At 47.9% G+C, this 72,089-nt stretch overlaps 1 protein-coding gene across 1 annotated transcript; it reads left to right on the top strand.

Annotated features, from left to right (window-relative positions):
- The first annotated feature begins 19,127 nt into the window (after nucleotides 1-19,127).
- Nucleotides 19,128-52,818, top strand: LOC139239107 (zinc finger protein ZFP2-like). The gene is made up of 3 exons (XM_070867631.1): nucleotides 19,128-19,237; nucleotides 25,310-25,408; nucleotides 51,470-52,818. Exon 3 carries the CDS (start codon nucleotides 51,502-51,504, stop codon nucleotides 52,435-52,437), a length of 936 nt encoding a protein of 311 aa, XP_070723732.1. The 5' UTR covers nucleotides 19,128-19,237; nucleotides 25,310-25,408; nucleotides 51,470-51,501; the 3' UTR covers nucleotides 52,438-52,818.
- The last annotated feature ends 19,271 nt before the right edge of the window (nucleotides 52,819-72,089 follow it).

Consider the following 72,089-nt stretch of genomic DNA (forward strand, 5'->3'; position numbering starts at 1 on the left):
ACATCCTGGGGCATGAAACGGAGGCTCCCCATAGGTAAACCCTTCCTGGCTGGAGTAGCGGGTGGAATTAGACCCCAGCCACCTTGGCTACCTCCCTTCGTGGGCATAAACGGCGAGCTCTTCCACACCCGCGGTGCTACGCCCTGCAGTCACGATCGGTGCCCTCTCTCCCGAGCATCCATAAATGAGGGATTCTTCCACATCTCCTCGGCCGCCGCTGCTCATCCTTATCAATGTGAGCAGGAACAGGACCCCTTTCATGTTGTGCCCCTGCAGGAAGGAGAACATAAAACAGATTGTCCAGCCCTGAGAAAAGCTCTCTGGCTTGACAAAAGGTGATCGAGTTCCAATTTGGGCTCATTCCTTCTCGAAGAACACAATTAAGTCTTTAATCAACTGGCTGTCTTTTCCAGTTCCCATAGGAACTGATGTCTGTTATCAACTTTTGTCTCATCTTACTCTTATCGTTCTTGTAGTGCCTCTTTTACTGTCTACAAGATGTGGTCTTTTCCTTTCCCCGAGAACTGTTACCGGTGCTTCCTTCAAATACTACTAGGCCTATGTCACTAATTTGACACCAGCTGGCGTCTGGAGCTCTTCCATTACATATCTATACAAATGCTTTTATCCTATTTTATTTGTTTCACTACTTCCATACTTGTGGTTTACTTTCGGTCGTGGTAACCCCCCAAAAAAAATCTTACACTCATAATCCTACGCTATGCTCAATTCTTATCATCCTAATTATGTACATCTGCCACCCGTCTCCGGGTAGCCAGGTTAACTCCTGTTCTCCTTTCTTCTCTGGCCTCTGGGTTTCCAGCGGGGCCGGTAGCAGGTCAGCCTGTACCACAGGACCCGGAGTGTCCTGACTGGAAGTAGGTCTGCGTCCCACACTATTGGGGGAACGTTCCCTCTGGTGCTGCAGCACACCGCCCCTTTGCGGGTGGCTGCACGATTCATTTCGTTACCCGAGGGTTCGACATAGTCAAGGGCTGTGGGTTGGGGACTCCCAATTGGTGGCTGATCCACCACTATCTCTTCCGGGGAACCCTTGTCACCCAAGACTACCGGCTGAAGGTCCTTGCTCGCAGGCTGGTCCCTGATCCTAGGTACCCTTTTGTGGCTGGTCCCTCTCCCGGAGCTGAACCACTTAAATTGGGGTGCTGGTGACCAAGGTGTCTTAGGCCGTGGAGTGCGGAGAGTCCTTCTCAGGGTTCTGACTACTGGGGGTGCGTCCGAGTCCCAAATGATTGGGGGGATAGCCCCTCCAGTAACACAGTCCGCCGCCCCTCTAGGTGCAGTTTGTGGGTCTGACACGTCCCCTGTGGGATCTCCACAGTCGGAGGCTGCTGGCTGAGGATCCCTGCTTTTAGCACGGTTCACTTTTCCTGGCTGCCCCTTGCACTTGGCTGCTATTCCGAGTTTGAAAAGTTTGCACTGATTTATGTGGAACCACTTTGTACGACGGGGCATCTTTACAGCATAGACCATGGTGCTTGCCTCATCAACAATGTGGTACGGCTCCATGTACAGTGCTTCAAAAACCTCTACTCGAGTGTAGTTCCTTACCATGACCTGGTCCCTTACCTCCCATTCGTGGTGTTTGCGGAGTTCTAGCAGCATTCGATTGCTCCGATGCTATTTTCCCATGTTGTTAGCAGCCTGCCAGTGAATCTGTTTAAGGTGTTCAAACAGATTCCTGACAAAGCTGTCCCGGTTCGCTTCCATGAGCTGACCTTCCATGAGTACCAGGGCTAATACACCGGTAGGGGTTCGCATGGCTCTGCCGGTCACGAGCTCATGCGGGGAGTACCCCGTGCTCTTTGACTGGCTGGCCCGGATCCCCATCAGGACCAGTGGTAGGACCTCTACCCACTTCTTGGGTGAGTCCCCAATCTCCTTATGTAACCTTTCCTTTATAGTACGGTTTAAATGCTCCACAGGCCCGGATGACTGCAGGTTGTGGGCGACATGCCATTTCTCCTCGATGCCGAGCACCTTAAGGGTCTCCTGCATCACCTGCCCAGTGAAGTGACTCCCTTGGTCAGACTCCACGTACTGGGGTAGTCCCCATCGGGAGAACACCTCCCTGATCAGTATCCTAGCTGTCCCCAGAGCAGTGGCTGTTCGGCATGGGAAGGCTTCCACTGTAGGGGGATTTTGCTCTGCCCAATTACGGGGGTCTTTGGTGGCTGTTGGTGTATTGGGCCTCTCTGTCCCTTCTAGGGGACGGTCCAGCAGCTTATGGCTCGCTGACCACTAAACTGGCGGTTGCGAAGCGCCCTAGCACCCCTATCTGGTTCTAACCTCAGAATTTTGGTGGATTATGAGCTTCCACGAGGGAAAACAAAACACTCAGAGACAAGTGGTCCTTGGAACGAAAAAAAAACGGGTAAGTCCAATTTATTAACCACGGTAAGTTTCCAACAAGGTCAAACTTCATCAAAACACATATCTGACACACACTTATAAACTATGAAAATCTGTGGGAAGAAACGGACACAACGAAAACCTTACACAATTTTATCTTTACAAGACATTTCCAACACCACCCCCACCCCCCTTTTTACCTGACTGACCGAGGCTGACAGTTGGGAAAAGAAACCCCAGGATAATACTTACGATCCCTTTCGACAGTTTTTTTTTTGCCTTAGGATGGTTGGTTTACGGGGTAGCTGGAGTGAATGTTGCCTCTCCCAGTTACTTCGGTCTCCAGTTTTTCAGCTGGTTGACTTCGGAGCGTTGTTCTGTGTGCGGCTCGGCTTCTTGAGATGATGTTGGGCCTCTCGGTAGTTGGGTTGTATATTCTGCACACAAGTCGAGTCCAGGGCCCGTTCGATGGTAGGTTTCCCAGCCGGTAACAGTCCGTCTCCGTTCTCTCTCGGTTTCTGTCTGTCTGTGACTGTTACTGCTCCTCGACTCCTTCTCCGACTGCTCCAGCTGCTTCTCCCTCTCGGTGGTTCCGTAGGTGCTATATTTGTATCCAATTTAGTTCTGGCCTTTTCGCGCCCAAACTCAGTTGGTGGTCCATTGTGTAAGTTTGGGCGGGGAGATAGCTTTGAATATTTAATCAGAAGATGTCACAGGTACAGGTAGGTGTGAGGACAGGGGTATTGTTTCAGTGCACATTGGTGCCTCAAAGTCTGCTGGTCCATTTACACAGTCCTGGGAGTCAATCGGTTTGGGCCTCCCCTTTGATGGGCCATCACCGCAGTGATCTCAGAACTATTGTCCCCTGTCCATATTAATTAGGTAGATGATGGTCCACATTCATAATTTGATTAGGGGTGAGTCATATTTTCGAACTGGGCCAGGTAGTCCTCATTGGTTGAGGATTTCCCCGCTTCAGGCCCGACTCGACCCCTGATTGGCCTGCCAGAATGCTCTTTTCCCCCATTGGCCAGTGCCTCTGTCTCGCTTGTGAGTCAGACTCCACAATGTCTGTATCCGCCCACACGTTTCCCAGCCTGCCTGGTCTGAGGATTTTACTTGGCCAAAAATGTTCATTTAAAATGTATAGGACGATCCCATATTAGTTTTTTTGTCCTTAGGGTATTCCAATAAAATGCAGCCGTGGATTTTCGAACCTAACACCACCCATTTGGTGAACACGTCCACCAGTACTATGCAGTACTTATAGCCTCCCTGAGCAGTGGGTAGGGGCACGATGTAATCAACCTGGATCGACTGTCAGAGTCCCTCTACCCTCCTGATATGTCCCATAGACACCTTCCTTTTCTGGGAGTCGGGGTTGTTGGCAACGCACGCCAGACAGCTGGCGCGGAACTCACGGACATCTTCCCTGAGTCCCGGCCACCACCCTGCCTATTCCACCCTTTGCTAAGTGGTCTCAGGTCCGGGGTGTCCTGTTCCTGGACTCTCGTGGGCCAGCTGGAGGAATTCTCTCCGGTGTTGTTGCAGTACCATCCATTGCTCCCCCCTGAACAACATGCCTTCTTTAATGACAATCGCTGCAGTGCCGTACGGGCCGTCTACCTTTTCCCCTTTAGCTAGCGTGTTCAGGACAGTTTTGAGGATGGGGTCTTGGGTCTGAATCATTTTCAGGTCTGGGGGCATTGTTACCCCTGCCCTCCCTATCCTGCCTCTGACTGCTGCGATGGGGCCTGGGTTGTACAGATCCCAGAGCTTGCCCCTGTGGGCACCTTGCTTGGCCAACATGTCAGCCTGCTGGTTTCCTTTGCTATGGGATTCGGTGGTGGAATGTGTCTTCACCTTATGTATATAGACCTTCCCTTCCTCCCCCACGGCTGTAATGATCTTTTCCAGTAAAGGCTTAATTGCCAGGGGTCTCCCGTCTGCGGATGTATATCCGTGGCAGGACCAAATAGCCAGGTACTCCGTACACGAATTGCATGTGAACATACTGTCCGAATCGTGCATGGGGTAGGGAATTCTTCGGGGTGTATGACCACGTACACCACCGCAGACAGTTCAGCATGCTGGGCGCTCATAATACTGGGGAGTTTAATCGCCAGGGCAATGCCTGCCTTGGGGTCATAAACTCCGCAGCCTGTGAGTCGTTCGCCCGCAGATACCGTGCTTGAACCGTCCACATAGATCTCTCGGCCTGTGGGGTGTAACCCGGCCCGAAAGCCTATGTTAATTTTCCATACCCCTTCTATGGAACACCGGTGGGCTGTCCCTGGATAAATCATGTTGGCTGCGAGTCTTGGTTCGCAGAGACCCTTTACTCTTAGGTCCACCTGAGCAAGGAGAGTCCAGTGAGAATGCGGGCACTGCTCACCGTCCCATCCTTGATTCTCCCGTCCAGGAGTATTTGGGTGGGCGTATGGTGGGTAAGGAGTGTGATAGGGGACCCCCCTGTGAAGATTAGTGATCTTTTCACAGCCCAGTGAGTGGCTAGGAGGTGCCGCTCACAGTTGGAGTATCCCTTCTCCACGTCCGTGAGTATCCTGGAGGAGTAGACCACTGGCCTCAGCCGGCCGTGCCGCTCTTGGAGCAGTACTGCACTCAGGCAGTCCCCACTGGCTGCTACCTCCAGGAAAAACTCTTTACACCCATCAATAGCCCCGAGAGCTGGCGCGATCTGCAGGTCTTTCTTGAGTTGGATAAATGCTGCCTCGCAACCTTTGTCTCAATCCCACTCTACACCCTTGTGTAGGAGTCGGAGCAGACGGGGGCAGCTGTTGCTGCATAATCCTCAATGCAATCTTTGCAGTACCCGGTTAGCCCTAGAAAAGATCTTACTCCTGTTACTGTGTTGGGGGCTGGTAACTTCTGCACTGCTTCCCTTCTAGCTTTGTCAATGGCTCTTTCCCCAGCGCGCACATCCGGTCCCAGGAATTTTACTTCCTTCTGGCTGATCTGTGCCTTCTTGGGATTCACTTTAAACCCTCCTTCTTTCAGCAGTTCCAGCAGTTCAGCCAGCAGTGGGCCATGCTCCTCCCCCTCATCGGTGAACAGGAGCAGGTCAATCCACATGCTGGGGTCTGCTGAAGCTCTTTAAACAGTTATACATTAGTGGAAAATACTGGGATTGTTGTGGAAGCCCTGAGGGAAACAGTTCCCAGTGTATTGCTGTCCTTTAAAGGTAAAGCAAACTTGTACTGATCTTCTCTTCGTAAAGGGATAGACCTAAACCCGTTGGAAATATCCAGCACCGTGAAGGTGGTCGCGGAGGCTGGGATATTTTCAATGAGGTCGGCGACAGCAGCAACAGTGGATGCACAGGCGGTTGAGTACTCGATAGTCCACCGTGGCTCTCCAGGAGTTGTCCGGTTTCTTAACCGGTCACAATGGAGAGTTCACATGGGTAGCTATTGGTCTCAATATCCCCAGTTTAACCAAGGAACCCAAGGCTGTTTCCATGTCCATCTACGTCTTCCTGGGAAAGTTATACTGTATCTGTGGTTGGGTCATGGGGTCCCCATCTATGCTAACCTCGACCCTGTTTATCCTCCCACAGTCATGTTTATGAGTGGCAAAAGCTGCAAGGTTTGCCCTCACATACTCTTGGTATTCTATCGGAGTGTCACTGGCCAGTGATTCAAGGTCGTAACCCTCCTTTGGCTTCATGGTGCACACCGTCCCTTTTCCCCGTTTTTCTGGGATAACCATCACCTCACTCTCCTGTCCCATACATACTGCCCCCTAAAGACAGTGGTTTCTTAAATCCGCTAAGATCCCGTGGCCTAGAATGAAGTCAGCCCACAGGATCCCCCTCCCTTCCTGTTCCCACTTCATCAGGACACAAGTCCACTTGGTGTGGAGTGTTCCCAAATGAATAGCGAGCGGAACAGAGAATGAGCCAGCCTGCTCAGCGCCTGTGAAACCCACCAAGCTGTAGGGGACCCCGCTAGACAGAGGTGAGGCGGCGGGGTTAGCTGCGTAGATGAAGGTGCTTGATGCACTGGTATCCAGCAGGTAAGTCCCTTTCACCTTTTCCACTTACATCTGAACTGTCGGTCTCCCCTACGCATCATACTCGAGGGAACACAGGTGAACAGGCTGCGCCTGTCCTAGTCACGGTTTTGGATGGGGTGGGGCAGATGGGATTTCAGTACCGGTGACGGCGGCTACCCTCCCAGGGCCATCTAGCATTTTCGGAGCGGTCATGAATGTGTCTAACGTGTGGGGAGAGATTGGTTTCTCGGTCTCGGTCTTTTGGGCAGGGGCTAGAGAATTCTTCCCTGTGCCACTCTTCCATGGGTTTTCACAATCCTTTCTCCAGTGCCCACTCTTTCCGCACCCAAAACAGGTATGTTTTGTATCGGGGGGTTACACCCCTCTTAGCACTATTCCCTCTTATCCTGACTAGGTCTGATTTCGTGAACCCTTCCCTTGGGTGGGTGCTCTTCCGTCCCCCTGCCGTTTCGGTAGGCTAAGGTCAGTTGCCTGACCACTTCCTGCTCGATGGCCTGCGGATCTCTCAGGTCAAACCAGGCCTCAGCCTTTGTTCTGATCCATGGTGAACTGTTTGCCACTAGGCTTCGGAGCCAACGGGCTCTTTCGTCCCGGGTTAGGTGATCCCGGTTGAGGTCCCCACCACAGGCGTTCTGGTATACAGGTCACAGTCTGTCTGCGAAAGCTTGTGGGGTTTTCCCTGTGAGCTGCACTGTCTTCTCCACTCTGGAGAAGGGACTCCCGTCATTACAGCCAATGGCTTCTAGAATGTCTTCCTGGACAGCGGCACAGGTGCCCTGTCCCCTTTTGCTCTCGGCAGAGAGGGACTGGTGAGCTTGCCATCCAGTGAGAGGAGGAGCATTTTTGCTATCTCGGCATCATCACACCCGTTAATATCCCCTGCCTGTTCCACTTCCATAAAGTGGACCGAGGGGTCTCCCTTTGGAGTGAGCTTTCCCAGGTGACTTATCATAGCCCTAAGCTGTTGGGTAGGGTGGGGAACCACAAATTGACTTTCCAGAGGCCCCTGACCCCAGTGCCGTTGGCCGGGCCGAAATTCTGTTGCCGGACCGGGCACATCGGTCCCGGCTCCGGCTCTTCCTGCTCTGACTCACCCCCCTCTCCCTGCTTCCAAACCAAGCTGAACCTCGGCGCCACAGGTGGTGGTGGTCAGCTATCCCTATCCACCCCGCAACTCGTCCATCCCTCCTGCTGCCGAACTGGTGTAGTCACCGGCGTCACAAGTGGTGGTCGAATAGTTTCCTCCTTCTCTTCCAGGTTTACCTGGGCGTACCAGGTTTATTCAGCATACCATGCCTTTGGCCTTGGACAGAGCAAGGGTTAAACTCTTGATTTGTTGCTGGCAGGGACCGTGGTCTCCCGACTCAAACTCATTAGTGCTGGCTACTTGATAAGCTGCCTGTACGTCTCTTAACTTCTCCTCCAGCTCTTTTACTTGAAGGGTAAGGCGAGTATTTTTCCCCCGCAGTATCTTTTCATTATTTTTATCCTCGGTAACCTGACACTGAAAATAGTCCTGGCTGTTCTTGAACCTCTCCATTAGCTGCACCTTTCCACGTTTCAGCTTGCAGAGTTCTTCCCATAACCTTTCTCCTGCCATAGCCCGTTCATGTGATGTCTCTGTACATTCCCATAGTTCTGCCTGCAGTGACTCGATGGTTTTGTCTAGGAGTTGGACCTGTCGCTGTAGGCAGACCAACCAAATTGCCTTTTCTACCGATTCCTTAAGGTCCTTGCTTGCTGTCCACTGGGCCGCAGTGTCTCCCGGACGCTCAGCGTGCAATAGACCAAGCACCCATTCTTTAGTGACATTCACTTTCTTATATCCATAGGAGGAAATCCTCTCTTCCATCTTGGTTCTTTCCTCCAAAACAGCTTTCTCTATATCACATCCTTTATACCAAAGTCCTGTCACAGTCACCATTCTGTAGGGGGTGGCGTGTGGGGTCAAGTTCACCGCTGACCTTCTGAGCGGTTCGAATCGCTCCCACTCCCTGGGTTCTAGACTTTTGGATTTATTTGGGGATGTGACAAAGTGCAAGAGACAACTGGTTTGGTGCAAAGAACTTCGATTTTATTAAGGAGAAGAAAATACAATGTCAAACTTGTAATCATTCACACATTCAAAGGGGTTACAGAAATAATACACCTCCCACCTCCTAATGCCTAACTCTGACTAGTTTAAACTCCAGGGCAAACAGGGACTATGCTCACCAATCCTTTGTCAGTTGCCGGTGATTCGCGATTTTGGAGTTCGCTGGACTCTGTAGGTTCTGCATGCCGTACCCCGAACCTCGTAGATGACTTCTCACTGTGTAGTCTTCAGTTGGGTGGTGTCCGCTGATGCAGTAGGGCGCATATTGGACTTATGGGGTGAGTACCCACTTTCTTTTATTAGAAATAGTTTTTAAAACTCTCTTTAGTTAATGCTTCACCTTTTGGTAGTCAGGAATAGATTGTAGAGTGGAAACTTTCGAATCTTCGGTTTCTTCTTTGAAGAGTTTTGTTTCGGAGTTGGTTGATCGCGGTGTTTTCGATGGTACCACGTTGGCTGCTGCGATGGCGATGTCCGGAGTTACTGGGGCTGCTTTCTCTGCCGTGGTGATGTTATTCCTCCTCCTCCGATAGCAGGGCAGTGTGACCCCGGGAGTGTCGTTGAGGCTGGAGAGGCTTGTTCAAACTGCTGCAGTGGTCTCTCTCCTTTCTCCCTCTGATCATTGCAAGTGGATGCTATATCTCATTTTAAACAGGGCCCCACTTATACTTTGGGAGCTGTTCTTATCTTCGCGCCAAATCAGCCCTGATTCTTTGTTTAATTTTTGGCGGGCTTGATATCTCTGTCATATTTTGGTGGGCCCATTAATGTTAACTTGTCTCGGATGTGTCAATCTCTTAAATTTGTTTCTTGATGGGGAAAAATTAGCTTTGGTATTTGCAATGTCTGCCTAGGCCTGGGTTTTCCATGCAGGCTGGATGTACCATTGTCATTATGTATATGCTGGATTGGTTTCTTGCTCAGGGTTATGGCTGGCTATCTCTGGGTTGATTATTGCTATGTTAATGTCTCCTGGGGAGAAGGGTTTTCGAGTTTGCACAATTCCCCAGATGATTTGTTTACTTTCAATGCCCCAGACAGCTTCAATACTCAAATCTGGTTTCTTTGAAGGATAGTTATCCTTTAGTTCTTAGCCCTTCTCACACGGACCCAATCTGCCTTGTAAAATCCCAAATTTGATTAAAACACATAGTTTCTTCCATGTACACGTCAGGATCTCAAACTTTCTGGTTGATAGTTCCAACTTAAATTTCCTTTCCAATGCATCCAAACACTGGCGGGGGAGCAGGGACTCCCACGAATTTTGCAACCTTACAGAGGCCAAGCGCAGGCAGCGGAAGGAGCGCACGGCAAACCAGCCCCACTGACCCCTTTCCTCTGACCCACCTGTAACAGGGTCTGTGGCTCTCGTATCAGACTGTTCAGCCATCAAAGAACTCACTTTGGGAGTGGAAGCAAGTCTTCCTCGATTCCAAGGGACTGCCTATGATGATGATGGATGATGGATGGTCACCATTGAAAGTCTACGAGCCATGTTTGCCACGCACGGCCTGCCTGATGTCGTAGTCAACGACGATGGGCTGTGTTTCACCAGTGCTGAATTCAAAGAATTCATGACCCGCAACGGGATCAAACATGTCACATCTGTCCCTTTCAAGCCCCAATCCAATGGCCAGACACAACGGGCAGTTCCGACCATCAAGCAAAGCTTGAAACGCATGTCGGAAGGCTCCTTGCAGACCCGGTTGTCCCGAGTACTGCTCAGCTACCGCACCAGACCCCACTCACTCACAGGGATTCCCCCAGCTGAGCTGCTCATGAAAAGGGCGCTTAAAACAAGGCTCTCTCTGGTCCACCCTGATCTAGATGATCACGTGGAGGACAAGCGGCATCAACAAAGTGTGTACCATGACCGCGCAAATTTGTCACGCGATACTGAGATCAATGATCCTGTGTTTGTGCTCAATTATGGACATGGTCCCAAATGGCTCGCTGGCACGGTCACAGCCAAAGAGGGGAGTTGGGTAATTCACGTCAAACTGACCAATGGACACACAGAAAATACTTGGACCAAATCAAATTGTGGTTCACCAACAGTTACGAACAACCTGACGAGGACACCACCAACTTTGACCTTCCAACACACACAAATGGCAACTGACATCACAGTTGACCACAAAACCGAACTCATCATCCCCAGTAGCCCGGCAAGGCCGGCTGCCCAACAGCCCAATGAAGAACTGACCAAACCAACCACACCAGTATTTGTACCGAGACGATCGACAAGGGAGCAAAAAGCCCCAGATCGTCTCGCCATGTAAATAAGTGTACTGCTGACTTCACGGGCGAGTGATGTTATGTACTTAACCCCTTTAACCTGCATCACACCTGTCCACCAGAGAGCCTACCTGTTGGAGTCCCAAGGGATTCTAGCATCCCTTGGGAGCACAGTATATAAACAGGCCACCCACAAGGTACCTGCACCCTGGAACCTTAATAAAGGAGCTAAGGTCACACTTGCTCATTACACACAGTACTCAGTCTGACCATTTATTTTGAGTGTAACAGTATCTGACTAACTTGATTGAGTTCTTTCAGGAGGTAACAAGGAGGGTCGATGAGGGCAGTGCGTATGATGTAGTGTATATGGATTTTAGCAAAGATTTTGATGAGGTCCCACTTGGTAGACTGATCAAAAAAGTAAAAGCCCATGGGATCCAGGGCAAAGTGGCAAGTTGGATCCAAAATTGGCTCAGAGGCAGGAAGCAAAGGGTAATGACTGATGGGAGTTTTTGTGACTGGAAGGCTTTTTCCAGTGGGGTTCCACAGGGCTTAGTGTTGGGTCCCTTGCTTTTTGCAGTATATATTAATGATTTAGACTTGAATGTAGGGAGCATGATAAAGAAATTTGCAGATGATACAAAAACTGGCCGTGTGGTTGACAACAGAAACATAGAAACATAGAAAATAGGTGCAGGAGTAGGCCATTCAGCCCTTCGAGCCTGCACCACCATTCAATAAGATCACGGCTGATCATTCCTTCAGTACCCCTTTCCTGCTTTCTCTCCATACCCCTTGATTCCCTTAGCCGTAAGGGCCATATCTAACTCCCTCTTGAATATATCCAATGAACTGGCATCAATAACTCTCTGCGGCAGGGAATTCCACAGGTTAACAACTCTCTGAGTGAAGAAGTTTTTCCTCATCTCAGTCCTAAATGGCCTACCCCTTATCCTAAGTCTGTGTCCCCTGGTTCTGGACTTCTCCAACATCGGGAACATTCTACCCGCATCTAACCTGTCCCGTCCCATCCTGTCAGAATCTTATATGTTTCTATGAGATCCCCTCTCATCCTTCTAAACTCTAATGTATAAAGACCCAGTTGATCCAGTCTCTCATCATATGTCAGTCCAGCCATCCCGGGAATCAGTCTGGTGAACCTTCGCTGCACTCCCTCAATAGCAAGAACGTACTTCCTCAGATTATGAGACCAAAACTGAACACAATATTCCAGGGGAGGCCTCACTAAGGTCCTGTACAACTGCAGTAAGACCTCCCTGCTCCTATACTCAAATCCCCTAGCTATGAAGGCCAACATACCATTTGCCTTCTTCACCGCCTGCTGTACCTGTATGCCAACTTTCAATGACCAATGAACCATGACACCCAGGTCTCGTTGCACCTCCCCTTTTCCTAATATGCCACCATTCAGATAATATTCTGTCTTTGCGTTTTTGCCCCCAAAGTAGATAACCTCACATTTAGCCACATTATACTGCATCTGCCATGCATTTGCCCACTCACCTAACCTGTCCAAGTCACCCTGCAGCCTCTTAGCGTCCCCCTCACAGCTCACACTGCCACCCAGTTTAGTGTCATCTGCAAACTTGGAGATATTACACTCAATTCCTTCACCCAAATCGTTAATGTATATTGTAAAGAGCTGGGGTCCCAGCACTGAGCCCTGCGGCACTCCACTTCCTGCCATTTTGAAAAGGACCCGTTTATCCCGACTCTCTGCTTCCTGTCTGCCAACCAGTTCTCTATCCACTTCAGTACATTACCCCCAATACCATGTGCTTTGATTTTGCACACCAATCTCTTATGTGGGACCTTGTCAAAGGCCTTTTGAAAGTCCAAATACACCACATCCACTGGTTCTCCCTTGTCCACTCTGCTAGTTACATCCTCAAAAAATTTCAGAAGATTTGTCAAGCATGATTTCCTCTTCATAAATCCATGCTGACTTGGACCGAGCCTGTCACTGCTTTCCAAATGCGCTGCTATTTCATCCCTAATAATTGATTCCAACATTTTCCCCACTACTGATGTCAGGCTAACCAGTCGAAAATTACTCGCTTCATCTCTCCTTCCCTTTTTAAAAAGTGGTGTTGCATTAGCTACCCTCCAGTCCATAGGAACTGATCCAGAGTCGATAGACTGTTGGAAAATGATCACCAATGCATCCTCTATTTCTAGGGCCACTTCCTTAAGTACTCTGGGCTGCAGACTATCAGGCCCCAATGATTTATCGGCCTTCAATCCCATCAATTTCCCTAACACAATTTCCTGCCTAAAAAGGATATCCTTCAGTTCCACCTTCTCACTCGACACTCGGTCCCCTAGTACTTCCAGAAGGTTATTTGTGTCTTCCTTCGTGAAGACAGAACCAAAGTATTTGTTCAATTGGTCTGCCATTTCTTTGTTCCCCATTATAAATGCACCTGAATCTGACTGCAAGGTTCCTACATTTATCTTCACTAATCTTTTTCTCTTCACATATCTATAGAAGCTTTTGCAGTCAGTTTTTATGTTCCCGGCAAGCTTCCTCTCATACTCTATTTTCCCCCTCTTAATTAAATCCTTTGTCCTCCTCTGCTGAATTCTAAATTTCTCCCAGTCCTCAGGTTTGTTGCTTTTTCTGGCCAATTTATATGCCTCTTCCTTGGATTTAACACTATCCTTAATTTCCCTTGTTAGCCACGGTTGAGCCACCTTCCCCGTTTTATTTTTACTCCAGACAGGGATATACAATTGCTGAAGTTCATCCATGTGATCTTTAAATGTTTGCCATTGTCTATCCACCGTCAACCCTTTAAGCATCATTTGCAAGTCTATTCTAGCCAATTCACACCTCAATCCATCGAAGTTACCTTTCCTTAAGTTCAGGACCCTAGTTTCTGAATTAAACCATGTCACTCTCCATCTTAATAAAGAACTCTACCATGTTATGGTCACTCTTCCCCAAGGGGCCTCGCACAACAAGATTGCCAATCAGTCCTCTCTCATTACACATCACCCAGTCCAGGATGGCCAGCTCCCTAGTTGGTTCCTTGACATATTGGTCTGGAAAACCATCCCTAATACACTCCAGGAAATCCTCCTCCACCGCATTGCTACCAGTTTGGTTAGCCCAATCAATATGTAGATTAAAGTCGCCCATGATAACTGCTGTACCTTTATTGCATGCATCCCTAATTTCTTGTTTGATGTTATCTCCAACCTTAGTACTACTGTTTGGTGGTCTGTACACAACTCCCACTAGCGTTTTCTGCCCTTTGGTATTCCGTAGCTCCACCCATGCCGATTCCACATCATCCAGGCTAATGGCCTTTCTTGTTATTGCATTAATTTCCTCTTTAACCAGCAATGCCACCCCGCCTCCTTTTCCTTTCTGTCTATCCTTCTTAAATGTTGAATACCTCTGGATGTTGAGTTCCCAATGAAGAAGAAAGCTGTCGACTGCAGGAAGATATCAATGGGCTGGTCAGTTGGACAGAACAGTGACAAATAGAATTCAATCTGGAAAAGTGTGAGGTAATGCACTGGGGGAAGGCCAACAAGGCAAGGGAATACACATTAAATGGGAGTATACTGAGAGGTGTGGAGGTACAGAGGGACCTTGGAGTGTATGTCCACAGATCCCTGAAGGTAGATAAGGTGGTTAAGACGACATACGGAATACTTGCCTTTATTTGCCAAGGCACAGAATACAAGAGAAGGGAGGTTATGTTAGAATTGTATAAAACACCAGTTCGGCCACAGCTGGAGTACTGCATGCAGTTTTTGTCACCACATTGCAGGAAGGATGTGATTGCACTAGAAAGGGTGGAGAGGAGATTTACGAGAATGTTGCTAGGACTGGAAAACTTTAGCTATGAGAAAAGATTGGATAGGCTAGGGTTGTTTTCCTTGGATTCGAGAAGGCTGAGTAGGAATTTAATTGAGGTGTATAAAATTATGAGGGGCCTGGATAGAGTTGATAGGAAGGATCTATTTTCCTTAGCAGAGGGGTCAACAACTAGGGGGAATAGATTTAAAGTAGTTGGTAGAAGGATAATATTATATTAGGAGAGATGACAAAACGTTTCTTCACCCAGAGGGTGGTGGGGGTCTGGAACGCATTGCCTGAAAGGGTGGTAGAGACAGAAACCCTCATCACATTGGAAAGATACTTGGATGTGCCCTTAAAGTGCCGCAACCTACAGGGCTGCAGACCTAGAGCTGGAAGGTGGGATTCGACTGGGTGACTCATTTTCGACCGGCACGGACACAATGGGCTGAATGGCCTCCTGTATTGTAATTCTCTATGATTCTATGAGGCAGAGAAAGGCTGTACCCATTAGCTGATGGGACAAGGACTAGGGGACACAGATTTAAAGTTTTGGGAAGAGATACAGGGGGATGTGAGGAAGAACATTTTTAACGCAGCGAGTGGTAATGACCAGGAACTCTCCGCCGACGAGGGAGGTGGAAGCGGAGACGATCAATGATTTGAAAAGGAAATTGGATAGGCACGTGAGGGAAATAAACTTGCAGGACTACGATAGAGCGGGGGATGGGACTGAGTGGATTGCTCTACAGCATGGACTCGATTGGCTGAATGGCCTCTTGCTGTGCCCTAATAACTATGGGCTCAATTTTCCCCGGTTATTTGCGCCTTTTTTGGCACATGCCGTTTTTTGGGGCATTTTCTTTTTCAAGTTTCTCCCTGCGATCTGCGCCGGCGTAACTGACTTAGTTACGATTTTTCTACACCAGTTTGCTTTTACATTATAAGAGGCGTTCCCTCATGTCTGCGCCATTTCTAAAAATATTTTGCAGTTTGGTTAACATTTTCTCCTCCTAGGTCAACGTATCTGGCCACTCCCAAAAAACCTTCTGGGCACTTAAGAAAACCAATGCACATTGTCAAATCGGCGTGAAAGACGCCATTGTTTTCAAATCAAAGATTTTGAAGGGAGTCAAAATCAATAATAAATTTCAACTTTTTTTACCTGTCAATGTAGTAAGTGTAAATTAGTTGGATTTCAGAAGTTTTCTCTTGTTTTTACTCACTCACACGCCACCAACGAACGTCTTGAAGCAGGGCTGGAGGGTTGTAGCTTTGGCCGGCAGAATCGGCCTCGCGTCCAAATCCTTTCTCCCTTCTTAAACAAGGGTACTACATTAGCAGTCCTCCAATCCTCCGGCATCATGCCCAGTTCCAAAGAGGAAAATGATGGTCAAGGCCTCTGCTATTTCCTCTTTTACTTCGTTCAACAACCTGGGATACATTTCATCCGGGCCTGGGGACTTATCTACTTTCAAAGCTGCTTCCTCTCTCACTATATTTATTTCGTCCAGAATATCACACTCCACATCAATAGCAGTATCTGCATTGCCCCTTTCCTTTGTCTTACAGGAACAAAAAGGCTTCCACTCCATTAATGTACATCTCGTGTGTGACGACATGCATCATATCATGTCAGTCGATGCAAGATACCCTGGGAGCACCCATGATGCGTTCATCCTACGTGACAGTGTTATATCTGCCATGTTTGAGAAGCTGGCTACTGGGAGACAAAGGGTACGACCTAGCTCATGATGCCCCTACGTGTAACCCAGAATGAAGCTGACCGTCAATACAACATGTCGCACATTGCGACGCGCAGTATCATTGAGAGGACCATTGGCATATTTAAACAGTGTTTCCAATGCCTGGACCATTCCGGAGATACTTGCTGTACTCCCCTGAGATTATCGGTCAGTTCACTGTTGTGTGTTGCATAACTTGACCATCATGAGGCAGCAACAGCTGGTAGTGGAAGACCCACCTGAGGTGAGCGTGGCTGATGATAATGATGTGGAAGATGCAGGTGACGAGCAGGAGGAGGAGGTGGAGGAGGATGATGACGAGGATCAGGAAACAAGTGCCTGAGGCTGGAGCACGACGGCGGAGGAGGGCGGGCCATTGTGCTCCTTTAGCAATTGCTCGAGCCTTGCGCCAGCAGCTCATCTGTGAACACTTTACTGATGCCGGAGGGCTCAGCGACAACAGTTCCACACGGACATGTTTACTGTTGGAGCTGTTCCGTAATGTTGTGTTGTGTTAATGGAACATGATTCAGTTTTAATGTAAAATATCTTTATTCAAAAGTTTAACAGTTCTTTTGTACTTAACTTTAATAAAATTATTCTTGTATCAAACTTTTCTTTAAGATCACTCTTTAAAATCACTTAAAAACTCCAAGATCACTTATAAACTTTTAAACTTCTAAATTTATATAACTTACAAAAAACTTTTAATTTGAGAACAGTTACAACAGTAACAATAATAACAGCAACAACAGCAAAGAAAGGCTGCACACACCCATCTCTCCTCCACCTTATTCTAAGACCGCTCGCTGCGCTCGGTCTTGGACACAACACCAGCCCTGCCCGCAGGCGGTGGCGAAGTGTTTCTGGGCTTAGTACCAAGTTTATTATTTCTAACATCTCGGGTACTGCGCACCGCGGGGGCGGGGGAGGGGCGACAACATCAGGTGGCAAGTTGGAGGACCTGGCTTTGGGCTCTTCAGAGACTGGTGTGGGGATTGGAGTGGGAGTGACAGTTGATTCTGTCAATGGGCGCAGGGTCTGGGCGTGTTCCCTTATTGCAGCAGCTAACTCCAACATGCCGTCCCTCATGCACCCTGACAGTGTCTCAATGACCAGCAACATTCCCTCCCTCATGTTGAGCAAAACTGTCTCAACTACCTGTGATATTCCATCCCTCATGTTCAGTGGTAGTGTTTGCACCATCTCTGACATTCCCTCCCTCATGGTCACTGACATCGTTCCCATTTCTCGTGAGAATGTTGTTACTTCTCCCGACAGTCCCGCTACCTCGTCACCCACCCCACTGATGGTGTCCAGGAGTGATCGTGTAAGGTCAATGCTCCCCCCACTCATTGCCATCATCTGAAGCACATCGGTTAGATCCCGCACCTCAGGAGAGCCCGCTCCTGCTCTCCTTCCCCTCCTCCCTACGGGTGTGCCTCGTTGCACCACACCACTGGGACCCGCAACCTCAAAATGTGTGAAACCATGGAATGTTCCACCAGCACTCAAACCAATAGTCACGGAAGGGGCAGTCACCTCCATGAGCAGCACCTCCTCCAAAGTCAGTACAACAGTGGGAGTTTCATCCAGCTCCATCCCCTCCCCACCCCTCACCTCCATGTTCTTGGTCTGGAGAATTGGATTGGAAGATGTTCTCTTCTTCAGGCTCGTCCGCATCTGAATCATCTTCTGCATCGTCAGGGTTGGCCTAAAGTTCTACAAAATGGTTAGCAGCAAAGGGGGCAGGGTGGGTGGCATGAGTAGTCCCACACATAGCAGGCAGCAAGCTGATTTGAAGGACCATGATAAATTTGCAGGACTTACCCTCTCCCTCGAGTGTGGGCCCAGCTTGTGCAGTGGTGGTTGCTTTTTTCCAGGCAGGACCCAGCAAAGCAGCGACCCTCTCTTCCAAGGGTGTCAGTGGGTGCAGATATGCTGGGCCTCCTCCTGTTCGAGTTCTTTCCCTTTTGTTCTGTGCCACCTTCCTCTTCAAAGATGAAAATTTAATTTTTTAGAGAGGGTTGTCTTTCTGCTGGGTGGGACATACACAGATGGTCACATTTAAAATTGCATTGAATAAATGAAAATATTACTTACACTAACTACTTGACCAAGGTCCTGCCACTTTTTTTTTACACTGGCCTCCAGATCTCGGGGTGGTCACCATTGTGCAGTAATCTTCTGCAACTTGGTTCCAGCGTTTCTTCATTTTGGTGAAACTTTTATGTGACTTCTGCTGGTGTCCGCCTGTTCTCAATCACACTTCACTTCTTCCTGTAAGAAATCCTTGGTCCTTGCACCGTGTTGCATCGTGTATTGCTGCAGCTGTGATTTCCCAATGCTCTCACACAGCACTCCCTCTCACACACACAAATGGCTCTTTAAAAATGTCCGATTGATAAACCCGAGCTGTATTGCGCATGCGCATCCATTGCAACGATGTCAAAAATGTAACTTTTTTTTGCAGAATTGTTTTTAGGGGCAGACAGCAGGCTCCATCCCCGAGGCGACGGGACACGCTGCGAGGCGCCAAATTCAAATTATACATCAGGGAAACTTTGGCAAGTTATTTATGCGCATTTCTGGCCTGGGGGAAACTTGAGCCCGATGACTCTCTGAACAGAGCGGACAACCCAACCTCCACTGGGAGCACGCACGGGCCTTCACACTGCCAGAGATCGCGCGTGCGCAGCAAGCCGCCAGCGACTGCACATGCGCAGCACGCCGCCAGCGACTGCACATGCGCAGCACGCCGCCAGAACCTGCGCGTGCGCAGAGCTCCGGAGTTCTCAGTCAGAGACAAAGCGCTGGTGGCCCCGGACAGGAGCGCCGAGCCCGAGCCGCTCAATGCCGCGCCGCTGGGTGCGGACACACAGGCCGCAGAGATTCCTGGGCAGCCGCCATTGATATGTAAGTTTAGTGCCGGCGAAGGCAGGCCACGCCCGGGAGCTCGAAGCGGAGCCCGGGACTGCGCATTTCCGCCGGGGGAAGAAGCGCCGCCGGTCTTTACTCACCGGGCTGGCTCAAGCCCTCGTCAGCACCTTTCAAATACCCGCCCAGGCCGCCACAGCCTCGCCTCCTGCACCAAAATGGCCGCGCCATCCATCAAACACCGCCTCCTGCACCAAGATGGCAGCGCCGCCACGCAAACCCTACCTCCTGCACCAAGATGGCCGCGTCGTCACGCAAACCCTGCCTCCTGCACCAAAATGGCCGCGTCATCCCTCAAACCCCCGCCTCCTGCACCAAGATGCCCGCGTCATCCCTCACACCTCGCCTCCTGCACCAAGATGGCCGCGTCATCACTCACACCTCGCCTCCTGCACCAAGATGGCCGCGTCATCCCTCACACCCCGCCTCCTGCACCAAGATGGCCGCGTCATCCCTCACACCCCGCCTCCTGCACCAAGATTGCCGCGTCATCCCTCAAACCCCGCCTCCTGCACCAAGATGGCCGCACCAACCCTCAAACCCCGCCTCCTGCACCAAGATGGCCGCACCAACCCTCAAACCTGCCTCCTGCACCAAGATGGCCATACTGTTCCTTAAACCCCGTCTCCTCCACCAAGATGGCCGCACCGCCCCTCCAACCCCACCTTCTGCACCAAGATTACCGCACTGCCCCTCAAGTCCCACTTCTTGCACCAAGATGGAGGCCGAGTCCCCGCCACAAGCTTGGGGCGGATCCCAGCCCCAGATTCCATCTCTGCTTCTGGAGCACAGGAACTGGAGGAGGCCACTCTGCCCCTCGCGATTCGGCCTGAAGCGAGGACGGAAGTAGCTGCTCGGCACTACTCTGGACCACAAGCTGACCACTCCGTCCCTTGGCACCATTCCTTCTGGTGTCCCAAGGATCTATCCTTGCCCTCCACTTCTTTTTTAAAAATGTGTTCTTGGGATGTGAGCGTCGCTGACAAGGCCAGCATTTATCACCCATCCCTAATTGCCCCTTGAGAAGGTGGTGGTGAGCTGCCTTCTTGAACCGCTGCAGTCCATGTGGTAAAGGTGTTCCCACAGTGCTGTTAGGGAGGGAGTTCCAGGATTTTGACCCAGCGACGATGAAGGAACGGCCAATATATTTCCAAGTCAGGATGGTGTGTGACTTGGAGCGGAACGTGGAGGTGGTGGTGTTCCCATGCGCCTGTTGCCCTTGTCCTTTAGGTGGTAGAGGTCGCGGGTTTGGGAGATGCTGCCAAAGAAACTTTGGTGAGTTGCTGCAGTGCATCTTGTAGATGGTACACACTGCAGCCACGGTGCGCCGGTGGTGGAGGGAGTGAATGTTGAAGGTGGTGGATGAGGTGCCAGTCAAGCGGGCTGCTTTGTCCTGGATGGTGTCGAGCTTCTTGAGTGTTGTTAGAGCTGCAACTCATCCAGGCAAGTGGAGAGTATTCCATCACACTGATGACTTGTGTCTTGTAGATGGTGGAAAGGCTTTGGGGAGTCAGGAGGTGAGACACTCGCCGCAGAATACTCAGCCTCTGATCCGCTTTTGTTGCCACAGTATTTATGTGGCTGTCCAGTTAAGTTTCTGGTCAATGGTGACCCCCAGGTCATTGATGCTGGGGATGCCATGGTGGTAGTGTGGCTCTCATCAGTAAATCACACTTTTGTCTGTATCCCGACTCCTCTGGCACTTTCTACTCCTTTGAGCATCTCACCCTATTCCACCCCACTCGTCTCATTTAAAATCCTCGATCTCTACCACCCACCCAATTACCATAAAAATGTTCTGACTGATATTTCTTCACTACCTCTCCCCCGAATGACTACTCATGCTCACTGGTTTCAACCTCCATCTCAATTCATCATGCTCTCTCTCCTCTGAGTTCACTACCCTTCTGTCCTCCCTTAATCTCTCCCTCCATGTAAACACAATCGCGGACAATCCCTCGACCTTACCATCTCTCGTGGCCTCCAAAGTAGCACTACGTAAAATAATGGGACTAAAGGTAGACAAGTCCTTACATCCTAGGGCCTTACATCCGAGGGTCGTAAGAGAAGTGGCTGCAGAGATAGTGGATGCATTGGTTGTAATTTACTAAACTTCCCTGGATTCTGGGGGAGGTCCCAGCAGATTGGAAAACTGCAAATGTAACACCCCTATTTAAAAAAGGAGGCAGACAAAAAGCAGGAAACTATAGACCAGTTAGCCTAACATCTGTCGTTGGGAAAATGTTGGAGTCCATTATTAAGGAAGCAGTAGCTGGACATTTGGAAAAGCACGATTCAATCAAGCAGTCAGCATGGTTTTGTGAAAGGGAAATCATGTTTGACAAATTTGCTGGAGCTTTTTGAGGATGTATTGAGCAGGGTGGATAAGGGGGAACCAATGGATGTGGTGTATTTGGATTTCCGGAAGGCATTCGATAAGGTACCACATAAAAGGTTACTGCACAAGATAAGAGCTCATAGGGTTGGGGGTAATATATTAGCATGGATAGAGGACTGGCTAACTAACAGAAAACAGAGAGTTGGGATAAATGGGTCATTTTCCGGTTGGCAAACAGTGACTAGTGGAGTGCCGCAGGGATCGGTGCTGGGTCCTCAGCTATTTACAATCTATATTAATGACTTGGATGAAGAGACCGAGTGTAATGTAGCCAAGTTTGCTGATGATACAAAGATGGGTCAGAAAGAAAATTGTGAGGAGGACACAAAACATCTGCAAAGGGATATAGACAGGCTAAGTGAGTGGGCAAACACTTGGCAAATGGAGTATAATGTGTGAGGTTATCCTCTTTGGTGGAAATAAAAGAAAAGCAAATTATAATTTAAATGGAGAAAAATTGCAAAGTGCTGCAGTACAGAGAGACCTGGGGGTCCTTGTGAATGAAACACAAAAAGTTAGTATGCAGGTACAGCACGTGATCAGGAAGGCACATGGAATGTTGACCTTTATTGTAAGGGGGATGGAGTATAAAAGCAGAGCAGTCCTGCTACAACTGTACAGGGTATTGGTGAGGCCACACCTGGAGTACTGCGTACAGTTTTGGTCTCCGTATTTAAGGAAGGATATACTTGCATTGGTGGCTGTTCAGAGAAGGTTCACTATGTTGATTCCGGAGATGAGGTGGTTGACTTATGAAGTTAGGTTGAGTAGGTTGGGACCCTACACATTGGAGTTCAGAAGAATGAGAGGTGATCTTATCGAAACATATAAGGTAATGAAGGGGCTCGACAAGATGGATGCAGAGAGGATATTTCCACTCATAGGGGAAACTAAAACTAGGGGACATAGTCTTAGAATAAGGGGCCACCATTTAAAACTGAGATAAGGAGAAATTTCTTCTCTGAGGGTTGTAAATCTGTGGAATTCTCTGCCCCAGAGAGCTGTAGAGGCTGAATCACAGAATATATTTAAGGTGGAGATAGACAGATTTTTGAGCGATAAGGGAGTAAAGGGTTATAGGGAGCGGGCAGGGAAGTGAAGCTGAGTCCATGATCAGAGGGACATAAAAACTGACTGCAAAAGCTTCTATAGCTGTGTGAAAAGAAAAAGATTAGTGAACACTAATGTAGGTCCCTTGCAGTCAGAATCAGGTGAATTTATAATGGGGAACAAAGAAATGGCAGACCAATTGAACAAATACTTTGGATCTGTCTTCACGAAGGAAGACACAAATAACCTTCCGGAAATACTAGGGGTTCGAGGGTCAAGCGAAAAGGAGGAACTGAAGGAAATCCTTATTAGTCAGGAAATTGTGTTAGGGAAATTGATGGGATTGAAGGCCGATAAATCTCCAGGGCCTGATAGTCTGTATCCCAGAGTACTTAAGGAAGTGGCTCTAGAAATAGTGGATGCATTGGTGATAATTTTCCAACGTTCTATTGACTCTGGATCAGTTCCTATGGACCGGAGGGTAGCTAATGTAACACCACTTTTTAAAAAAGGAGGATGAGAAAACAGGTAATTATAGCCTGACATCGGTGGTGGGGAAAATGTTGGAATCAATTATTAAAGATGAAATAGCAGTGCACTTGGAAAGCAGTGACAGGATCGGTCCAAGTCAGCATGGGTTTGTGAAAGGGAAATCATGCTTGACAAATCTAGGGAAGTCCCACGCAAGAGTCCCACATGCAAAATTAAAGCACATGATATTGGGGGCAATGTATTGATGTGGATAGAGAACTGGTTGATAGACAGGAAGCAGAGAGTCGGAATAAAAGGGTCCTTTTCAGAATGGCAGGCAGTGACTAGTGGGGTTCAGTGCTGAGACACCAGCTATTTATAATATACATCAATGATTTAGATGAAGGAATTCACTACCTCCCGACTGTATCCCACTGTGCCGCCACCCCTGGTGGGACTATCCTGTCGGCGGGACAGGACATACCCAGGGATGGTGATGGAGGAGTCTGGGACATTGGCTGAAAGGTATGATTCTGTGAATATGATTGTCACTGTTGCTTGACTGGTCTGTGGGACAGCTCTCCCCATTTTGACACAAGTCTCCAGATGTTGATGAGGAGGACTTTGCCGGTCGACTGGGCTGGGTGTGCCATTGTCGTGTCTGTAGCTCGCGCCAAAGTCAATGCCGGGTGGTCCTTTAAAAAAGTAGGGAGAGAGAAAACAGGGAATTATAGACCGGTCAGCCTGACCTCAGTAGTGGGTAAAATGTTGGATCAATTATTAAGGATGTCATAGCAGCGCATTTGGAAAGAGGTGACATGATAGGTCCAAGTCAGCATGGATTTGTGAAAGGGAAATCATGCTTGACAAATCTTCTGGAATTTTTTGAGGATGTTTCCAGTAGAGTGGACAAGGGAGAACCAGTTGATGTGGTATATTTGGACTTTCAGAAGGCTTTCGACAAGGTCCCACACAGGAGATTAATGTGTAAAGTTAAAGCACATGGGATTGGGGGTAGTGTGCTGACATGGATTGAGAACTGGTTGTCAGACAGGAAGCAAAGAGTAGGAGTAAATGGATACTTTTCAGAATGGCAGGCAGTGACTAGTGGGGTACCGCAAGGTTCTGTGCTGGGGCCCCAGCTGTTTACACTGTACATTAATGATTTAGACAAGGGGATTAAATGTAGTATCTCCAAATTTGCGGATGACACTAAGTTGGGTGGCAGTGTGAGCTGCGAGGAGGATGCTATGAGGCTGCAGAGTGACTTGAATAGGTTAGGTGAGTGGGCAAATGCATGGCAGATGAAGTATAATGTGGATAAATGTGAGATTATCCACTTTGGTGTTAAAAACAGAGAGACAGACTATTATCTGAATGGTGACAGATTAGGAAAAGGAGCGGTGCAACGAGACCTGGGTGTCATAGTACATCAGTCATTGAAGGTTGGCATGCAGGTACAGCAGGCGGTTAAGAAAGCAAATGGCATGTTGGCCTTCATAGCGAGGGGATTTGAGTACAGGGGCAGGGAGGTGTTACTACAGTTGTACAGGGCCTTGGTGAGGCCACACCTGGAGTATTGTGTGCAGTTTTGGTCTCCTAACTTGAGGAAGGACATTCTTGCTATTGAGGGAGTGCAGTGAAGGTTCAACAGACTGATTCCTGGGATGGCAGGACTGACATATCAAGAAAGACTGGATCAACTGGGCTTGTATTCACTGGAGTTCAGAAGAATGAGAGGGGATCTCGTAGAAACGTTTAAAATTCTGACGTGTTTAGACAGGTTAGATGCAGGAAGAATGTTCCCAATGTTGGGAAAGTCCAGAACCAGGGGTCACAGTCTAAGGATAAGAGGTAAGCCATTTAGGACCGAGATGAGGAGAAACTTCTTCACCCAGAGAGTGGTGAACCTGTGGAATTCTCTACCACAGAAAATTTTTGAGGCCAATTCACTAAATATATTCAAAAAGGAGTTAGATGTAGTCCTTACTACTAGGGGGATCAAGGGGTATGGTGAGAAAGCAGGAATGGGGTACTGAAGTTGCATGTTCAGTCATGAACTCATTAAATGCGATGCAGACTCCTGCACCTATTTTCTATGTTTCTATGTTTATTCTTACTGTTTTTCGTAGTGGTTTGGTACAACGGAGTGGCTCTCTAGGTCATTTCAGAGGGCAGCTGAGAGCCAACCACATTGCTGTGGGTCTGGAGTCACATATCGGCCAGACCAGGTAAGGACGGCAGATTTCCTTCCCTAAAGGGACATTCGTGAACCAGATGGGTTTTTACGACAATCCGGTAATTTCATGGTCACCATTACTTTTTATTCCAGATTTATTTAATTAACTGAATTTAAATTCTCCAGCTGATGTGGTGGTATTTGAACTTGTGCCCCTAGGCCACTCTCCCGGACCCCTGGGCCACTCTCCCGGACCCCTGGGCCACTCTCCCGGACCCCTGGGCCACTCTCCTGGGCCACTCTCCCGGGCCCCTGGGCCACTCTCCCGGGCCCCTGGGCCACTCTCCCGGGCCCCTGGGCCACTCTCCCGGGCCCCTGGGCCACTCGCCCGGACCCCTGGGCCACTCGCCCGGACCCCTGGGCCACTCCCCTGGGCCATTCTCCTGGGCCACTCCCCTGGGCCACTCGCCCGGGCCCCTGGGCCACTCGCCCGGACCCCTGGGCCACTCCCCTGGGCCATTCTCCTGGGCCACTCCCCTGGGCCACTCGCCCGGGCCCCTGGGCCACTCCCCTGGGCCACTCGCCCGGCCCCTGGGCCACTCGCCCGGGCCCCTGGGCCACTCGCCTGGGCCACTCTCCCGGACCCCTGGGCCACTCGCCCGGGCCCCTGGGCCACTCGCCCGGGCCCCTGGGCCACTCGCCCGGGCCCCTGGGCCACTCGCCCGGGCCCCTGGGCCACTCGCCCGGGCCCCTGGGCCACTCCCCTGGGCCACTCGCCCGGACCCCTGGGCCACTCGCCCGGGCCACTCGCCCGGGCCCCTGGGCCACTCGCCCGGACCCCTGGGCCATTAGTTCAGTGACGTTACCACCACCGTTCCCATTGCCCCTCGGCTCTCATCTACATGTTGCCCCTCGGCGACGTCTGAAAACACAGCATCAGTTTCCACTTGTACGCCATCAATACCCAGCTCTACCTCACTGTCACCTCGCTTGACCCCCTCACTGTCTCTAAATTGCCAGACTGCTTGTCCGACATCCAGTACTGGATGAGCAGAAATTTCCTCCAATTAAATATTTGGAACCGAAGCCATTGTTTTCGGTCTCCGCCACAAACTGACTGAGGCTGAACCAGACCATTCGCAACCTTGGTGTCATATTGGACTCCTTGATGAGCTTCCGACCATATATCCGCACTGTCACCAAGACTGACGATTTACATAAGAAATAGGAGCAGGAGTAGGCCAGTTGGCCTCTTGAGCCTGCTCCGCCATTCAAAACGATCATGGCTGATCTGTTTTTTTCACGAGAAACTGATTTTAGTTTAGCCATGGGATCTTTTACATCCACCTGAGAGCAGACGAGGCTTCAGTTTAACGTCTCATCCAAAAGGCACCATCTCTAATAGTACAGCGCTCCATCAGCACTGCACTGGAATGTCAGCCTAAATTTTTGTGCTCAAATCCTTGGAGTGGGACTTGAACCCACAACCTTCTGACTCGGAGGCGAGAGTGCCACTCACTGAGCCACAGCTGACACTCCATAACATTGCATGACTCTGCCCCTGCCTCAGCTCCTCTGCTGCTGAAACACTCATCCATGCCTTTGTTACCTCGAGACTTGTCTATTCCAATACTCTCCTAGTTGCATCTTCCACCCTCTGTAAACTCGAGCTATCCAAAATTCTGCTGTGTGTATCCTAACTCGCACCGAGTCCCGCTCACCCATCTCCCCTGTGCTCACTGCCCCATGTCCTAACTTGCACCCAGTCCCGCTCACCCATCACCCTTGTGCTCACTGCCCCTTGTCCTAACTTGCACCCAGTCCCGTTCACCCATCATCCCCTGTGCTCGCTGCCCCGTGTCCTAACTTGCACCGAGTCCCGCTCACCCATCACCCCCTGTGCTCGCTGCCCCGTGCCCTAACTTGCACCGAGTTCCGCTCACCCACCACCCCTGTGCTCACTGGTCCGTGTGCTAACTTGCACTGAGTCCCGCACACCCATCACCCCTGTGCTCGCTGACCTACATTGGCTCCCGGTCCAGCCAGGCCTCAATTTTCAAATTCTCATCCTTGTTTTTAAATCCCTCCATGGCCTCGTCCCTTCTATTCGGTCAACCCTTAGCCTTTTTTCAAGAGAAACGAGACCCAGCCTGTTCGTCCTTTCCTGATATGTATACTGTTACATTTCTGGTATCATCCTTCTAAATTCTTTCTGCACTCTCTCTCCAGTGCCTCTATATCCTTTTTATAATATGGCGACCAGAACTGCACGCAAGTGTGGTCTAACCAAGGTTCGACACAGGTTTAGCATAACTTCCCTACTTTTTAATTCGATACAGCAACAACAACAACCTGTGTATATTCCCTCGCCGTGTTAGACCTCCCCAAATGCATTACCTCACACTTCTCCGGATTGAATTCCATTTGCCTCAGTTCTGCCCACCTGACCAGTTCATTGATATCTTCCTGCAGTCCGCAGTTTGCTTCTTCATTATCTGCCACACAGCCTATTTTAGCATCATCTGCAAACTTCTTAATCATACCCCCAACATTCAAGTCCAAGTCATTGATATATACCACAAAAAGCAAGGGACCCAGAACTGAGCCCTGTGGAACCCCACTGGATACAGCCTTCCAGTCACAAAACATCCATCAACCATTACCCTTTGCTTCCTGCCTCTGAGCCAATTTTGGATCCAACTTGCCACTTTGCCCTGGATCCCATGGACTTTTATTTTCGTGACAGTCTGCAATGTGGAACCTTATCAAAAGCTTTGCTAAAATCCCTGTACATTACATCATATGCACTGCCCTCATCGACCCTCCTTGTTACCTCCTCGAAAAATCCAATCAAGTTAGTCAGACACGACCTTCCCTTAACAAATCCATGCTGACTGTCCTTGATTAATCCATGTCTTTCCAAATGAAGATTTATCTTGTCCCTCAGGATTTTTTCCAATAATTTTCCCACCACTGAGGTTAGGCTGACTGGCCTGTAATTATTCGGTCTATCCCTTTCTCTCTTGAAACAAAGGTGCAACATTAGCAGTCCTCCAGTCCCCTGGCTTCACATCTGTGGCCAGAGAGGATTGAGAAATGATGGTCAGAGCCTCTGTTATTCCCTCTTTTGCTTCTCTTAACAACCTGGGATACATTTCATCTGGACCTGGGGATTTATCCATTCAAAGCTGCTAAGCCCCTTAATACTTCCTCTCTCTCTCTTTATCTCATCTAATATTTCACACTCCTCCTCCCTCATTGCAAAGTCTGCATCGTCTCTCTCTTTTGTGGAAACAGATGCAAAGTATTCATTAAGAATCATATCCACTTCTGCCTCCACACACAGATTTCCTTTATGGTCTCTAGTAGGCCCCACTCTTTCTCTAGTTATCCTCTTGCTCTTCATCATAGGCAGTCCCTCGAAACGAGGATGACTTGCTTCCACGCCGTAAAGGGATGAGTTCACAGGTGTTTCAATGAAGGACCTAATATTCTGGATCCCGAACTACATGTTGAAGGGTGGAAGATGCCTGGGCGTAGATTTTTTTAACGTGTGGTGGCCGTTGTACACCAGCCACCACACGGGCTTGACAGAGCTAGGTCTTGCTCCAGTGGCAAGGGTTACCCAAGACGACTGGTGACCAGCTCTGCTGCACAGACCTAGTGCGCGCACATATCGCAGTGTGGGCTGGGCCCGTGCTGCCCCGGGCTCTCTTCTCTCCTGGGCCCCGAACTCTCTTCTCTCCTGGGCCCCGAACTCTCTTCTCTCCTGGGCCCCGAACTCTCTCCTCTCCTGGGCCCCGAACTCTCTCCTCTCCTAGGCCCCGAACTCTCTCCTCTCCTGGGCCCCGATCACATCCCTCTACAAACTCTTGCCGCTCCTTCGCCCTGACCTCGCCGCTCCTGCTGTACCTGCCCGCACTGCAGTCAGCCGTCGCCCTCCTGCAGCAGCACGCGCTGCTCCCTGCAGTGGTATGTCGCTGCACGATGCTCCCTCTAACAAATCTCGAGCCTCCTGGATGTCGAGGGACATACAGGATAAGATAAAGAAAAAAAGGAACGCTTATGACAGATACCGAGAACTCAATACTGCAGAAATGCTAGAGGAGTATAAAAAGTGCAGGGGTGCACTTAATCGGCACAGTCCCGGCCTGCTGATGGTCTTGCAGGCTGGGACCGCGCCGATTAAGAGCTCTTGTTTTTAATGTATTTATAAAACATCTTTGGGTTTTCCCTGATTTTACTTGCGAACATTCTTTCATGCTTTCTCTTTATTTTCCTGATATCTTTTTTAATTGCACCTCTGCACTTTTTATACTCCTCAAGAGTTTCTGCAGTATTGAGTTCTCGGTATCTGTCATAAGCTTCCCTTTTTTTCTTTATCTTACCCTGTATGTCCCTCGACATCCAGGGGGCTCGAGATTTGTTAGTGCCACCCTTTTTCTTTAAGGAAACATACTTGCTCTGTACCCTCAGGATCTCCTCCTTGAATGCCTCCCACTACTCTGACACTAATTTACCATCAAGCAGCTGTTTTCAGTTCACTTTGGCCAAATCCCATCTCAGCTCAGCAAAATTGGTTTACCCCAATTGAGAACTTTTTTTTCCTGATCCACCTTTGTCCTTTTCCATAACTACCTAAAGTTATGATCACCAGCACCAAAATGCTCTCCCACTGATACCCCTTCCACCTGCCTCTCTTCATTCCCCAAAACCAAGTCCAGAACCGCCCCCTCTCTTGTTGGGCTTGTTACATACTGGCTGAAGAAGTTCTCCTGAATGCATTTTAGGAATTCCGCACCCTCTGTACCATTCACACTACCTTTTTCCCAGTTAATATTAGGATGGTTGAAATCCCCCACTATTACAGCCCTGTAGTTTTTGGACTTTGCAGCAATTTGCCGACATATTTGTTCTTCTATCTCCCTCTGACTGTTTGGGGGTCTATAGTACACTCCCAAATTTATGATTATCCCTTTGTTCTTCAATTCAACCCAAACGGCCTTGTTTGAAGACCCCTCTAACATATCACCCCTTCTCACAGCTGTAATTGTTTAATTAATACTGCACACCCCCTCCTTTTTTAACCCTCTCTATCCCGTCTGAAAACCCTGTAACCAGGAATGTTGAGCTGCCATACCTGCTCTTCTTTCAGCCATGTCTCAGTAATAGCTATAATATCATACTCCCAAGTGTCTATCTGTGCTCTCAGCTCATCTGTCGTATTCCCTATACTCTTTGCATTGATCATTTAGTGGTCAAACTCCCATGTTGTCTATTTTCCAGCCCTTGTTTCCTCAGTCTTCCAAATTCACTTTCTACTTTTCTGCTGCCCAATTCCAGCTTTGCTTCTCTCCCCACTGAATCTATTCTCCGGTTCCCATCGCTCTGCCAAGCTAGTTTAAACCCTCCCAACAGCACTAGCAAACCCTCCCGCGAGGATACTGGTCCCGGTGCTGTTGAAGTGCAACCCGTCCGGTTTGTACAAGTCCCACCTCCCCCAGAAACGGTCTCAATGCCTCAGGAATCTAAAGCCCTCCTGCCTGCACCATCTCTCCAGCCACGTATTAGAACATAAGAACATAAGAATTAGGAACAGGAGTAGACCATCTAGCCCCTCGATCCTGCTCCGCCATTCAACAAGATCATGGCTGATCTGGCCGTGGACTCAGCTCCACTTACCCACCCTCTCCCCATAACCCTAAATTCCCTTATTGGTTAAAAATCTATCTATCTGTGATTTGAATATATTTAATGAGCTAGCCTCAACTGCTTCCTTGGGCAGAGAATTCCACAGATTCACAACCCTCTGGGAGAAGAAATTCCTTTTCAACTCGGTTTTAAATTGGCTCCCCCGTATTTTGAGGCTGTGCCCCCTAGTTCTAGTCTCCCCGACCAGTGGAAACAACCTCTCTGCCTCTATCCTGTCTATCCCCTTCATTATTTTAAATGTTTCTATAAAATCACCCCTCATCCTTCTGAACTCCTACTCAATCTATCTTCATAAGGTAACCCCCTCATCTCCGGAATCAGCCTAGTGAATCGTCTCTGTACCCCTTCCAAAGCTAGTATATCCTTCCTAAAGTAAGGTGACCAAAACTGCACGCAGTACTCCAGGTGCGGCCTCACCAATACCCTGTACAGTTGCAGCAGGACCTCCCTGCTTTTGTACTCCATCCCTATCGCAATGAAGGCCAACATTCCATTCGCCTTCCTGATTACCTGCTGCACCTGCAAACTAACTTTTTGGGATTCATCCACAAGGACCCCCAGGTCCCTCTGCACCGCAGCATGTTGTAATTTCTCCCATTCAAATAATATTCCCTTTTACTGTTTTTTTTCCCAAGATGGATGACCTCACATTTTCCGACATTGTATTCATCCTCTCTATCCTTCTATTTCTATACTCACTAGCATGTGGCACCGGCAGTAACCCGGAGATTACTAACTTTTGGGGTCCTGCTTTTTAATCTCTCTCCTAGCTCCCTAACCTTTAATTGCAGAACATCATCCCTCTTTCTATCTATGTCATTGATCCCGATATGGACCATGACTTCTGGCTGTTCACCCTCTCCCCCCAGAATATCTTGCAGCTGCTCAGTGACATCCTTGACCCTGACACCAGGGAGGCAACATACCATCCTGGAGTCACATCTGCCGACGAAGAAACGTCTGTCTGCTCCCCTAGCGAATCCCCTGCCACTATTGCTCTTCCATTCTTCTTCCTACCCCCCTGTGCAGCTGAGCCACCCGTGGTGCCGTGGACTTGGCTCTGGTACCATCAGCCTCACCAATACTCAGAACAGAATACTGGTTGGAGAGCGAGATGGGCTCGGGGGACTCTTGCACTACCTGCCTAGTCCCCCTCTTCTGTCTGGTGGTCACCCATTTCCTCTCTGCATGCACACTTTTAAGCTGCGGGGTGACCACCTCTAGAAACATGCTATCTACAAAATTCTCAGTCTCACAGATGCACCGCAGTGACTCAAGCCGCCCCCAAACAGTAGCCACACTGTAGGACAGAATATAAATCAAGAAATAATGGAAGCTTGTAAGAAAGGTATGGCAATAATCATGGGCAATTTTAATTTTCATAATTCAGTCAGATTCAAGTTGGTTATGGATAAGGACAAGGATAGGCCTGGAATAAAAGTTCCAAATTGGGGAAAAGCTAATTTTGCTAAGTTAAGGAGTGATTTGGCCTGAGTGGACTGGAAACAGCTACTTGTGGGTAAATCGGTGCCGGAACAGTGGGAGGCATTCAAGGAGGAGATCCGAAAGGTTCAGGCCAAACATGTGCCATTAAAGAAAAATGCTGGGAAAAAATAATTCTAGAGCCCCCTGGATGTCTAGGGACTTACAGGGGAGGATTAAGAAAAAAAGGGTCGCTTATGTCACATAGCAACGGCTAAATACTTTAGAATATTTAGAGGAATATAGAAAGATAAGAGGTAAAATTAAAAAGGATATTAGGAATGCTAAGAGAGAGCACGAGAAATTCTTGGTCAGTAAAATTAAGGAAAACCCGAAGATGTTCTATAAATATATTAAGAGTAAGAAGGTAACTAAAGAAAGGGTAGGGCCTGTTAGAGACTACGAGGGTAATCTTTGTGTGGAGGCGGAAGATGTTGGTTGGGTTCTGAACAAATACTTTGTATCTGTTTTCACAAAGGAAAGGGGCAATGCAGATACCGCTATCGAGGAGGAGTGTGATATTCTGGATGAAGTAAATATAGTGAGAGAGGAAGCATTAAGGGGTTTAGCAGCTTTGAAAGTAGATAAGTCCCCAAGCCCGGATGAAATGCATCCCAGGTTGTTCAGCGAAGTAAAAGAAGAAATAGCAGAGGCTCTGACCATCATTTTCCAGTCCTCTTTGGATTTGGGCATGGTGCCGGAGGATTGGAGGACTGCTAATGTGGTACCCTTGTTTAAGAAGGAAGAAAGGGATAGGTCGAATAATTACAGGCCAATCAGCCTAACCTCAGTGGTGGGAAAATTATTGGAAAAAATCCTGAAAGATAGGATAAATCTATATTTGGATAGGCAAGGATTAATTAGGGACAGTCAGCGCAGAATTGTTAAGGGAAGATCGTGTTTGACTAGCCTAATTGAATTTTTTGAGGAGGTAACCAAGAGGGTCGATGAGAGTAATGCGTATGATGTAGTGTATATGGCCAAATGGGCTCCCCGGGCGAAGATCGGAACTCGGGCTTCCCTCCTGTTCAGCTCCCTCCCCCTCCCTCCCTCTCGTTCAGCTCCCTCCATCCCCCTCCCTCCCTCTCGTTCAGCTCCCTCCCCCTCCCTCCCTCCCGTTCAGCTCCCTCCATCCCCCTCCCTCCCTCTCGTTCAGCTCCCTCCCCCTCCCTCCCTCCCGTTCAGCTCCCTCCCCCTCCCTCCCTCCCGTTCAGCTCCCTCCCCCTCCCTCCCTCCCGTTCAGCTCCCTCCCCCTCCCTCCCTCCCGTTCAGCTCCCTCCCCCTCCCTCCCTCCCGTTCAGCTCCCTCCCCCTCCCTCCCTCCCGTTCAGCTCCCTCCCCCTCCCTCCCTCCCGTTCAGCTCCCTCCCCCTCCCTCCCTCCCGTTCAGCTCCCTCCCCCTCCCTCCCTCATGTTCAGCTCCCTCCCCCTCCCTCCCTCTCGTTCAGCTCCCTCCTCCCCCTCCCTCCCTGCCGTTCAGCTCCCTCCATCCCCCTCCCTCCCTCCCATTCAGCTCCCTCCCCCTCCTTCCCTCCCTCCCTCCCTCCCGTTCAGCCTCCCCCCCCGCATTCAACCTCACTCCTCCCGTTCAGCCCTTCCCCCTCCTCTCCCCCCCTCCACTGCCCCCTTCCTTACCCCCCCTTCCTTACCCCCCCTTCCTTACCCCCCCTTCCTTACCCCCCCTTCCTTACCCCCCCTTCCTTACCCCCCCTTCCTTACCCCCCCTTCCTTCCCCCCCCTTCCCTCCTCCCCTTCCTCCCCCCCTTCCTCCCTCCCTTCCTCCGCCCCCTTCCCTCCCCCCCCCCTTCCTTACCTAACCCCTTCCCCATCCTCTCCTTCTCGTTCCCCCTCCCCGTCCTCTCCTTCCCCCCTCCCCCGTCCTCTCCTTCCCCCCCCCTTCCCCCGTCCTCTCCTTCCCCCCCTTCCCCCGTCCTCTCCTTCCCCCCCCTCCCCCGTCCTCTCCTTCCCTCCCCCGTCCTCTCCTTCCCCCCCTCCCCCGTCCTCTCCTTCCCCCCCTCCCCGTCCTCTCCTTCCCCCCCTGCCCCGTCCTCTCCTTCCCCCCCCCCCTCCCCCGTCCTCTCCTTCCCCCCTTCCCCCGTCCTCTCCTTCCCCCCCTCCCCCGTCCTCTCCTTCCCCCCTTCCCCCGTCCTCTCCTTCCCCCCCTCCCCCGTCCTCTCCTTCCCCCCCTCCCCGTCCTCTCCTTCCCCCCCTCCCCCGTCCTCTCCTTCCCCCCCTCCCCCGTCCTCTCCTTCCCCCCTTCCCCCGTCCTCTCCTTCCCCCCCTTCCCCCGTCCTCTCCTTCCCCCCTTCCCCCGTTCTCTCCTTCCCCCCCTTCCCCCGTTCTCTCCTTCCCCCCCCTTCCCCCGTTCTCTCCTTCCCCCCCCTTCCCCCGTCCTCTCCTTCCCCCCCCTTCCCCCGTCCTCTCCTTCCCCCCCCCTTCCCCCGTCCTCTCCTTCCCCCCCTCCCCCCGTCCTCTCCTTCCCCCCCTCCCCCCGTCCTCTCCTTCCCCCCCTCCCCCCGTCCTCTCCTTCCCCCCCTCCCCCCGTCCTCTCCTTCCCCCCTTCCCCCGTCCTCTCCTTCCCCCCTTCCCCCGTCCTCTCCTTCCCCCCCTTCCCCCGTCCTCTCCTTCCCCCCTTCCCCCATTCTCTCCTTCCCCCCCTTCCCCCGTTCTCTCCTTCCCCCCCCTTCCCCCGTTCTCTCCTTCCCCCCCCTTCCCCCGTCCTCTCCTTCCCCCCCCTTCCCCCGTCCTCTCCTTCCCCCCCCTTCCCCCGTCCTCTCCTTCCCCCCCCCTTCCCCCGTCCTCTCCTTCCCCCCCCCTTCCCCCGTCCTCTCCTTCCCCCCCCCTTCCCCCGTCCTCTCCTTCCCCCCCTTCCCCCGTCCTCTCCTTCCCCCCCTTCCCCCGTCCTCTCCTTCCCCCCCCTTCCCCCGTCCTCTCCTTCCCCCCCTCCCCCCGTCCTCTCCTTCCCCCCCTCCCCCCGTCCTCTCCTTCCCCCCCTTCCCCCGTCCTCTCCTTCCCCCCCTCCCCCGTCCTCACTCTTTTCTCCCCCCCCCCCCCCACATCCTCCTCTCCCACCCTCCCCGCTCACCCGTCGCTGACAGAGAGAGAGAGAGAGAGAGAGTGACACTGGGGATGCCCCGTCCCAGCACGCTGTTGGAGGGCTCCCGGAGCTGCAGTAGTTGAGTAGAAACTTAATTTTTTATTTATTGATTTTTAAAATTATTTTTTACTTTTAATTTTTAAATTTTTTTTGATTGATTTATTCATTTATTTATCATTATCATCAGCAGTGGGTAAAATGTTGGAATCAATTATTAAAGATGAAATAGCAGCGCATTTGAAAAGCAGTGACAGGATCGGACCAAGTCAGCATGGATTTATGAAAGGGAAATCATGCTTGACAAATGTTATCGAATTTTTTGAGGATGTAACTGGTAGAGTGGACAAGGGAGAATCAGTGGATGTCGTGTATTTGGACTTTCAAAAGGCTTTTGACAAGGTCCCACACAAGAGATTAGTGTGCAAAATTAAAGCACATGGTATTCGGGGTAATGTACTGACGTGGATAGAGAACTGGTTGGCAGACAGGAAGCAGAGAGTTGGGATAAACGGGTCCTTATCAGAATGGCAGACAGTGACTAGTGGGGTACCGCAAGGTTCAGTGCTGGGACCCCAGCTATTTACAATGTACATTAATGATTTTAGATGAAGGAATTGAGTGTGAGCTGTGAGGAGGATGCTAAGAGGCTGCAGGGTGACTTGGACAGGTTAGGTGAATGAGCAAATGCATGGCAGATACAGTATAATGGGGATAAATGTGAGGCTATCCACTTTGGTGGCAAAAACAGAATATTATCTGAATGGCTGCAGATTAGGAAAAGGGGAGGTGCAACGAGACCTGGATCATTGGTACATCAGTCATTGAAAGTTGGCATGCAGGTATAGCAGGTGGTGAAGAAGGCAAATGGCATGTTGGCCTTCATAGCTAGCGGATTTGAGTATAGGAGCAGGGAGGTCTTACTGCAGTTGTACAGGACCTTGGTGAGGCCTCACCTGGAATATTGTGTTCAGTTTTGGTCTCCTAATCTGAGGAAGGACGTTCTTGCTATTGAGGGAGTGCAGCGAAGGTTCCCGGGATGGCAGGACTGACATATGAGGAGAGACTAGATCGACTAGGCCTGTATTCAGTGGAGTTTAGAAGGATGAGAGGGGATCTCATAGAAACAGATAAAATTCTGATGTGACTGGACAAGTTAGATTCTGGCAGAATGTTCCCGATATTGGGGAAGTCCAGAACCAGGGGACACAGTCTAAGGATAAGGGGTAAGCCATTTAGGACTGAGATGAGGATAAACTTCTTCACTCAGAGTTGTTAACCTGTGGAATTCTCTACCGCAGAGAGTTGTTGATGCCAGTTCATTGGATATATAACATAAGAACATAAGAACATAAGAATTAGGAACAGGAGTAGGCCATCTAGCCCCTCGAGCCTGCTCCGCTATTCAACAAGATCATGGCTGATCTGGCCGTGGACTTAGCTCCACTTACCCGCCCGCTCCCCGTAACCCTTCATTCCCTTATTGGTTAAAAATCTATCTATCTGTGATTTGAATGCATTCAATGAGCTAGCCTCAACTGCTTCCTTGGGCAGAGAATTCCACAGATTCACAACCCTCTAGGAGAAGAAATTCCTTCTCAACTCGGTTTTAAATTGGCTCACCCGTATTTTGAGGCTGTGCTCCCTAGTTCTAGTCTCCCCGACCAGTGGAAACAACCTCTCTGCCTCTATCTTGTCTATCCCTTTCATTATTTTAAATGTTTCTATAAGATCACCCCTCATCCTTCTGAACTCCAACGAGTAAAGACCCAGTCTACTCAATCTATCATCATAAGGTAACCCCCTCATCTCCGGAATCAGCCAAGTGAATCGTCTCTGTACCCCTCCAAGGCTAGTATATCCTTCCTTAAGTAAGGTGACCAAAACTGCACGCAGTACTCCAGGTGCGGCCTCACCAATACCCTATACAGTTGCAGCAGGACCTCCCTGCTTTTGTACTCCATCCCTCTCGCAATGAAGGCCAACATTCCATTCGCCTTCCTGATTACCTGCTGCACCTGCAAACTAACTTTTTGGGATTCATGCACAAGGGCCCCCAGGTCCCTCTGCACCGCAGCATGTTGTAATTTCTCCCCATTCAAATAATATTCCATTTTGCTGTTTTTTTTTCCAAGGTGGATGACTTCACATTTTCCGACATTGTATTCCATCTGCCAAACCTTAGCCCATTCGCTTAACCTATCTAAATCTCTTTGCAGCCTCTCTCTGTCCTCTACACAACCCGCTTTCCCACTAATCTTTGTGTCATCTGCAAATTTTGTTACACTACACTCTGTCCCCTCTTCCAGGTCATCTATGTATATTGTAAACAGTTGTGGTTCAAGCACCAATCCCTGTGGCACACCACTAACCACCGATTTCCAACCCGAAAAGGACCCATTTATCCCTACTCTCTGCTTTCTGTTAGCCAGCCAATTCTCTATCCATGCTAATACATTTCCTCTGACTCCGCGTACCTTTATCTTCTGCAGTAACCTTTTGTGTGGCACCTTATCAAATGCCTTTTAGAAATCTAAATACACCACATCCATTGGTACACCTCTATCCACCATGCTCGTTACATCCGCAAAGAATTCCAGTAAATTAGTTAAACATGATTTCCCCTTCATGAATCCATGTTGCGTCTGCTTGATTACACTATTCCTATCTAGATGTCCCGCTATTTCTTCCTTAATGATAGTTTCAAGCATTTTCCCCACTACAGATGTTAAACTAACCGGCCTATAGTTACCTGCCTTTTGTCTGCCCCCTTTTTTAAATAGAGGCATTACATTAGCTGCTTTCCAATCCGCTGGTACTTCCCCAGAGTCCAGAGAATTTTGGTAGATTATAACGAATGCATCTGCTATAACTTCCGCCATCTCTTTTAATACCCTGGGATGCATTTCATCAGGACCAGGGGACTTGTCTACCTTGAGTCCCATTAGCCTGTCCAGCACTACCCCGCTAGTGATAGTGATTGTCTCAAGGTCCTCCCTTCCCACATTCCCGTGACCAGCAATTTTTGGCATGGTTTTTGTGTCTTCCACTGTGAAGACCGAAGCAAAATAATTGTTTAAGATCTCAGCCATTTCCACATTTCCCATTATTAAATCCCCCTTCTCATCTTCTAAGGACCAACATTTACTTTAGTCACTCTCTTCCGTTTTATATATCTGTAAAAGCTTTTACTATCTGTTTTTATGTTTTGCGCATGTTTACTTTCGTAATCTATCTTTCCTTTCTTTATTGCTTTCTTAGTCATTCTTTGCTGTCGTTTAAAATTTTCCCAATCTTCTAGTTTTCCACTAACCTTGGCCACCTTATACGCATTGGTTTTTAATTTGATACTCTCCTTTATTTCCTTGGTTATCCACGGCTGGTTATCCCTTCTCTTGCCGCCCTTCTTTTTCACTGGAATATATTTTTGTTGAGCATTATGAAAGAGCTCCTTAAAAGTCCTCAATTGTGCCACCGTTTAGTCTGTGTTCCCAGTCTACTTTAGCTAACTCTGCCCTCATCCCACAGTAGTCCCCTTTGTTTAAGCATAGTATGCTCGTTTGAGACATTACTTCCTCACCCTCAATCTGTATTACAAATTCAACCATACTGTGCACTCATTCCGAGAGGATCTTTTACTAGGAGATTGTTTATTATTCCTGTCTCATTACACAGGACCAGATCTAAGATAGCTTGCTCCCTTGTAGGTTCTGTAACATACTGTTCTAAGAAACAATCCCGTATGCATTCTATGAATTCCTCCTCAAGGCTACCCCGTGCGATTTGATTTGACTAATCGATATGTAGGTTAAAATCCCCCATGATTACTGCCGTTCCTTTTTCACATGCCTCTATTATTCCCTTGATTATTGTCCGCCCCACCGTGAAGTTATTATTTGGGGCCTATAAACTACGCCCACCAGTGACTTTTTCTCCTTACTATCTCTAATCTCCACCCACAATGATTCAACATTTTGTTCATTCGAGCCAATATCATCTCTCACAACTGCCCTGATATCATTCTTTATTAACAGAGCTACCCCACCTCCTTTCCCTTCTTGTCTATCCTTCCGAATTGTCAGATACCCCTGTATGTTTAATTCCCAGTCTTGGCCACCCTGCAACCACGTTTCTGTAATGGCCACCAAATCATACCCATTTGTAATGATTTGTGCCGTCAACTCATTTACTTTATTTCAAATGCTGCGTGCGTTTAGGTAGAGTGTTTTAATACTAGTTTTTAAACCATGATTTTTAGTTTTGACCCCTCCTGCAGCCCTTTTATATTCTTACATATTGTCCCTTCCTATCACCTTGTGGTTTACACTTACCCCAGTGCTATTCTGCTCTGTTGCCTCCTGCCTTTTGCATTCTTCCTTGGGGTCCTGTTCATCTGCGCTCTCACCCACTCTAACTCGCTCACAGCCCTCTCCTGGGTTCCGAATACTCCTCGCATTGAGGCACCGAGCTTTCAGGCTTGCCTTTTTATTACACTTTGACCCTTTAGAATTTTGCTGTACATTGGCCCTTTTTGTTTTTTTACCTTGGGTTTCTCTGCCCTCCACTTTTACTCATCTCCTTTCTGTCTTTTGCTTCTGTCTCCCTGCATTGGTTCCCATCCCCCTGCCATATTAGTTTAACTCCTCCCCAGCAGCACTAGCAAACACTCCCCCTTGGACATTAGTTCCGATCTTGTCCAGGTGCAGACCGTCCGGTTTGTACTGGTCCCACCTCCCCCAGAACCGGTTCCAATGCCCCAGGAATTAGAATCCCTCCCTGCTGCACCACTGCTCAAGCCACGTATTCATCTGCGCTATCCTGCGATTCCTACTCTGACTAGCACGTGGCACTGGTAGCAATCCTGAGATTACTACTTTTGAGGTCCTACTTTTTAATTCAGCTCCTAGCTCCTTAAATTCATCTCGAAGGACCTCATCCCTTTTTTTACCTATATCGTTGGTACCAATGTGCACCACGACAACTGGCTGTTCTCCCTCCCTTTTCAGAATGTCCTGCACCCGCTCCGAGACATCCTTGACCCTTGCACCAGGGAGGCAACATACCATCCTGGAGTCTCGGTTGCCCCTATTCCCCTTTACAATTGAGTCCCCTATCACTATCGCTCTCCCTCTCTTTTTCCTGCCCTCCTGTGCAACAGAGCCAGCCACGGTGCCATGAACTTGGCTGCTGCTGCCCTCCCCTGATGAGTCATCTCCCTCAATAGTACTCAAAGCGGTGTATCTGTTTTGCAGGGGGATGATCACAGGAAGCCCCTGCACTAACTTCCTTGCACTGCTCTTCCTGCTGGTCTTCCATTCCCTATCTGGCTGTGGACCCTTCACCTGCGGTAAGACCAACTCACTAAACGTGCTACTCACATCATTCTCAGCATCATGCATGCTCCAGAGTGAATCCACCCTCCACTCCAGGGCCGCAACGCGGTCCGTCAGAAGCTGGAGGCGGATACACTTCCCGCACATGTAGTCGTCAGGGACACCGGAAGTGTCCCTGAGTTCCCACATGGTACAGGAGGAGCATATCATGTGACCGAGCTCTCCTGCCATGACTTAACCCTTAGATACACTTAAATTGGCAACAACAATGTTAACAGGTTACTTACTGATATAAAAAAGAAAAAGAAAAGCTACTCGCCAATCACCAGCCAATCACTTACCCCTTTGGCTGTGACGTCACCTTTTGATTTCTTTCTACTTTTTTGCTTTTTCTCCCAGCTGGAGCTGCACAAGCTGGGCCTTTGTAGGCCTCACCCCACACCTCGAGCTCCCGCCTCCGATCTGCCTCCGCCTCTCGCAGCCGCTGGGCCTTTATAGGCCTCACCCCGCACTTCGAGCTCCCGCCTCCGATATTCAAGAGGGAGTTAGATATGACCCTTGCGGCTAAAGGGATCAAGAGGTATGGAGAGAAAGCAGGAAAGGGGTACTGATGTGAATGATCAACCATGATCTTATTGAATGGTGGTGCAGGCTCGAAGGGCTGAATAGCCTACTCCTTCACCTATGTTCTATGTTTTTATGTTATTATTGATAATGGTTCTTTATTTGTAAAAGTGAAGTGTTTAATGTTTGTAAACTTCCTTCCCCTCCCCCTCCCCCTCATCTCTCGTTCCCTACACCTGATTTATAAGTGTAGCCAAGGTTTTTCTGAGCGTACACATACTCCATTCTAAGTTAGTTTGGAGTAAGTTTTCGCTGCCTAAACTTGTAAAGCAGGCGTAAGTGGCTGGGAAAAAAAATCTGTTCTAAAATGAAACTATTCTAACTCACTAGAACTGGAGCAAACTAAATGCCGAGAATTGCAATTTCTAAGATGCTCCATTCTAAACTAGTTGCTTCAAAAAAATAGGAGCAACTCAGTCCGAAACTTGAGCCCATTGTTTCTATATTGATTGGACAAATCGAATTGGCAAAGGTAGCCTTGAAGAAGAGTTCATAGAGTGTTGTCAGGATGGTTTCTTGGAACAATACATTGTGGAACCAACCAGGAAGCAGACTATTCTAGATCTGGTAATGTGTAATGAGTCTGGATTAATTCATGATCTCGTAGTCAAGGATCCTCGTGGGAAGAGTGATCATAGCATGGTAGAATTTCAAATTCAGTTTGAGGGTGAGAAAGCTAGGTCTCAAACTAATGTCCTGAACTTATATAAAGGTAATTAGAAAGGTATGAAGGCAGAGTTGGCTAAAGTGGACTGGAAAAATATATTAAAGGGTAATACTGTAGAAACGCAGTGGCAAACATTTAAGGAGATATTTCATAACTCTCAGCAAAGATATATTCCAGTGAGAAAGAAAGACTTTACGAGAAGGATGAACCATCCCTGGCTCACTAAGGAAGTAAAAGCTGGTGTCAAATTGAAAACAAAGGCATACCTGTACAAATGTTGCGAAGGACAGAGGATTGGGAATTTTTTTTAGAAACCAGCAAAAGGACAACTAAAAAAATGATAAAGGCAGATAAGATAGCATATGAGTAAACTAGCAAGAAATATAAAAACAGACAGAGCGAGCATCTACAAGTATATAAAAAGGAAATGAGTAGCTAAAGTAAACGTTGGTCCTCTGGAGGATGAGACCGGGGAATTAATCATGGGAAATAGGGAAATGGCAGAGACTTTGAACAAATACTTTATCGGTCTTCACAGTAGAAGATATTAAAAGCATCCCAATAACTGACAATCAAGGATCACTATCACCAGAGATAAAGTACTCGGCAAACTAGAGGGACTAAAGGTGGACAAGTCCCCTGGACCTGATGGCCTGCATCCTCGGGTCTTAAAAGATGTGGCTGCAGAGACAATGGATGCATTGGCTGTAATCTACCAAAGTTCCCTGGATTCTGGAGAGGTTCCAGCAGATTGGAAACCGCAAATGTAACACCCCTATTCAAGAAGGGAGGGAGACAGAAAGCAGGAAACTATAAACCAATTAGTCTGACATCTGTCATTGGGAAAATGCGGGAGTCGATCATTAAGGAAGCAGTAACAGGACATTTAGAAAATAAAAATGTAGTCAAGCAGAGTCAGCATGGTTTTATAAAGGGAAATCATGTTTGACAAATTTGCTGGAGTTCTTTGAGGATGTAACAAGTAGGGTGGATGAGCAGGGACCAGTAGATGTCGTGTATTTGGATTTCCAGAAAAAATTTGATGAGGTGCCACATGAAAGGTTACTGCACAAGATAAGAGTACACGGGGTTGGGGGCAATATATTGGCATGGATAGAGGATTGGCTAACAGAAAACAGAAAGTTGGGATAAATGGGTTATTTTCAGGTTAGGAAACTGTAACTAGTGGGGTGCCACAGGGATCAGTGCTGGGGCTTCAACTATTTATAATTGATATTAATGACTTGGATGAAAGGACTGAGTGTAACGTAGCCAAATTTGCTGATGATACAAAGATAGGTGGGAAAGCAAGTTGTGACGAGGCCGTAAAGAATCTACAAAGGGATATAGATCGGTTCAGTGAGTGGGCAAAAATTTGGCAGGGAAAATGTGAGGTTATTCACTTTGGTAGGAAAAATAAAAAAGCAAATGACTGTTTAAATGGGGAGGGATTACAAAGTGCTGCGGTACAGAGGGACCTGGGGATCCTTGTTCATGAAACACAAAAAGTTAGATTGCAGGTACTGCAAGTAATCAGGAAGGCAAATGAATGTTGACCTTTATTGCAAGGGGAGTGGAATATAAAAGCAGGGAAGTCCTGCTACAACTGTTCAGGGCATTAGTAAGACCACACCTGGAATATTGCATACAGTTTTGGTCTTTTTTAAGAAAGGATATACTTGCATTGGAGGCAGTTCAGAGAAGGTTCACTCGGTTGATTCCGGAAATGAAGGGCTTGCCATATGAAGAGAGGTTGAGCAGATTGGGCCCATACTCATTGGAGTTTAGAAGAATGAGAGGTGATCTTATTGAAACATATAAGATTCTGAGGGGGCTGGACAGGGTAGATGCAGAGAGGATGTTTCCCCTCATGGGGGAATCGAGAACTAAGGGGCATAGTTTCAGAATGAGGGGTTGCCCGTTAAATAGACTGCTTTTTGAATGATAAGGCAGTCGAGGGTTATGGGAAGCAGGTGGGTAAGTGGAGTTGAAGCCAGCATCAGATCAGCCGTGATTTTATTGAATAGCGGAGCAGGCTCGAGAGGCCAAATGGCCTACTCCTGCTCCTATTTCTTATGTTCTTATGTAAGTTCCGAAACACGCAGCTCGAGTTACTGCAGCTGGTGACACTTCCTGCACATGAGGTCATCCAGGCTATGCGAAGCATCCAGGATCTGTGCTCCATGGGACTGAGCTGTCCTGCCATGCCTCTATTTAATAGACTAAGAACTAAGAACTAACCCAGCAAAACATAAAAACGGATAGTAAAAGCTTTTACAGATATATAAAACGGAAAAGAGTGACTAAAGTAAACGTTGGTCCCTTAGAAGATGAGAAGGGGGATTTAATAATGGGAAATGTAGAAATGGCTGAGACCTTAAACAATTATTTTGCTTCGGTCTTCACAGTGGAAGATACAAAAACCATGCCAGAAATTGCTGGTCACAGGAATGTGGGAAGGAAGGACCTTGAGACAATCACTATCACTAGGAGGGTAGTGCTGGACAGGCTAATGGGACTCAAGGTAGACAAGTCCCCTGGTCCTGATGAAATGCATCCCAGGGTATTAAAAGAGATGGTGGAAGTTATAGCAGATGCATTCGTTATAATCTACCAAAATTCTCTGGACTCTGGGGAGGTACCAGCGGATTGGAAAGCAGCTAATGTAACGCCTCTATTTAAAAAAGGGGGCAGACAAAAGGCAGGTAACTATAGGCCGGTTAGTTTAACATCTGTAGTGGGGAAAATGCTTGAAACTATCATTAAGGAAGAAATAGCGGGACATCTAGATAGGAATAGTGCAATCAAGCAGACGCAGCATGGATTCATGAAGGGGAAATCATGTTTAACTAATTTACTGGAATTCTTTGAGGATATAACGAGCATGGTGGATAGAGGTGTACCGATGGATGTGGTGTATTTAGATTTCCAAAAGGCATTCGATAAGGTGCCACACAAAAGGTTACTGCAGAAGATAAAGGTACGCGGAGTCAGTGGAAATTTATTAGCATGGATAGAGAATTGGCTGGCGAACAGAAAGCAGAGAGTCGGGATAAATGGGTCCTTTTCGGGTTGGAAATCGGTGGTTAGTGGTGTGCCACAGGGATCGGTGCTGGGACCACAACTGTTTACAATATGCATAGATGAACTGGAAGAGGGGACAGAGTGTAGTGTAACAAAATTTGCAGATGGCACAAAGATTAGTGGGAAAGCGGGTTGTGTAGAGGACACAGAAAGGCTGCAAAGAGATTTAGATAGGTTAAGCGAATGGGCGAAGGTTTGGTAGATGGAATACAATGTCGGAAAGTGTGAGGTCATCCACCTTGGGGGAAAAAAATCAGTAAAAGGGAATATTATTTGAATGGGGAGAAATTACAACATGCTGCGGTGCAGAGGGTCCTGGGGGTCCTTGTGCATGCAACTCTTTTAGGAAGTTAGTTTGCAGGTGCAGCAGGTAATCAGGAAGCCGAATGGAATGTTGGCCTTCATTGCGAGAGGGATGGAGTACAAAAGCAGGGAAGTCCTTCTGCAACTGTATAGGGTATTTGTGAGGCCGCACCTGGAGTACTGCGTGCAGTTTTGGTCACCTTACTTAAGAAAGGATATACTAGCTTTGGAGGGGGTACAGAGACGATTCACGAGGCTGATTCTGGAGATGAGGGGGTTACCTTATGATGATAGATTGAGTAGACTGGGTCTTTACTCGTTGGAGTTCAGAAGGATGAGGGGTGATCTTATAGAAACATTTAAAATAATGAAAGGGATAGACAAGATAGAGGCAGAGAGGTTGTTTCCACTGGTCGGGGAGACTAGAACTAGGGGGCACAACCTCAAAATATGGGGGAGCCAATTTAAAACCGAGTAGAGAAGGAATTTCTTCTCTCAGAGGGTTGTGAATCTGTGGAATTCTCTGCCCAAGGAAGCAGTTGAGGCTAGCTCATTGAATGTATTCAAGTCACAGATAGATAGATTTTGAACCAATAAGGGAATTAAGGGTTACGGGGAGCAGGCGGGTAAGTGGAGCTGAGTCCACAGCCAGATCAGCCATGATCTTGTTGAATGGCGGAGCAGGCTCGAAGGGCTAGATGGCCTACTCCTGTTCCTAATTCTTATGTTCTTATGAAATAAACTTAAAACTTAACAAAAACTACTCACCAATCAGTTCCTTCCTTGTGCCGACGTCACTTTTTCTACTCTGACATTACTCTATTGAATTCTGCCTTTGTTGTGTTGCTCCCGCTCAGGTACACCTCCTCCGGTCTCAGCCCTGCTCTCCACGCTCCTTTTATTCGCTCTCCTGCTCCTGCTCTCGCTCTGCTCCCCACCTGTCTTATCTTGCTGCTCCTATATCACTGCTCCTGGATAACTCCCAGCACTGGCATTGGGAGTAAACGAGAGATTACTATTTTTCAGATCCTGTTCTCTAACTTCTGCCCGAGCTCCTGGAACTCTGTCTGTAGGACCTCAACCCTTTTCCTTCCTACGTCATTGGTTCCAACATTGACCACGACTTCTGGCTGTTCTGCACCTTTCCCTTGGAAGGATGCAGGCAACACATCATGCGAGACTCACATCAGCAGTTGCAGGAAAGTCTGTTTGTTCCCCTGAGCACTGCATTTCTACACTTTGCTCTGTGCTCCATCACCCACCCCACGCAGTAATTTGCCCCACGGTTCTTTCGACGGCACTCGCCCCGAAGTGTTGTTGCCCTCACCAATATTCAGCACTGAAAAATGGTTTAAAAATGGTTTGAAAATGCCACATATCCGGAGAATTCCTGCACTGCCTACCTCTTTAGACACTGCCAATGGCCACCCGCTCACTATTGACCTGAACACTCTGTGGCTGTGAAGTGACCATCTCATGGAAAGTGCGCTTATGGAAATTCTCAGCCTCCTAAATATGCTGCAGTGAGTGTAACATAAGAACATAAGAAATAGGAGCAGGAGTAGGCCATACGGCTCCTCGAGCCTGCTCCGCCATTTAAGACGATCATGGCTGATCCGATCGTGGACTCAGCTCCACTTCCCTGCCCGCTCCCCATAACTCCTTATTTCCTTATCGCTCAAAAATCTGTCTATCTCCGCCTTAAATATATTCAATGACCCAGCCTCCACAGCTCTCTGGGGTAGAGAATTCCACAGATTTACAACCCTCTGAGAGAAGAAATTTCTCCTCATCTCAGTTTTAAATGGGCGGCCCCTTATTCTAAGATCATGCCCTCTAGTTCTCGTCTCCCCTATCAGTGGAAACATCCTCTCTGCATCCACCTCGTCAAGCCCCCTCATAATCTTTTACGTTTCGATAAGACCACCTCTCATTCTTCTGAATTCCAATGAGTAGAGGCCCAACCTACTCAACCTTTCCTCATAAGTCAACCTCCTCATCCCCGGAATCAACCTTGTGAACCTTCTCTGAACTGACTCCAAAGCAAGTATATCCTTTCATAAATATGGAAACCAAAACTGTACGCAGTATTCCAGGTGTGGCCTCGCCAATACCCTGTATAACTGTAGCAAGACTTCCCTGCTTTTATACTCCATTCCCTTTGCAATAAAGGCCAAGATACCATTGGCCTTCCTGATCACTTGCTATACCTGCATACTAACCTTTTGTGTTTCATGCACAAGTACCCCCAGATCCCGCTGTACTGCAGCACTTTGCAATCTTTCTCCATTTAAATAATAACTTGCTCTTTGATTTTTTTTCTGCCAAAGTGCACGTCCTCACACTTTTCAACATTATACTCCATCTGCCAAATTTTTGCCCATTTACTTAGCCTGTCTATGTCCTTTTGCAGATTTGTTGTGTCCTCCTCACACATTGCTTTTCCTCCCATCTCTGTATCGTCAGTAAACTTGGCTACATTACACTCGGTCCCTTCTTCCAAGTCATTAATATAGATTGTAAATAGTTAGGGTCCCAGCACCGATCCCTGCGGCACACCACTAGTTACTGATTGCCAACCCAAGAATGAACCATTTATCCCAACTCTCTGCTTTCTGTTAGTTAGCCAATCCTCTATCCATGCTAATATATTACCCCCAACCCCGTGAACTTTTATCTTGTGCAGTAACCTTTTATGTGGCACCTTGTCAAATGCCTTCTGGAAATCCAAATACACCACATTCACTGGTTCCACCGTTTGTTACATCCTCAAAGAATTCCAGCAAATTTGTCAAACATGACTTCCCTTTCATAAATCCATGCTGACTCTGCCTGACTGAATTTTGCTTTTCCAAATGTCCTGCTACTGCTTCTTTAATAATGGACTCCAACATTTTCCCAACCACAGATGTTAGGCTAACTGGTCTATAGTTTCCTGCTTTTTGTCTGCCTCCTTTTTTATATAGGAGCGTTACATTTGCAGTTTTCCAATCTGTTGGGACCTCCCCAGAATCCAGGGAATGTTGGTAAATTACAACAAATGCATCCACAATCCCTGCTGCTACTTCTCTTCAGACCCTAGGTTGCAAGCCATCAGGTCCAGGGGATTTATCTGCCTTTAGTCTCATTATCTTACTGAGTACCACCTCCTTAGTGATTGTGTTAAGTTCCTCCCCATAGCCCCTTGACTATCCACTGTTGGGATATTTTTAGTGTCCTCTACCGTAAAGACTGATACAAAATATTTGTTCAGAGTTTCTGCCATCTCCATGTTCCCCATTACTAATTCCCCGATCTCGTCCTCTAAGGGACCAACATTTACTTTAGCCACACTGTTCCTATTTATATACCTATAGAAACTCTTGCTATGTTTTTATATTTTGTGCTAGTTTACTTTCATAGTCTATCTTCCCTTTCTTAATCATTTTTTTAGTCATTCTTGGCTGGCTTTTAAAAGCTTCCCAATCTTCTGTCCTCCCACTAGTTTTGGCCACTTTGTATGCCCTTGTTTTTAATTGGATACCGTCCTTTATTTCTTTAGTTAGCCACAGATGGCTATCTTTTCTTTTACACCCTTTCCTCCTCACTGGAATATATTTTTCTTGAGAGTTGTGAGATATCTCCTTAAATGTACGCCACTGTTCATCAACCGGCCTACACTTGAATCTATTTTCCCAGTTCACTTTACCCAACTCTGCCCTCATACCTTTGTAGTCTCCTTTTATTTAAGCTTTGTACGCTGGTTTGAGATCCAACTTTCTCGTCCTCCATCTGAATTTTAAATTCAACCATGCTATGATCACTCATTCCAAGGGGATCCTTTACTAGGAGATTGTTTATTAATCCTGTCTCATTACACAGGACCAGATCTAAGATAGCATGTCCCCTGGTTGGTTCCATTACATCCTGCTCAAGGAACCTGTCCCTTATGCACTCTATGAACTCTTCCTCAAGGCTACTCTGACCAATTTGATTTGTCCAATCAAATATAGTTGTTCTTCTTTCCCACGTGTGACCGTTCCCTTGTCCCACAGCCCCAATCACTGCCGTCTGTGCCCTGTCCCTATGTCTAGACCCCCAATCACTGCCGTCTGTGCCCTGTCCCCATGTCTAGACCCCCAATCACTGCCGTCTGTGTCCTGTCCCCATGTCCAGACCCCCAGTCTTGACAAATCTTCTGGAATTTTTTGAGGATGTTTCCAGTAGAGTGGACAAGGGAGAACCAGTTGATGTGGTGTATTTGGACTTTCAGAAGGCTTTCGACAAGGTCCCACACAAGAGATTAATGTGCAAAGTTAAAGCACATGGGATTGGGGTCAGTAGGCTGACGTGGATTGAGAACTGGTTGGCAGACAGGAAGCAAAGAGTAGGAGTAAATGGGTACTTTTCAGAATGGCAGGCAATGACTAGTGGGGTACCACAAGGTTCTGTGCTGGGGCCCCAGCTGTTTACATTGTACATTAATGATTTAGACGAGGGGATTAAATGTAGTATCTCCAAATTTGCGGACGACAGTAAGTTGGACGGCAGTGTGAGCTGCGAGGAGGATGCTATGAGGCTACAGAGTGACTTGGATAGGTTAGGTGAGTGGGCAAATGCATGGCAGATGAAGTATAATGTGGATAAATGTGAGGTTATCCACTTTGGTGGTAAAAACAGAGAGACAGACTATTATCTGAATGGTGACAGATTAGGAAAAGGGGAGGTGCAACGAGACCTGGGTGTCATGGTACATCAGTCATTGAAGGTTGGCATGCAGGTACAGCAGGCGGTTAAGAAAGCAAATGGCATGTTGGCATTCATAGCGAGGGGATTTGAGTACAGGAGCAGGGAGGTGTTACTACAGTTGTACAGGGCCTTGGTGAGGCCACACCAGGAATATTGTGTACAGTTTTGATCTCCTAATTTGAGGAAGGACATTCTTGCTATTGAGGGAGTGCAGCGAAGGTTCACCAGACTGATTCCCGGGATGGCGGGACTGACATATCAAGAAAGACTGGATCAACTGGGCTTGTATTCACTGGAGTTCAGAAGAATGAGAGGGATCTCGTAGAAACGTTTAAAATTCTGACGGGTTTAGACAGGTTAGATGCAGGAAGAATGTTCCCAATGTTGGGGAAGTTCAGAACCAGGGGTCACAGTTTAAGGATAAGGAGTAAGCCATTTAGGACCGAGATGAGGAGATACTTCTTCACCCAGAGAGTGGTGAACCTGTGGAATTCTCTACCACAGGAAGTTGTTGAGGCCAATTCACTAAATATATTCAAAAAGGAGTTAGATGTAGTCCTTACTACTAGAGAGATCAAGGGGTATGGCGAGAAAGCAGGAATGGGGTACTGAAGTTGCATGAACTCATTGAATGGCGGTGCAGGCTTGAAGGGCCGAATTTCCTACTCATGCACCTATTTTCTATGTTTCTAATCACTGCCGTCTGTGTCCTGTCCCAGGGCTCCAATCACTTCAAACATGTGCATTTAGTGGTTCAGTATCCCTCCAATACCCCTTTTGAAATAGGGTGACCAAAACTGCACGCAATGCTCCAGATGTGGGAAGGATGCAATATTCTCCAATTGGCATCAAAGTGCTTCAGTCCAGTCACTGCTCTGTACAACTATAGGCAAAGCTCGAGAACCTGCCCTGGGCACGCTGAGGGAGGTTTCTTCGGGTGTATTCAACCCAGTCAGAGGACGGCTGAGAGGGAGCAAGTGCTGATTGTGGGCTTAAGCTGGAAATGAATGTGAATAAATGTAGAAGAATGAAATAAGCGTTTTCAGATACATTGTGGAAGTGACCTTTCTGTGTTTGATTTATTGTAGATCCTGGAGACAGCGTGAGATTGACTTTGGCTATGGCAATGCCCAGGGGATCAGAGTCTGAAGTGAATGATGAGACAGCAGTGACTGAAGGTGTGGGGACTGATGCAATGTCGACTGTCACCCCAGGCCGCCAGCTGTATCAGTGTTCTGTCTGTGGCAAAGCCTGCATGTCGCCTTCACATTTGGAAATCCATCTGCGTGTTCACACTGGTGAGAAGCCGTTTGAATGTCCCGTGTGTGCAAAGAGGTTTGGAGGATACCATAACCTGAGACGACACCAATTAATTCACACGGCAGAGAAACAGTTTCAGTGTCCGGAGTGTGATCGAGGATTCCGCACCTCTGGCCAGCTGAAATCCCATCAACAGATTCACATTGGGGGGCGACGCTTTGAATGCACTGAGTGTAAGAAGGGATTTTATACGATCAGTTCCCTGAGCGTGCACCAGCGATTTCATACAGGGGACAAACCGTACGAATGTGCCGAATGCCAAAAGCGGTTTTACACTGCCAGTGAGCGTGTGAATCATCAGCGAACTCACACTGGGGAGAGACCCTATGAATGTAGCCAGTGTAAAAAGCGATTCTATCGAATCAGTGAGCTCACACAGCACCAGCGGGCTCACACTGGGGAGAGACCCTTTGAATGTAACGAGTGTAAAAAGCGATTTTACAGAACCAGTGAGCTGACCGTGCACCAGCGAATTCACACTGGGGAGAGACCGTTTGAATGTAGCGAATGTAAAAAGCGGTTTTACACATCGAGTTACCTGACAGTGCATCGGCGAATTCACACTGGGGAGAAACCGTTTGAATGTAGCGAGTGTAAAAGGCGATTTTGTTCCACCAGTGAGCTGACTAATCACCAGCGTACTCACTCTGGAGAGAGGCCGTTTGAATGCAGTGTGTGTGGAAAAGCCTTTACACAGTCCAGTCACCTGAAGAAGCACCAGGGTACCCACACATAACGGAAAACTACATAATCAACCTTTTGATGTTTACTAAACCTTACTTCCAGTTGCCTTGCCATCACATGTTGTGTGAGCTTTTCCATTACAAAGTGCCACATCTACATGTCCTTGCACATTGTAGTTGCCTGATTTTCCTCGGCCTGTACTGCAAAGGGACTCCTGTGCTCCAAGGAACTCTACTGTTTGCCTCATTGCTGTAAGGTTTGCTACCTAACTATAAATAACTTAAAATCAAAAAATGTACTCCACTTAAGTGTCTTGTGTTAACCTTTCCTATGAGCTGTTCTGTTTCCCTCTAATATCAGTAGCTGGCACTCTAACGTTATCGATTCCTTGCCTGTCAGCATTAGCTATCACACCAACACTGGGTGCTCTGGATCTGGGTAAACTTAGCTCAACATCCATCTGCTGCTCCGAGTAGGCAGCATTTGAAATGAAATTATTCTTGCTAAAATTAGACAAAAATACTTTTGACTTTATTGAGCAGTTTTGTCTTGCTATTCACTGTTTTATCAAGTCCCAGTTCATTCTCAAGATTGTGTGGAAATCGTTCAGAAAAAATAAACAAAATCAGAAATCCAGCCTGTAGTTGCAGTGAGAGAACCTGATTAGTTGGAAAATTGTACAACAATTGTACAGAGATTGGATAGGCTGGGTTTGTTTTCTTTGAAACAGAGGGGAGAACGTATTGAGGTGTATAAAATTATGAGGGGCCTAGATAGTGGATAGGAAGGACCTATTTCCCTTAACAGAGGGGTCAACAACCAGGGCGCATAGATTTAAAATAATTGGTAGAAGGTTTAGAGGGGATTTGAGGGGCAATTTCTTCACCCAGAGGGTGGTGGGGGTCTGGAACTCACTGCCTGAAAGGGTGGTAGAGGCAGAAATCCTCACTACATTAAAAAAAACACTTGGATGGGCACCTGAAGTGCCGTAAGCTACAGGGCTACGGACCAAGAGCTGGAAAGTGGGATTAGGCTGGATAGCTCTTGGTCAGCCGGCACGGACATGATGGGCTGGTATGGCCTCCTTCCGTGCTGTAAATTTCTATGATTCTATTGAAGGTACTGAAAAATAAAGAAGAGAATTTTATAGGCTGTTTAATTATTATGAATGTAACTTTGTTTTTTATTTTAGTCTTGTTCTGACCAATGAAGTTGATAGGCTAGAGGCACTGAATAGCCTATTCCTGTCCCTATGTGTCGACTGCTGCCCAGGCAAGGAAGTGAAAATTGCGCCTCATTTAGCGGGGATGGGGTGAAGGGCGAGTGTGATTTTGGATGAAGGGAGGTTATGGAGGGTGGGAACCTGCACGGAAAGCATTGGAGTAATTGAGTTTGGAAGTGAAACGCTATGCCTGAGAGTTTCAGGGCCAGATGGGCTGAGATAGAAAGAGGTAACATTTGGAACAAGAGTGGGCCATTCAGTCCCTCAGGCCTGCTCCACCATTCAATTAGAGGAGGCACAGAGTCTGAAATTCAGCTCCTGGTTGAACAGGGTGTTGAAATAATGGCCGGGGGGGGTTGGGGCAAGGAAATTAACATTCAAAGCTCGAAGGTCGTGACGTCATCACATTCAACACGGTAGCACCCCGGACCCGAAATTGACTTCTGCACTCTGCAGCAGTGCCGGGCGAAAACATCGGCAGCTGCAGGAGGCTTGCATGAGGAGGCCGGCTGCTTCAGGCCAATGCTTAAAGGTGAGGTGGTCGAGGTATGTATTTTTTTTTTTAAAAGTACCTTTTTTCATCCAGTTTTTTTCCTCAGGATAGAGAGGGGGGTAAAAAGGAGGGGGTCGCAGTATTGTTCTGAGGAGAGATGATATGTTAGAAGGATCATCAAATGAGGCCATATGGGTTGAATTGAAGAACAAAAAAGGGAGTGTACTATAGACCCCAAACAGTCAGAGGGAGATAGAAAAACATATATGTAGGCAAATTTCTGACAGGTGCAAAAGTTTTTGGGCAGTAATAGTAGGGGATTTCAACTATCCTAATATTAACTGGGATAAAATTAGTGTGAAGGGTATAGAGGGTGCGGAATTCCTAAAATGCATTCAGAGAATCTTTTTAACCAGTATGTAGCAAGCCCAACACGGGAGGGGTTCTGGACTTAGTTTTAGGGAATGAAGAGGGGCAGGTGGAAGGGGTATCAGTGGGAGAGCATTTTGGTGCTAGTGATCACAATTCAGTTAGATTTAGGGTACTGCTGGAAAATGACAAAGATAGATGAATAAAAGTTCTCAATTGGGAAAAAGCCAATTTTGCTAGGCTGAGAGGTGACTTCGCCATAGACACCATTGGTGTCCGAGCAGTGGGAGGCATTCAAGGAGGAGATCCTGAGGGTTCAGGGCAAGTATGTTCCTGTAAAGAAAAAAGGTGGGACTAACAAATCTCGAGCCCCCTGGATACCGAGTAAGATAAAAAACAAGGGAAGCCTATGACAGATACCGAGGGCTCAATACTGCAGAAACTCTAGAGGAGTATAGAAAGTGCAGGGGTGAAATCAAAAAGGAAATTAGGAAAGCAAAGAGAGAGTATGAAAAAAAAATTGGCATGTAAAATGAAGGAAAACCTAAAAAGTTTTATAAATATATTAAGAGCAAGAGGATAACCAAAGAAAGAGTCGGGTCTATTGGAGACCATAAAGGTCATCATCATAGGCAGTCCCTTGGGGTCAAGGATGACTTGCTTCCACACTAAAAATGAGTACTCAAGTGACTGATGAACTAATTTTAAAGGGTGGAAGATGCCTGTGCGTGAATTCTTTTAACATGGGGTGGCCGTTGCACAGCAGTTACCACACAGGCTTGACAGAGCACGGTCTTGGTCCAGTGGCAAGGGTTAAACCAAGACAATTCGAGACCAGGCTCCGCCGCATGCGCCAATACATACACACAAACTCACACATACTCCTACTGTCCTCCTTCTCTCCCCTTCCCACAGGACCTCTGCCTACGTGGAATTCATAGTATGCAATGTGAGCCACCACCTCACAGCCTCGCTATTGGCCCGTGCAGTGCCTTCCCTTGGTCTTGTTTACGCTGATCCACCTCTGGGCTCCGACCTCTCCCCTGCGCTTCCGATCTCTGGACCTCGCCGGTCCCGACCACACTCGCAGTGTCAGCTCCAACCACAGTGACTCCCACTAATGTGTAACCTGTCTCCAGGTGACATCACAAAGGTGCCACAAACGATGTCATAAAGCAGCCCAAGCTCCTCCCACTCAAGGTATTACATCGTCATGCGAACTGGGACTGGAAGAAGGTCACTGGATCCACAGTGCAGCTCTGGTGGGACCAAGACTCCCCCCCCCCACCCTGCCCCAGTGTTGAAGACGGGATAGACTAAGATTCAACAATGATTGGAAAGGTGAGCAACTTTACTGAGGATTCCTATCAGTCCAGGAGTTTGCTGAGGTGAGAGTCAAACCAGCTACTGGGACATGCCTGACAGATGCCACAAATTGAATGGAGCTTAATTCATGTGTGAAGCTATTCATTGCCTCACCTACGAGTGCTTGACACTTGTATGTAGAGGGATTTGTATTCTGTATTCTTACAATGCAGTATATGAGCTGGTGTGCTTCATTGAATAGTGTCAGAGAAATTGTACGCAGCATTTAACACATACTGTACCTGAGTTGGCTGTGCTTGGTGAACTAATTTATAGAGAGCTTTATTCTACGTGTCTCTGGAAGTGTTTCATTGGACAGTTGAGAAGGAGCTTTAACTTGCAGCTAATCCATGCTGCACCTGGCCTGGCTGGGAGTGTTTGATGGGACAATACAGAGGGACATTTACCCCATTATTGCCCATGATGCTCCCTCCAACTAATGCTCCGATGGTCCCACCACTGGATATGCCAGAAGAACCCTCTACTTATTGCCTCTGATGCCCTTCCTGTTACAGGGAATAGACTTGTTTCAGGACAAAAAGGAGGCTGTAAATTCCTTGCCTCACCCAAAATCCCATTCCCACAAACTGCCTCTCTCTGCCAAAGCAGGAGGGAGACACCCTGGCTGATATATAAAGAGGGGAGACTTACTGGTGTATAAAGCATGAGGTAGACATGGGGCCATTGAATGGTGGGACCTCACATTTGGAGGATGGGAGTGATTATTTATAAGCAGTGATTTTGGGAGTATGTGCTCCCTGCCAGGAGTGTCAATGCATGGGATCACGGTTGGAGACTAGACTGATTGTAAAACCTGTGTTCATGTCCAGTGAGACTGCACACCATGAGCAGAGCCTGGACATGTGACTATGTAATACCCTAAAGGTAATCTGTGTGGAGGCAGAAGATGTGGGTATGGTTCTTAATGAATACTTTGCGTCTGTTTTCAGAAAAGAGAGTGTCAATCCAAACATTGCTATCTGGGAGGATGAATGTGAAATATTAGATGAAATGAACATAGTGAGAGAGGAAGTATTAATAGGTTTAGCAGCTTTGAAAGTGGATAAATCCCCAGGCCTGGATGAAATGTATCCCAGGCTGTTAAGAGAAGCAAAAGAGGAAATAGCAGAGGCTCTGACCATCATTTTCCAATCCTCTCTGGCTACAGGTGTGGTAGCAGAGGACTGGAGGACTGCTAATGTTGTATCTTTGTTGAAAAAGGGAGAAAGGGATAGACCGAGTAATTACAGGCCAGTCAGTCTAACCTCAATGGTGGGAAAATTATTGGAAAAAATTCTGAGGGACAGGATAAATCTTCATTTAGAAAGACACGGATTAATCAAGGATTTGTTATCGGAAGGTCGTGTCTGACTAACGATTGAATTTTTTGAGGAGGTAACAAGGGTCGATGAGGATAGTGCGTATGATGTAGTGTATATGGATTTTAGCAAGGCTTTTGATAAGGTCCCACATGGCAGACTATTCACGAAAGTAAAAGCGCATGGGATCTAGGGCAAAGTGGCAAGTTGGATCCAAAATTGGCTCAAAGGCAGGAAGCAAAGGGTGATGGTTGATGGGTGTTTTTGCGACTGGAAGGTTGTTTCCAGTGGGATTCTGTAGGGCTCAGTACTGGGTCCCTTGCTTTTTGTGGTATATATCAATGATTTAGACTTGAATAGAGGGGGTATGATTAAGAAGTTTGCAGATGACACTAAAATCGGCTGTGTGGTTGCCAATGAAGAAGAAAGCTGTAGACTGCAGAAAGATATCAATGTACTGGTCAGGTGGGCAGAACAGTGGCAAATGGAATTCAATCCGAATAAGTTGAGGTAATGCATCTGGGGAGAGCTAACAAGGCAAGGGAATACACATTAAATGGTAGGACACTGAGAAGTGTAGAGGAACAAAGGGACCTTGGAGTGCATGTCCACAGATCCCTGAAAGTAGCAGGCCAGGTAGATAAGGTGGTTAAGAAGGCATATGGAATACTTGCCTTTATTAGCTGAGGCATAGAATACAAGAGCAGGGAGGTTATGCTTGAATTGTATAAAACACTAGTTCAGAGTTAAGGTACTGTGTGCAGTTCTGGTCAGCACATTACAGGAAAGATGTGATTGCACTAGAGAGGGTACAGAGGAGATTTACAAGTATGTTGCCTGGACTGGAGAATTTTAGCTATGAGGAAAGATTGGAGATGCTGGGCTCTGTTTTCTTTGGAACAGAGGAGACTGAGGAGAGACCTGTTTGAGGTGTATAAAATTATGAGGGGCCTGGATAGAGTTGATAGGAAGGACCTATTTCCCATAGCAGTGGGGTCAATAACCAGGGGACATCGATTTAAAGTAATAGGTAAGAGGTTTAGAGGGGATTTGAAGTGTTTTCAGTGGGGTGGGGGTCTGGAACTCACTGCCTGAAAGGGTGGTAGAGGCAGAAACCCTCACCACATTTAAAGGGTACTTCGATGTGCACTTGAAGTGCCGTAACTTACAGGGCTACGGACCAAGAGCTAGAAAGAGAGATTAGGCTGGGTAGCCCTTTGTCGGCTGGCACAGACACAATGGGCCAAAATGGCCTCTATTCGTGCTGTCAATTTCTATGATTCTATGAAGCATTTGTCCCTTAGAGGCTGAGACAGGAGAAGTTTTCATGGGGAATAAGGAAATGGCAGAGACGAAACAAATATATTGTATCAGCCTTCACTGTGAAGAAACAAAAAAGCAAACCAATAAAAGTGGAGAACCAAAGGGCTAATGAGATTGAGGAACTTCAAGTAATTAATGTCAGTCGAGTAAAAGTACTTGAGAAACTAATGGGACTAAAGGCTGACAAATCCCCTGGATCTGATGGCTTGCATCCTAGAATTCAAAAATAGGTGGCTGAGGAGATAGTGGATGCATTACTTGTGATTTTCCAAAATTCCAGAGATCCTAGAACAATCCCAGTGGATTGCAAGAAACCAAATGTAACTCTGCAGTTCCTGAAAAGAGGGAGAGAGAAAACCGGGAACTACAGGTTAGTTAGCCTGACATCAGTCGTGGGGAAAATGCTGGAATCTATAATTAAGGAAGTGGTAACGGCAGTTTTATGAAAGGGAAATCCCGTTTAACAAATTTATTAAAGTTTTTTGAGGATGTAACTAGCAGGGTAGATAAAGGTGAACCAGTGGGTGTAGTATATTTGGATTTCCAAAAGGCATTTGATAAGATGCCACATTAAAGATTGTTACATAAGAACATAAGAAATAGGAACAGAAGTAGGCCATACGGCCCCTCGAGCCTGCTCCGTCATTCAATAAGATCATGGCTGATCCGATCATGGACTCGGGTCCACTTCCCTGCCCGCTCCCCATAATCTCTTATCCCCTTATCGTTTAAGAAACTGTCTATTTCTGTCTTAAATTATTCAATGTCCCAGCTTCCACAGCTCTCTGAGGCAGTGAATTCCACAGATTTGCAACCCTCTGAGAGAAGAAATTTCTCCTCATCTCTGTTTTAAAATGGGTGGCCCCTTATTCTAAGATCATCCCCTCTAGTTCTAGTCTTCCCCATAGTCTTCCCCATCCTCTCTGCATCCTTGCACAAGATAAGGGATCATGGGATTGGGGGTAATATATTAGCATGGATTGAGGATTGGTTAACGGACAGAAAACAGAGAGTAGGGTTAAAAGGGTTATTTTCAGGTTGGCAGGCTGTAACACATGAGATGCCGCAAGGATCGGTGCTTGAACCTCCAGTATTTGCAATCTATATTAATGACTTTGTTGAAGGGACTCAGTGTAATGTTTGCTGATGACACAACGCTGGTGGGAAAGTAAGCTGTGAGCAGGACAAAAAGAGCATGCAAAGGAATATAGAGACGTTAAGTGAGTGGGCAGTAAGGTGGCAGATGGAGTATAATATGAGCTTATTCACTTTGGGAGGAAGAATAGAAAAGCAAAGATTTTTTAATGGTGAGAAACGATTAAATGTTGGTGTTCATGTACAGGAAACACAAGCCTAGAAATTCAGCATCGGCCATTGAGGTCCGTTTTGATGAAGAAATGCCGGCCTACTCGCTCCCAGCTGGTCCTGCAGGACAGGACGCCATTGCTGCCATTGTCAGCGCTCACTGAAAATGAGGCCGATCATGACGTCAATCAGTGTGTGATGCTCACTTGATGCACGATCTGCTATTTTTGACATCTCCGCTCTACTTCCCACCCTCTCTTAATCACGACTAGCTGTCTAAGCGTTCAGCAGCAGGAAGCAGCCCCCCCGCCCCCACCCCCAGCAGTGCTATTTAAAGGGAGCATCGTCAACAGCTTGCAGCTGACATGTTTCTCAGTTTGACGGGCTCTGTCTAAGTTTCTGAGGTGACAGGGAGTGTTGCTGCAAGTGGAGATCGCCTTCATTCTCATTTAAAGGACTCTACTTGCAGACCCCTCGCACTCAACTCTCTTCAGGCAAAGGAGTGCATTCAGTGAAGAAGAGGAGAAAATGCACAGAGAAGGAGGAGGTGCAGGAGGGCTCCTAACAGAAGGCATTACCCACCTTGGATCTTCCGAGAGCATTTCTACCTCCACTTAAGCAAGGAGCAGTGTGTTAGCAGGCTGCGCTTCACCAAGGAGGTGGTCACAGAACTCTGCCAGCTCCTGTAACCAGACCAGCAGGCAGAGAGCAGGGTGACCACGGCTCTCCCAGTGACCCTCAAGGTTACCGTGGCCCTCAATTTATTCACCAGCCTATCCTTCCTGTTTGCAGCAGGAGACATAACTAAACAACTCCCAGTTTGCCGTCTGTCGCTGCATCAGGGAGGTCACAGAGGCTCTCTAGTCCAGAACGGACTACATTGTTTTCACTTTCAACAGAGAGAAGTGGGACGGCCGCACATGTGGCTTTGCAAGGATTGTGGGCTTCTCCATGGTACAGGGCACCATCGACTGCACACATGGCTTTGTGGGTACCGTATACCAATCCTGAGATGTTCTGTAACCGCAAAGGCTAGCACTCACTTAATATGCATTTGTGCCACCACGCCCAGCACATTATGATGGTTCATGCCCGCTGTCCTGGCTGTAGTCATGATGCCTTCATCCTGACCCAGTCTGGTGTGCCAGCAATCTTCTAGCCATCACATCAAACCCAAGGGCAGCTGCTCGTAGATCAGGGCTATCCGCTCTGCACCTGGCTGATGACTCCCCTCCATAACCCCAAAGCCCGTGCACAGCACTCGTATAATGACAGCTACACTGCCACCAGGAACATCATCGGGGTACTCGCCCAGTTTGTGGTGGTCTATTGCATGCTCCACAATTTAGCCAACATGAGGGTGCAGCCCTTGCCACCAGGGATTGCGGCATCATCTCAGGAGGAGGAGGAGGAAGAGGACGGAGGGAGGAGGCATGCTGCAAATCCCCAATCTGGATGAGCTATCAGTGAACGCCACATCAGACTCAGATTCTACCGGAGCATTGTAGCGTCCGAGAGTCCCAGCGTCTAAGCATTCGTGAGTCCGAGCGTCGGAGAGTCCCAGCTGCCGAGCATCTGAGCATTCGTGCGTCCGTGAGTCCAAGTGTCCGAGCGTCAGAGAGTCCCAGCGTCTGTGAGTCCATGCCACTGGGCGACCGAGCCTGACCGTGAGTCCGGGCATTTGAACTGTAGGGTGTTCATTTCCCACTCTACTTTGATTCATAGACCTCGGGAATTACAGGAAGGACTCCACGTAACACAAAGTTTAGGCTTAACCCAACAGTTAGTTTATTGCACAAAAACCAACTAAAAATGACAGAACAAGAGTTCTGAGAAAATTGACCGAAGACATACAATCTCCCATCAGTTAGTTGTTGTTGTTGTCGATTGTAGGCTGGTGGTCGTTTGTTCCTTGGCCGGTTGTTCCTCTCCAATGTTTCCCTCTTTCTCGTCCTACTTGTCGGCTGTAGTCTTCCTTCTTGGTCGACTTGATCTTTTTCCTTCTCGTATTCTTGCTCTCAGCTCGTACATATATATCCATTTTATGAATAAATCTCCTGCTGGGCTGGGTCTTCCGTTAATATGTCTGGATCGGTCTCGATGTTTGTGGTGATCTGTTTGGACTGCTTCAGTGATGGGTTGGGGTGGCCACAATTTGCACACGGAGTCGACAGGGCAAATAATAACTCCTTATCTTTAGTGCCCCGTTATCCAAAAATGTGTGCCTTGTGGGATCCTTTGTTGCACTGGTTTTTCGTAGACTTGTAGACTCCTAAGGAACTGTTTTTCCCCTCCAGCCAATTAATCCATGGGCTCCTCTGCACGATTGTGTCAAACTCTTTGTTCCTTTGTATAATCAGGTCTCGCTCCTGACCGCAGAGATTGTATTGATCGGTGATGAGTCACCACCTGCCCCAGGCTGGCGCCCTTTTTCCCGCCCAAGCAGTCCCAAAAGTTTCTTTAAATAATTTTTAGTTCATGGCCTTTTCCTATGCGTTTTATGAAAATGTGTAACCCTTACACTTCCCCCTTTAAAGTCTCTTGTTATCAACTCAGAGATATTACTCTAGGTGGCTTCTTCTTTTCCCTGAGCCTTTTTGGGTGTATTGCAGCCGAGAGTCAAATCTCCAGATCACATGCTTTATGCTCCAAAACAATGTTTGGAAACAAAACCTTTGACAACAAAACAACATTTGGCCTTATTCCATCTGACTTCAGTTTATACTTTTACAAACCCTTTGGCCTTGGTTCATTTAATAACCCTTCAAGATTTCCTTCCCTTGTCTTTTGCTTTAATTTACAGGACAAGATGAATAGATACAACACTATTACCAACTGTACAATTACTAATGAGTGCGATACGATTCGAACCCAGGGGGGGATCTCAATATTGAGTCCCACATCCTACTGTGAAGGGGCAATCATTTCCTCGATTTTTTCCCTTACTTTTTTGTTCTTTTGGTGTAACGTATAATAATGTTTTTGGGACAGCTCAATGTTCTTTAATAGTTCAGTCAAATGTTCGGGTAATGGCGGGATATTGTATCCAAAACGTGTTATGTATCCCTGGAAGTTCGGTAACCGTTGACTGTAATACTGATATGTTGGTGGTCTGAGATAGGAATTATCCTTTCTTGTGCTACTTGTGTCTCTACCTGGGGTTTGAAGCAAAAGGTAGAATCTTTCACTGGGCACCAAGTGTCCTGGTGTACTCTATACCGACTTTCGCTGGTGGTGACCCAGTATGTCCCGTTCCCCATGTAGCGGGACATGGTCGTGAGCCATCACTTCTGTCATGTATTCAACTATCATTGCAATCCATGTATAAGCTGACCTAAGTTGTACACCTTGAGAACATTGACCACAAGGGGGTGAACTTGTGGGAGACATTCCGAACCTGGACTTTCAGGTATAAAAGGGGAAGCTCCACCCTCCTTCATCACTTGAGGTCTTGGTAATAAAGGTAACTGGTCACAGAGTGACCTTCTCTCAAGTATGGGCCTCGTATACTGTATAGTAAGGACATATCAACTTCCATGATACAGCTTGAACAAACAAACCGGCCGGTCGAAAGGATTCAGATGATAGGGGCACAATGCCACATATTCTGCATCCCAGAGTACTTAAGGAAGTGGCCCTAGAAATAGTGGATGCAATGGTGATCATCTTCCAACAGTCTATCGACTCTGGATTAGTTCCTATGGACTGGAGGACAGCTAATGTAACACCACTTTTTAAAAAAGGAGGGAAGAGAGAAAACGGGTAATTATAGACCGGTTAGCCTGACATCAGTAGTGGGGAAAATGTTGGAATTAATCATTAAGGATGAAATAGCAGTGTATTTGGAAAGCAGTGACAGGATCGGACCAAGTCAGCATGGATTTATGAAAGGGAAATCATGCTTGACGAATCTTCTGGAATTTTTTGAGGATGTAACTAACAAAGTGGACAAGGGAGAACCAGTGGATGTGGTGTATTTCGACTTTCAAAAGGCTTTTGACAAGGTCCCGCACAAGAGATTAGTGTGCAAAATTAAAGCACATGGTATTGGGGGTAATATACTGACATGGATAGAGAACTGGTTGGCAAAGAGTCGGGATAAACGGGTCCTTTTCAGAATGGCAGGCAGTGACTAGTGGAGTGCCGCAGGGCTCAGTGTTGGGACCCCAGCACTTTACAATATACATCAATAATTTAGATGAAAGAATTGAGTGTAATATCGCCAAGTTTGCAGCTGACACTAAGCTGGGTGGCGGTGTGAGCTGTGAGGAGGATGCTAAGAGGCTGCAGGGTGACTTGGACAGGTTAGGTGAGTGGGCAAATGCATGGCAGATGCAGTATAATGTGGATAAATGTGAGGTAATCCATTTTGGGGGCAAAAACACGAAGGCAGAATATTATCTGGATGGCGGCAGATTAGGAAAAGGGGAGGTGCAACGAGACCTGGGTGTCCTGGTTCATCAGTCACTGAAAGTGGGCATGCAGGTACAGCAAGCGGTAAAGAAGGCAAATGGTATGTTGGCCTTCATAGCTAGGGGATTTGAGTATAGGAGCAGGGAGGTCTTACTCCAATTGTACAGGGCCTTGGTGAGGCCTCACCTGGAATATTGTGTACAGTTTTGGTCTCCTAATCTGAGGAAGGACATTCTTGTATTGAGGGAGTGCAGTGAAGGTTCACCAGACTGATTGCAGGAATGGCAGGACTGACATATGAGGAGAGACTGGATCAACTGGGCCTTTATTCACTGGAATTTAGAAGGATGAGAGGGGATCTCATAGAAACGTATAAGATTCTAATGGGACTGGACAGGTTAGATGCGGGAAGAATGTTCCCAATGTTGGGGAAGCTCAGAACCAGGGGACACATTCTTAGGATAAGGGGTAGGCCATTTTGGACTGAGATGAGGAGAAACTTCTTCACTCAGAGTTGTTAACCTGTGGAATTCCCTCCTGCAGAGAGTTGTTGATGCCAGTTCATTGGAGATATTCAAGAGGGAGTTAGATATGGCCCTTATGGCTAAGGGGATCAAGGGGTATGGAGAGAAAGCAGGAAAGGGATACTGAGGGAATGATCAGCCATGATCTTATTGAAGGTGGTGCAGGCTCGAAGGGCCAAATGGCCGACTCCTGCACCTATTTTCTATGTTTCTATGTTTCTATGTGTACCTTCTCTCTAACATCCCTCCAGAATAGCACCAGTTATTGAGTCTTCCAATTTCACCACATACTGAGGGGTTTTATGATATTTCACATGTACCCCATTCCGAATTACCCCAACGTTTTCCACCTGGTATACCGGTACGGGTCGTTGTGACTGATCCATCACTGATATTCTAAGCACGATCCCCATTATAGACTGTTTACTCTGGCCAGAGTTGACTGGGACTGGGTACGCTTCGGAGGCTGACCGTAGCTGGCACGAATTCAGGTTATTGTAGACACTCAAAAACTTTTAGATGCTTGTTACTAACCCACGATGGTACGTGGCCTTGTTTTAAATCCTCTAAATTACTGCATCCTTCATCTAACAACCAAGCCCCGTACATGACACACACATCATTCTGAGCAGCTTGATCTGACGCGTTTCCACCCTCCTTTATTAAAGCATTGATGGTCTGAGCGTGCGTGAGACCGTGAGTCAGGGCATCAGAGAGTCCGAGTCCAAGCGTCCGAGAATCCGAACATTGGGGAGACCGAGCGTCTGAGTCCGTGAGTCCGATAGTGTGAGTCCGAGCGTTCCTGAGTCCGAGCGTTCCTGAGTCCGGGCGTCCGAGAGTCGGAGCGTCAGGGGAGTCGGGGCATTTGAGTCCGAGAGTCAGGGCGTGCGTCCAAGCATTTCTGAGTCCAATCCTTTCAGTTCTCTCGCCCCTTCGTCCTTTATCTTGAAGCTCCCTCTTGTGGTAATTCCTGCTAAAGTCTGACAGTGCTGCACTGTGCAGTTTCTGGCAGTGTCTGCCTGTCTAATGCTGGACTATTGAGTCGGGTATATAGTAATTCGTTGGCTCTAAAGTGCTTTGGGAGGTCCGGAGGTCGTGAAAGACGCTATATAAATGCAAGTCTTTTAACTCCTCTGCTCTTCCTCGAAATAGTGCCATGGGATCTTTTATGTCCACTTGAGAGCCTCATCCGAAAGATGGCACCTCCGACAGTACAATTACTTGAAGTGTAATGACTTGTAATGTGGGAAACGTGGCAGCCAATTTGCGCACAGAAAGGTTCAACAAACAGCAATGTGATAATGGCCAGATCATCTGTTTTAGTGACATTGATTGAGGGATAAATATTGGCCAGGACACCGGGGATAACTCCCCTGCTCCTCTTCGAAATAGTGCCATAGGATCTTTTACGTCAACCTGAGACAGCAGACAGGGCCTCGGTTTAACGTCTCATCTAAACGACGTGTTCTCCCTGGTGTCCTGACCAATATTTATCCCTCGATCAACGGCAGAAAAAAAAAATTATTTGGTCATTATCACACTGCTATTTATGGGAAAATGTTGTGCAGAAAATTGGCTGCCTCGTTTCCAACATTATAACAGTGACTATACTTTTAAAAGTACTTCATTGGCTGCAGAGCGCTTTGAGCAAGGTTGAGCGGAATATAAATCAAGCATTGAATGCAGCAACAGAAATAATGACAGAACGTTCTGCAAATACACAACCTGTCAGCAGCGGGCAGAGAAAAGACCGTTTCAGTGCTGGGGCGTGGGCTGCTCGTGGGAACTGGGGGAATAAGTCAAGCCCTTTCTCGGATGGATACAATCGGGCACGCTGCGGTCCTCGGGGCGATAAGTGTCTGGACAGGCTTCATAAAGAGCTAGAAAGCGTTAGAAGATGCTGGGTGATGAGCAGCGATGATCTGAGTCAGACTGAACAGCAGCACAATATAAACTCGCTCCAGGAAACCGTCCACTGGGACGCTGGAATTTGCTGCTTCTTGATCACTCCATTTTTACTTTATTCTTAAATAATATATCGATTTTAAAAACACCCAATAAGTGTAAAGTTCTGTCCCCTCAGTACAGATTCACACGAGGCATGTAGTGAAGCACCTTTATTTCACAGCTCTGGAATGCTGCACTTGCCTGAGACCTGTCCTTGTATATCTGTCTCTTGCAAGTGCACCCCTGGTGGTAAGGTATGCTGGTGGTTACAGGTCATATCTTATTACAGTCATGTATAGCATGTTAGGATACAGTTCTATATAATAATGTAAGATACATGACATCACCCTCCCCCAAGGTCTTATTGTCTTTATAGGTTCAGTCTCTCAGGTAGTCTACGCTCTCGCGTGGAGTTTCTGAGTTGTGGTTCAGTTGTTTGCCTTGGTGTCTGTTTTTCTTTGGGTGTGGTTGCTGGTATCTCGCCTGGGCTGTCTATTTCGATTGGTGTGATTGTTGTTGAGTCGCCTGGGCTGTCTGTTGGGATTACCCTTTCCTCAGGTTGTTCCCTCTGTCTGTCCAACAGGTGTGGTGCGAGTTCCACATTGTAGTCTGCCTCTGGTTCCGCAGTGTTGTTGGTAAATCTGCTTTTGACTTGGTCTTCATGCCTCCGGCAGGTTTTGCCATTGTCCATTTGTACTACCAGTAGCCTGTTTCCTTCCTTGCCCGTTACTGTCCCTGCAAGCCATTTGGGACCCCTGCCATAGTTTAGTACAAACACTTTGTCCCCTATCTCATTCAACTCCCCCCTCGAATTTCTGTCATGGTACTCAGTCAGCTTACGGCGCTTTGCCTCAACGATTTCGTGCATGTCTGAGAGGATTAATGAGAGCCTTGTTTTTAAAGTCCTTTTCATCAACATTTGCGCGGGGTGATCCCAGTCAGTGAGTGCGGACGAAATCTGTATGCCAGCAACAGTCGCGACAGGCGACCCTGCAGCGTGGGACCTTAGAAACATAGAAACATAGAAAATAGGTGCAGGAGCAGGCCATTCAGCCCTTCTAGCCTGCACCGCCATTCAATGAGTTCATGGCTGAACATGCAACTTCAGTACCCCATTCCTGCTTTCTCGCCATACCCCTTGATCCCCCGAGTAGTAAGGACTTCATCTAACTCCTTTTTGAATATATTTAGTGAATTGGCCTCAACTACTTTCTGTGGTAGAGAATTCCACAGGTTCACCACTCTCTGGGTGAAGAAGTTTCTCCTCATCTCGGTCCTAAATGGCTTACCCCTTATCCTTAGACTGTGACCCCTGGTTCTGGACTTCCCCAACATTGGGAACATTCTTCCTGCATCTAACCTGTCTTAACCCGTCAGAATTTTAAATGTTTCTATGAGATCCCCTCTCATTCTTCTGAACTCCAGTGAATACAAGCCCAGTTGATCCAGTCTTTCTTGATAGGTCAGTCCCACCATCCCGGGAATCAGTCTGGTGAATCTTCGCTTAACTCCCTCAATAGCAAGAATGTCCTTCCTCAAGTTAGGAGACCAAAACTGTACACAATACTCCAGGTGTGGCCTCACCAAGGCCCTGTTCTCAAATCCCCTCGCTATGAAGGCCAACATGCCATTTGCTTTCTTAACTGCCTGCTGTACCTGCATGCCAACCTTCAATGACTGATGTACCATGACACTCAGGTCTCGCTGTACCTCCCCTTTTCCTAATCTGTCACCATTCAGATAATAGTCTGTCTCTCTGTTTTTGCCACCAAAGTGGATAACCTCACATTTATAAACATTATACTTCATCTGCCATGCATTTGCCCACTCACCTAACCTATCCAAGTCACTCTGCAGCCTCATAGCATCCTCCTCGCAGCTCACACTGCCACCCAACTTAGTGTCATCCGCAAATTTGGAGATACTAAATTTAATCCCCTCATCTAAATCATTAATGTGCAATGTAAACAGCTGGGGCCTCAGCACAGAACCTTGCGGTACCCCACTAGTCACTGCCTGCCATTCTGAAAAGTACCCATTTACTCCTACTCTTTGCTTCCTGTCTGACAACCAGTTCTCAATCCACGTCAGCACACTACCCCCAATCCCATGTGCTTTAACTTTGCACATTAATCTCTTGTGTGGGACCTTGTCGAAAGCCTTCTGAAAGTCCAAATATACCACATCAACTGGTTCTCCCTTGTCCACTTTACTGGAAACATCCTCAAAAAATTCCAGAAAATTTGTCAAGCATGAGTTCCCTTTCACAAATCCATGCTGACTTGGACCTATCATGTCACCTCTTTCCAAATGCGCTGCTATGGCATCCTTAATAATTGATTCCATCATTTTACCCACGACTGAGGTCAGGCTGACCGGTCTATAATTCCCTGTTTTCTCTCCCTCCTTTTTTAAAAAGTGGGGTTACATTGGCTACCCTCCACTCGATAGGAACTGATCCAGAGTCAATGGAATCTTGGAAAATGACTGTCAATGCATCCGCTATTTCCAAGGCTACTTCCTTAAGTACTCTGGGATGTAGTCCATCAGGCCCTGGGGATTTATCAGCCTTCAATCCCATCAATTTCCCCAACACAATTTCCCGACGAATAAAGATTTCCCTTAGTTCCTCCTCCTTACTAGACCCTCTGACCCCTTTTATATCCGGAAGGTTGTTTGTGTCCTCCTTAGTGAATACCGAACCAAAGTACTTGTTCAATTGGTCTGCCATTTTTTTGTTCCCCGTTGTGACTTCCCCTGATTCTAATTGCAGGGGACCTACGTTTGTCTTTACTAACCTTTTTCTCTTTACATATCTATAGAAACTTTTGCAATCCGCCTTAATGTTCCCTGCAAGCTTCTTCTCGTACTCCATTTTCCCTGCCCTAATCAAGCCCTTTGTCCTCCTCTGCTGAGTTCTAAATTTCTCCCAGTCCCCGGGTTCGCTGCTATTTCTGGCCAATTTGTATGCCACTTCCTTGGCTTTAATACTATCCCTGATTTCGCTTGATAGCCACGGTTGAGCCACCTTGAATTTTAAACATGCCTTGTTTAATGATTTGCACTGCTCTCTCCGCCTGGCCGTTGGAGGCCGGCTTGAACGGTGCCGTCTTGACGTGATTTATGCCGTGGTCAATTATAAAGTCTTGGAATTCTGCGCTGGTGAAGCACGGACCATTGTTACTGACCAATATGTCAGGGATTCCGTGCGTTGCAAACATGGTTGCGAGGCTCTCCACAGTGGTGGAGGTTGTGCTCGAGTTTAAAATGGTGCATTCGATCCACTTTAAAATGCATCTACAACTACGAGGAATATTTTGCCCATGAATGGGCCCGCATAGTCTACGTGCACCCGCAACTACAGTTTGGTAGGCCAGGGCCGGGGGCTCAGTGGAGCCTCCCTGGGGGCATTGCTGAGTTGGGCACAAATGGTGCACCTTCGGACGCAGAGCTCCAAGTCCGGGTCAATACCAGGCCACCAGATGTGGGATCTGGCTACGGCCTTCATGAGAACGATCCCCGGGTGCTCGCGGTGGAGCTCCCGGACAAATGCCTCTCTGCCTCGCAGAGGCATGACTACTCGGCTGCCCCACATCAGGCAGTCTGCTTGTAGTGATAGCTCATGCATGCACCTGTGAAAGGGTTTTAATTCCTCAGGGCAGGCATCGCGAGTCTCTGGCCAGTCACCGGTTAGGACACATCTTTTTACTAAGGATAACGTGGGGTCGCTGGCCGTCCAGGCTCTGATTTGGCGAGCCGTCATGGGCGAACCTGTGGACTCAAAGGCATTGATTACCATGACTATCTCACAGTCCTGTTCGTCAGACCCTTCCGTGGTCGCCAGGGGTAGCCTGCTGAAAGTGTCGGCACAGTCGTCTGTGACTGGTCTGTTCCTTATGGTGTAGTCGTACGACACAAGCATGAGTGCCCACTGTTGAATGCGCGCCGAGGCGTTGGCGTTTATTGCCTTGCTCTCGGATAGGAGGGACGTGAGGGGCTTGTGGTCGGTTTCTAATGCGAACTTGGCCCCGAAAAGGTATTGGTGCATCTTTTTGACACCGTACACGCACGCGAGCGCCTCCTTCTCTACCATTCCGTACCCGCGCTCCGCCCGCGAAAGTGACCTGGAGGCATAAGCTATGGGTTGTAATTTGCCCGCACTATTGACATGTTGCAAAACGCACCCGATCCCATGCGCTGACACATCGCATGTGAGAACTAGCTTTTTACCTGGGTCAAAGAAAGTCAAAACACTGTTGGAACACAGAAGGTTGCGTGCCTTGTTGAAGGCGGGTTCCTGGGTGTCCCCCCAAAACCAATCGCACCCCTTCCTGAGTAGCATGTGGAGAGGCTCCAGCAGCGTGCTTAAGTTCTGCATAAAGTTCCCAAAGTAATTGAGTAGCCCGAGAAAGGCGCGCAGTTCTGAGACATTCCGGGGCCTGGGTGCCAGGCGAATTGCTTGTTTTGGACTCTGTTGGGCGGATTCCATCAGCTGCAATCCTTCTGCCCAAAAATTCAACCTTGGGTGCGAGAAACAGGCACTTGGATTTCTTGATTCGTAGGCCTACCCAATCCAACCGCTTTAGTACTTCCTCCAAATTACGGAGATGGGAGTCGGTGTCCCTGCCTGTGATAAGTATGTCGTCTTGAAATACAACCGTCCCCGGGATGAACTTGAGCAGACTCTCCATGTTGCGCTGGAATATAGCAGCTGCCGACCTGATGCCGAATGGGCATCGATTGTACATGAAAAGGCCTCGATGTGTGTTGATGGTGGTGAGTAGCTTGGATTCCTCGGTCAATTCTTGCGTCATATACGCAGATGTGAGGTCTAATTTTGAGAAAAGTTTACCTCCAGCCAATGTGGCAAATAAGTCCTCCGCTCTGGGCAGCGGGTACTGGTCCTGTCGGGTAGATTTGTAGTCCCCACAGATTCGTACGGATCCATCAGGCTTCATGACTGGGACGATGGGACTTGCCCAGTCGCTAAATTCCACAGGTGATATAATGCCTTCCCGCAGAAGCCTGTCTAGTTCATGTTCAATCTTTTCCCTCATCACATAGGGTACAGCTCTGGCCTTGTGATGGACCGGTCTAGCATCCTGTGTGATGTACATTTTGACTTTTGCCCCTTTGAAAGTGCCCACACCTGGCTGAAAGAGATGTTCAAATTGCTTTATAATAGTTGAGCAGTAGGTCCGTTCCTCTAATGACATGGCATGGACATCATCCCATTTCCAGTTTAGTTTTGTCAGCCAGCTTCTCCCCAGCAGTGCTGGGGGGTCTCCGGGGACAATCCACAGGGGAAGTCGGTTCACTGTTCCTTTGTGTGTGACAGAGAGCATGGCGCTGCCGAGGACCGGTACGATTTCTTTGGTATAGGTCCTTAGTTTGGTGTCGACCCTTGTGAGTTTTGGTCTGTCT

Source organism: Pristiophorus japonicus, chromosome 26 (assembly GCF_044704955.1).
Source record: "Pristiophorus japonicus isolate sPriJap1 chromosome 26, sPriJap1.hap1, whole genome shotgun sequence".
Classification (NCBI taxonomy): Eukaryota; Metazoa; Chordata; class Chondrichthyes; family Pristiophoridae; genus Pristiophorus; species Pristiophorus japonicus.

What these genes read in the sequence shown, in the direction of transcription:
- LOC139239107 (XM_070867631.1), top strand. Translation starts at nt 51,502, where the DNA reads ATGGCAATGCCCAGGGGATCAGAGTCTGAAGTGAATGATGAGACAGCA.